At 45.0% G+C, this 72,089-nt stretch overlaps 1 protein-coding gene and 1 pseudogene across 5 annotated transcripts in view; both read left to right on the plus strand.

The window, feature by feature from the left end:
• Positions 1-3,143: 3,143 nt before the first annotated feature.
• Positions 3,144-31,094, plus strand: LOC147978413 (putative F-box protein At5g62060; annotated as a pseudogene).
• Positions 31,095-68,143: 37,049 nt separating this feature from the next.
• LOC125542684 (Ubiquitin-like superfamily protein) overlaps positions 68,144-72,089 on the plus strand; it is an 11,266-nt gene continuing 7,320 nt past the window's right edge. For 2 of the 5 annotated variants that reach the window (XM_048705820.2, XM_048705821.2), the window contains exons 1-2: positions 68,145-68,397; positions 68,716-68,841. In XM_048705820.2, the coding sequence (XP_048561777.1) occupies positions 68,722-68,841 (120 nt within the window). In that variant the 5' untranslated portion in view covers positions 68,145-68,397; positions 68,716-68,721. Of the gene's footprint in view, positions 68,398-68,711; positions 68,842-69,214; positions 69,272-72,089 lie in introns of those variants that run through there. The other 3 variants (XM_087546266.1, XM_087546264.1, XM_087546265.1) reach the window with 3 other exon arrangements.

A 72,089-nucleotide genomic window follows, 5' to 3' on the forward strand; every position in this document is an offset into this window, starting at 1 on the left:
GGCTGGCACACCACCTCAGTCAGGTCTCCATGGGGACGCGCCTTTTTCTGTAAATGGATGTAATATAGTCACGTGTACAATAATAGTAAATTTTCTACTATTCATTTTATGCCTTTTTGGCCTTTTAAAGGTCTTCTACTGTATGCATTCAAATATGGACATTTTTTTGGCCCGTCCATTCTTTTTCTTAGCGACAAGCTTTGTCGATTGGCGAACCAACTTGTGGTTGGATGGTTAGAGGGACTGTGGTATCCCCAGCCCACGAGGGTTCAAATTCTGATGCTCGCATTTATTCCTGAATTCATTTCAGGATTTCCGGCGATGCGCATTCAGTGGGAGAGACGTTCCCGTCGACGACGAGGCGCCTACGGTGACTTTGTAAATCGTTGTGTCTATACTAATGTTAAAAAAAAAGCTTTCTCGATTGGGTGAACTTACTGTTTACACTGGGACTACAGTAAAAATCTTTATGTACCTTATGTAAAATCAGACGTGGCAGTTTTATATTGGGTATTACTTGGGGGCGTAGGCCCACCCTGAAAATCGGCCGGAGGGGGGGCAGTTTAATTAGCGTGCAAAGGATTTACGTAAAGTTTCGTAAGACATTACGTAGGTGTACCATTTTTTATTCGCAAAAAAGAGAGTAGGTGTAGCATTTTTGCAAACCAAATCGTTCAATCGATCCTCCGTTGCCTGCCAAATGAAACGTTCGGGCTAATGGTGCTCGAGACTGAACATCCGGCCGTTATTGGCATTCTTTTTTTTTTTTCTTACGAGGGGCCGTCTCATGATTCTTGCATGTTGATGCCCCGGTTCTCGTACGAGTACGACACAGATTAATCCTATCGATCGTATCTTACGCAAGGCAAGCTCTCTAGCATGCGTCCATGGATCGGTGTCCTATGTAGTCACGTACTCGATCGCAGATATATACATGTTCGATCCGTCCTATAGTTCGTCGCAGGGCAGGTGCAAGCTAGCAAGATCGATCTATGGCGAAGTCCATGAAGACGCCGCCGGACGACGTGGTCCGCGAGATCCTCCTGCGCCTCGACGACGTGGTCACCCTCTTCCGTTGCGCGGCCACGTGCAAGCACTGGCGACGCCTCGTAGCCGAGCCCTCCTTCCTCCTCCGGCGCCGGTGGCCGCCCTCCCTGGCTGGCTTCTTCACTCAGAGATCCCTCGTCATGAGGTTCCCAGGGACCAGCCCCACAGACTCCTCCAGCCAGCTCGCCTTCGTTCCGGCGCCCTCGTCGCCTTCGTCGTTGTTTGGCCCTGATCGCCGCCCACTGACGTCCTTCGTCCCCAACACCGACGCCCCCGTCGTCGACCGTGCTGTGCCGCTCGTCACGCGCGGCGGCCTCCTCCTGGTGCGCCTGTACCCACACGACGATGACCCGGAACCCAATGTCCTTCGCTTGGCTGTGTCCGACACGCTCGCCGGCAGGTGGGACGTGCTGCCCGAGCTGGACTGCAGCTGCCGGTTCGGCAACTCTGACCCTTGCGGCCGCGCCATCATACTGAGCAGCTCCGGCGAGGACAGGCCAGCCTTCAGAGTCCTATTGATCGGCGCCGACAAGTACAAGTCGCAGTTCAACCTCCACCGATTCGCCTCCAGCGAGCGGAGCTGGAGCGCGCCCGCCAAGTGCTTCAACATGATGGAGCATCAAATCTGGTTCATGGAGGAGGAGAACGCCGTGATGTGCCGAGGCAATGCGCACTGGCTGTGCGTCAGCAACTCGCACCGTTTCCACGTCCTCAACGTCGACGTCGAGACAGGCCACGTCTCCCTGACGAAGCTCGTGTGTCCATTCGTCCCACCGACTATGGCTGACCACATGCGTTTGAACCGTCTCTCGACCACGGTAGACGGCGCACTCTTGTCGCTTTGTGTGTACCGTGGCCGCCAGCTAGAGATCTGGACACAACAACAAGACAACAAAGACCGGAGCAGAGATGGCGATGCAGAGTGGCTCCGCACTATGGTGATAGACCAAAAACTGTCCGAGGTCATCCAACAGAGTGGATGTCCGTCATGCATTTGGTCGGGAGAGAGGAGCGGCACGCTGCTCATCACAGATTACGCCAGCGGGGGCATGTACATTGCTCATCTCAACACAACGACATTAGAAGAGGTGACAGACCGCTTTCGTGATTGTAATGTAATCGTGCCTATGGAGATAGACTGGCCAACCTTCTTCATGACGCGCCTTGGTAGCCTTTAGTACGTTAAACATCGATCAATGCCCACATGCTAAATGATCTTAATTGTTTCCTGTCTACGAACTTATGAATAAAGTATAAGTATGCTATATGGATATACAATCTTGCATGAATGCATTTTGTTTAGATGAATGAATGGATATAGGATGAATTAGATTGAGTGATTGTTCACATGATGCAATGTTTGTTGTGGATTATTAGTTGCATTGACATGTATATGCTGGAATTTTGTCTATTTTGGGCCTAGCCCAATAGCAGTTTTAGAAAATCTTAATAAATCCTAGAGGCCCACGTAGCCCATACGTGCAAGGCAAGAGGTGGAACAAAAATTTAGTCCCACATTGCTAGTTTAGAGGGAGTTGGACCTCTTTATAAGGGAGGCTCTTTCTCCACATGTATGAGGATGAGAACAAGAGGGACATCCACGCACGCTCCTCCTCCACAGCCCGCCCCGCCTCGCCTCGGCACGAATGAGCCGATGTCTAAATTTTTGCCACGCACGACGGGTATACGAATAAAACGTTTTCTGTAGTGGACACTGAATTCGAACGGCGCGCCTCTTCAGCCGCTGCCTGTTCGTTTCGTCTCCCTCCCGCCGCAGCCTGTTCGCGTCCTTCTCCTGTGCCTATATAAGAGAAGTCGCTCCTCTTCAGAGAGATACACCAGAAGCTCCTCTTCCTCTCGCCACATAGTTCCGAGCACTGCGCTGCTGCTACGTTCTTCCCATCCCGGCTTGCGGCGTGCACCGCAGGTCGGGACAGTAGGCCTCCGGAACCGCACATTTTGAGTCATGTACGGGAGAAGGGTGATAAGGTTTTTGGGGAGCGCTCTGCGCGACTACTGGCTTCTTCATCACGGACTCCGACGACTACTTCCCCGACGATGACTTCTTCCCCGACGTCGACTACCTCAGCAACGACATGGCTGGAGAGGATGTCGACCCCAAGTCCAGTGCTTCTACTGCTGCTGTCCCGTATGTGTTCTTCTTCTTTCTGTCAGATGTCCTGCCACAGTTTCTCGTACTAGTACTTGCCCTAGATGTGTTAGGTTCTACTCCATATATGCAATATGATCTAGTGTCTGTCCTAGATGTGTTCAGTTCAAGTTCATATATGCAGATGCTATTTACTTTCTCTCCGTCAGATTGCATGACTTGCTTTATCGTGGCTATATTAGTCATGCTTTATCTAATATTTCTGTTAACAAAATCATTTGGTAAATTGCTCATATTTTCAACAATCCAAAAACCTTATTATAGGCAATTTACCCCAAGTGGTTTTGGTGCTTCCATGAGACCTCCTATGTTTGAGGGTATCCACTATAAGAGGTGGCGTGTGAGAGCAGTTTTATGGTTTCAAACCATGAGTTGCTATGACACCACTCTTGGCAAACCTGAAGGGGAGTTTGATGCTCAACAGGCACAAGCTTTTTAGAAAATGGATACTCTGTTTAAGGCTGCTCTCTTGAGTGTTCTTGGTGAGAACATAGTTGATGCTTATGCGTCAATTGATAATGGAAAAGATATGTGGGATGCGCTCGAGGCCAAGTTTGGGGTCTCGGATGCTGGCACTGAGCTGTACATCATGGAGCAATTCTATGATTACAGGATAACTGAAGAGCGCTCCGTGGTTGAGCAAGCTCATGAGATACAGTCATTTGCTAGAGAACTTGAGCACTTCAACTGTATGCTACCGGACAAGTTTGTTGCCGGAGGTATCATCACTAAGCTTCCTCCTTCGTGGAGGAACTTTGCTACCTTATTGAAGCATAAGAGACAGGAGTTTTCCGTTCCGCATCTCATTGGTACTCTTGATGTGAAGAAAAGGCGAGAGCAAAGGACACACGTGCTCGAGGTATTGAGGGAGGATCTAGTGCCAATCTGGTACAGAAGAAGAACTTCCAGCCCCACAAGTTCAAGAACAAGGGCAAGTTTGATGGTAAAGCAAAGTTTGATGGGAAGAACAAGGCTGTGCAACACACGAACTTCAAGAAGAAGAATGACAAGAAGAAAGGTGCTTGTCATGTGTGTGGGGATCCTGATCATCGGGCTCCTAGTTGCCCTAATCGCTATGACAAGCGTCACCCTGGGAAAGGCAGCAAGACCGCTAATGTTGTCATTGGAGACACTGACATGAAGGATGCTGGGTATGGTATAGTCCCCACTATTCTTTCAGTATGTCATTCTCCTGATTGGTTGATTGACACGGGTGCTAATGTGCATGTATGCGGTGATATTTCCATGTTTTCGTCTTATCAGACCGCAAGGACTTCAACCGTGCTGATGGGTAATGGTTCAAGTGCTTCTGTTTGTGGTGTTGGCACGGTCGATCTGAAGTTTACTTCAGAGAAGATCATGCGGCTGACGAACGTGCATTATGTCCCCTCTGTCAATAAAAATCTTGTTAGCGGATCTCTTTTGTGTAGAGATGGCTACAAGCTTGTCTTTGAGTCGAATAAATTTGTAATATCCAAGTATGCAACCTTTGTTGGTAAAGGCTATGAGTCAGGAGGCCTGTTTCGTTTATCCTTATCATACGTTTGCAATAAAGTTGTTAATCATATTTGCAACAATAGTGAATCAAATGTGTGGCATTCACGTCTTTGTCATGTTAACTTTGGTTGCATGTCGCGACTAGCGAAGTTGAAGTTAATCCCTAGTTTCACCACTGTTAAGGGATCTAAGTGTCAAGTGTGTGTGCAAGCTAAGCAACCTCGTAAGTCTCATACGACTGCGGAAACGAGAAATCTTGCACCACTAGAGCTCATACATTCAGATCTATGTGAAATGAATGGTGTTTTGACAAAAGGTGGAAAGAAATATTTCATGACGTTAATTGATGACTCCACTAGATACTGTCGTGTGTATCTTCTGAAATCTAAGGATGAGGCTTTGAACTTTTTCAAGATCTATAAAGCTGAAGTGGAAAACCAACTTGATCGAAAAATCAAGAGGCTTAGGTCTGACCGTGGTGAAGAGTATTTTTCCAATGAATTTGATGCTTTTTGTGCGGAACATGGTATAATCCATGAGAGGACGCCTCCCTGTTCACCTCAGTCAAATGGGGTGGCCGAAAAAAAGAACCGTACTCTAACTGATTTGGTTAACACCATGTTAGACACATCGGGTCTCTCCAAGGCATGGTGGGGGAAGGCGATATTGACGACATTTCATGTCCTAAACCGAGTTCCCACAAAGAACAAAGAGATAACTCCATTCGAGGAATGGGAGAAGAAAAGGTTAAAACTCTCTTATCTACGAACATGGGGTTATTTGGCGAAAGTCAATGTTCCAATTCCAAAGAAGCGGAAGCTTGGACCAAAGACTGTGGATTGTGTTTTCCTGGGATATGCTTTTCATAGCATTGGCTATAGATTCTTGGTTGTAAAATTTGAGGTACCCGACATGCATGTCGGTATGATCATGGAGTCAAATGATGCAACTTTCTTTGAAGATATCTTTCCCATGAAGGATATGGCTACCTCATCTAATCAGGAGATGCCTAGTTCATCGAATCAGGAACCAGTTACAATTACCGAACCTACCATTTCGATGGAACACTTTGAAAGTCCTGTGGAGGAGAACAATGAAGTTCCTACTAGGAGCAAGAGACAGAGGACTGCAAAGTCCTTTGGTGATGATTTTCTTGTGTATCTCATAGATGACACTCCCAGTTCTATTTCAGAGGCCTATGCATCTGAAGATGCTGACTACTGGAAAGAAGCAGTTCGTAGAGAGATGGATTCCATCTTGGCGAATGAAACTTGGGAGATAACTGATCGTCCTTATGGGTGCAAACCTATAGGATGCAAATGGGTATTCAAGAAGAAGCTTAGGCCTGATGGTACTATTGAAAAGTACAAGGCTCGGCTCGTGGCTAATGGTTATACCCAAAAGGAAGGTGAAGACTTCTTTGATACTTACTCACCTGTGGCTCGACTGACCACTATTCGAGTTCTACTTTCACTAGCTGCGTCGCATGGTCTTCTCGTTCATCAAATGGATGTTAAGACTGCTTTCCTAAATGGAGAGTTGGACGAGGAAATTTATATGGAACAACCAGATGGGTTTGTACTAGATGGTCAGGAAAGAAAAGTGTGCAAGTTGCTGAAGTCTTTGTATGGACTCAAGCAAGCACCCAAACAGTGGCATGAGAAGTTTGAAAGAACTTTAACAGCTGCTGTAAGTGCATCTAGTGCCACCCCTAGTTGGTTTTGGAGTATTGACGACAAACCTAGTTGAGGGACTAATGTGTTTGTGAGAATTGCAGGATAATACAGGTAGAAGTCCCTCATTGATTCGGTTTTACTACCAGAGATGACCCCTAAAAATGTATGAAGACATTGAAGACAAAGGTGGTACATGAAGATATTCACTTTGAAGACTATGACAAAAGAAGACACGTTATGAAGCATATGGAGCTCGAAGACTTAGATCTTTCGTAGTTCCTTTTCTTTTGTGTTGAGTCATAGGAACCACCGTACTGTTAAGTGGGGTCCAGGAGAACCAGTTAGAATGACTGAAGTGATGCCCAAACTAAAAACCTATGTCTTCGAGTGAAGACAATGAGAGCGAATCTTGTCCAGAGCCGGACAAGTCAGCTTTGCTTGTAGCCCAAGTAAAGTTGCCATGAGAGTCTAAAATCTGACCGTTGATACACCTGTCAGTTCCTTAGTGACCCAGGGTCATTTCGGACAAATCAGGTCGGGTTGCCAAGTGGCTATAAGTATCCCACCCCCACAACCATAAACGGTTGGCTGCTCAGATTTCAGTGCATGGCTTTTGTCGTTTGAGAGCAACCCACCTCGAAGCCTCTGAGAGAAAATTCCTAGTGAGGAGAAAAGCCCTAACCACCCAGAGCCAGAGCAAATTGGGCATCACTTAGGTCTTCATGTCTGTGTGATCTGAAGACTTATTACACTTGAGGACTGTGAATCCTCCAGACAGTTAGGCGTCACGTTCAGAGCATCCAAGAGACATTGTGGATTGCCAGTGAACGAAGTTTGTGAAGGTTTGGGAGTCTACCTTGAAGACTTACCAGAGTGATTGGGCGAGGCCTAAGTGACCTTAGCTCAAGGAGAATACGGTGAGGACTTGGTGTCCTAAACTGTGTGTTCAGGACTGGGTGTCCGGGACTGTGTGTCCTAAGGTTTAAATACCTAGCCGCTCCAACCAGACGTACAGTTGTCACAGCAACTGGAACTGGTCCAACACATCATTGTCTTCAACGAGTCACTGGTTTCATCTTCACTTCCTTTTCTTACTGTTACTCATTGTGAAGCCATTGCATACCTGCTCTATCTTTTGTCTTCACAACGTGAATGTATGATCTGTTTGGCTTCATAACTTCTTCCTACCTGATCCTTATTACACTGCAGTTGTTTGTCATTGTGCTTTCACTCTATTGAATACATGACCATGGCTGGCCTAGTGTAATCTAACTTCCGCTGCATAGTAATAGGCATAATCTTAGCTGTTTGTCTTCATAACTCTCACGTTTTGAAGACTTTCATAAAATCGCCTATTCACCCCCCCTCTAGTCGATATAACGCACTTTAAATTGGTATCAGAGCAAGGTGCTCCCTTGTTCTGTGTGATTCGGTTTAACCACCTGGAGTTTTAGCTATGTCGACTGCAGGGATAATCAAAGTCTCCGCTGCGTGCCCCGTCTTCGATGGAACTGAATATCCCTACTGGAAGAATAAGATGCGCATGCATCTTGAAGCCATTGACGTCGACCTATGGTATGTCGTCGAGAACGGCGTTCCCAAGGCTGGAGAAGGTGTCACTGCTGCTGATGTCAAGAAGTTCACTCAACTGGACTCTACTGCCAAAAATATCATCTGTGGCCATCTGACAAAAGGACAGTATGGCCGTGTGAGTGCCTTGAAGACATCCAAGCTGGTCTGGGACTGGCTCTCCAAGGTCAATGAAGGCGTCTCAACCCAGAGAGATCAAAGAATCAGTGTACTTCGCAACCTCTTCAACCGCTTCAAGCGAAATGATAATGAGACTGTCAAGCACACATTTGACCGGCTCACTGACATCACAAATGAGCTTCAAGCCCTCGGCGCCACTGAGATCACCAAACATGAAATCGTCAAGACGCTGCTGAGATCACTTGATAGTTCGTTTGACATCCTGGCCCTGATGATTCAAGAACGTCCTGATTTCAAGACACTCGATCCGTCTGACATACTTGAGAGGCTCAACACACATGAGTTTCAGCTATCTGAGAAAAGAGATATCTACGGTCCAAACTATGGGCGAACTCGTGCCTTGAAGGCAAAAGCTGTTTCCTCATCTGAAGAAGAATCTGACTGCAGTTCTGATGATCCTGAAGACATTGGAAGAGAACTTGCAATGCTAGTGAAGAAGTTCCAAAAATTCACCAAGAAGAAAGGCTTCAGAAAATCTTCACGGTCAAGCTCAAGGAATGATGAAGGTTCTGCTCATGACTACAAGAAGAAAACATGTCACAAGTGCAAGAAAACTGGACACTTCATCTCTGAGTGTCCACAATGGGACAATGAGAACAGAAGGAAGAAGAAGAGCAAAGAATATGATTCTGACGACAAGAAGAAGAAGAAATACTCAAGGTCTCCTTCCAAGTCTTCCTCAAAGTCTTCATCACACAAGAAGAGCTCGTCTGACAAGGCACGTGCATTTGTTGGCAAGGAAATGGATTCAGAGGAGGAGTCCGCTTCTGAGGAGGCGGAGGTGGAGTCTGAATCTGGCATTGCGAGTCTGGCTACAGCATACGTCGCTAAGTCCATCTTCAACACTGAAGACAATGACTGCATCACCGACGCCGATGCAAATGACAAGAACGACTCCACTCCTACCTACTACTTCATGGCACGCGGTGCCAAGGTAAACTCACGCACTACTCGCTATCAAACATCTAGTGACGATGACTCTGACTGCGATTCAAAACCCAGCTACAAAACACTTGCTAAAATTGCAACTGAACAACAGAAAGCTATGGAACATATTCAAAAACTGTTAGACAGAAGCGATGATCTGTTGGGTGCTGAAATGACTCGATCTGAATCCTTAATTGAAGACATAAAATATCTTCACGTTAAGTATCAGGAACTTGAAGATCGTCTTGATACTCTCTCAACGACTCATGAAAAGCTTTCCTATGATTATCTTCAAAGGAAGCAAGAACTTGAGAAATTGAGAGCGGCTCATGAAGGTCTTCAAAAGGAAAACGAGTCACTTCGTGCCGAACAGATCAGTCCCGCTCTGGAAGGATTTGAACCACCATGTCTTAAATGCATTGAGCGTGATAATGCTACTTCTGTTGCTGAATGTTCCACTGCTACTGCTGTTGCAATATCTTCAACTGCTGATGTGGTAACTAACCCCTCTGCTGAGGATACCACTGCTATTGCTGATGAGAATGCTAGGTTGAAGACATTGCTTGAAATAGGGATGTACAAAAGTCTTAAAGGACATCAGACATTATGTGATGTCCTCAAGAAGCAGATTCTGAACCAAAACCCTAGGAAAGAGGGTGTTGGGTTCGTAAGGAAAATAAACGCAGATGGCTCTTACTGGAAACCTGAGCAGTACCCCAAAACCACATGGGTTGCTGCAAAAGAACTTTCAGCAGATCCATCCAATTTATCTGGCTTCACTTGTGCTAACCCCATTATCATTGATGAATCCTTTGATGCAAACTATAAACTATTTAAGAATCAGAATGGTGAAGTGTTTGCCAGGTACATTGGTACTAACTGCAGGAATGGACCGCCTATGAAGAAGATCTGGGTTCCGAAAAAGTGTCTGGAAAATCTTCCTGTGAATGTCTTCATGACACCTCACTTGAAGAAGACAAACCTCAGACCAAAGGCTTCATACGGTCCAAAGGCTTCATACAAACAGAGGACTCACCTGAGTCACACTAACGCGAATGTTTTGCAGGGAAACCATACTCAGGCATACGAATATGAGAGCGGTTCTTCGAACCGTCATGTTCATATGACCAAAAATTATTCTGCTTATTCCTATGAATATTATTGTCCACCTGCTAGACCGTTTGCTAAGGCTTCAAAGCCAAAATTCTCAGATGCTGCACTTAGACTTATTGCTTCTAAGCCACCCTTGAAGATGTGGGTGGTTAAGAAAGCTTAACTCTCTTTTGCAGGGAAAGGTCTCCAGCAGAAAAACAAAATCTTCTGACGCTATTGCTGGGGACCTTAAAAATCTTGTAGGGCACAAGATAAAATGCCCGAATGGCATCATTATGTACTTCGTTCCTGAATCGCATGCTACTCTCCCTATTAGTCCTAATCTGGATCTAAGTTTTCATAACCCACTGGTTCGTCAAATATTTTTGCTTCACAATTCTCTTCATGAAGCCTATCCCCCTAACTGCACTGTAGGGTACGACACCAGCGTCTTCAAAGTCTTCAGAATGGATTATTGACAGTGGGTGTACAAATCACATGACTGGCAAAAGAAGCCTTCTTATGGACTCAACCCTACGTCCATCCGACAAGAGCCACATCACATTTGCTGACACTGGTAAAAGTAAGGTATTGGGTCTAGGTAGAGTTGCAATCTCAAAGGATCAACACATGGATAAAGTCATGCTTGTTGAATCCCTTGGCTTCAACTTAATGTCTGTCTCAATGCTTTGCGATTTGAATATGATCGTAATGTTTGGAAAATATCGTTGCCTGGTACTAATGGAATCTGACAAGTCTCTAGTGTTTGAAGGGTATCGGAAAGGTGATTTGTACGTGGTAGATTTCTCAGCAGGGCCACAACTTGCAGTATGTCTTCTTGCAAAAGCTTCAGAATGTTGGCTTTGGCATCGGAGGCTTGGGCATGCTGGCATGAGGAACCTCCACACCCTTGCGAAGAAGAAGCATGTCTTAGGCATCGAGGGCGTCAAGTTCAAGAAAGATCACTTATGCGATGCCTGTGAAGCAGGGAAGATGACAAGGGCAAAACATCCTTCGAAGACAATCATGACTACTACACAACCCTTCAAACTGCTCCACATGGACCTTTTCGGTCCCACTCACTACTCAACTTTTACAATTCTGCTTGCCTCTATGGTTTTGTCATTGTTGATGATTATTCTAGATATACGTGGGTGCACATAATCCTTTACAAGACTGAAGTGCAGGATGTCTTCAGACGCTTCGCCAATCGAGCTATGAACAATTTTGGCGCCAAGATAAAGCACATCAGAAGTGACAATGGCACTGAATTCAAGAACACTGGCCTTGATACATATCTTGATACCTTGGGTATCACACATGAATTCTCAGCTCCGTACACGCCACAGCAGAATGGCGTCGTCGAACGCAAGAACAGAACACTCATTGAGATGGCCAGAACAATACTAGATGAATACAAGACTCCAAGAAAATTCTGGACTGAAGCCATTGACACTGCATGCCATACAATCAATCGCGTTTATCTTCACAAGCTTCTGAACAAGACATCTTATGAACTCCTAACTGGCAAGAAGCCAAATGTCAGTTACTTCAGAGTATTTGGAGCAAGGTGCTGGATCAAGGACCCACACCACACCTCAAAGTTTGCACCAAAAGCACATGAGGGCTTTATGCTTGGATATGGAAAGGATTCGCACTCCTACAGAGTCTTCAATCTCTTTCATTACAAAGTGGTTGAAACAGTGGATGTGCGGTTCGATGAGACAAATGGTTCACAAAGAGAGCAACTGCCAAATGTGCTAGATGAAGTTCCAGCTAATGAATCAATCAAGCTTATGGGAACTGGAGAGATTATACCTTCTGAAGCTCATCCTGAAGAAGAACTTATCATCTCAGCACCTGATCAACATGAAGACAATGCTCAGCCTGAAGACATTCCTCCCAACTACAACACAGATCAGCAAGAGCAAAGTCTTCGCCCCGTACATCCTCGTGTTGCCAATGAAGTGCAGATTGACAGAATAATTGACAGCATCAATGCACCTGGTCCACTCACTCGTTCAAGGGCAACTCAGCTAACAAATTTATGTGGGCACTTCGCATTCGTATCAATATCAGAACCCAAGAAAGTTGAAGAAGCCTTCATGGAACCTGAATGGATTCAAGCTATGCAAGAAGAGCTTCAACAGTTCTAACTGAATAATGTATGGGAACTGGTCAAGCGTCCTGATCCACGGAAGCACAACATAATAGGCACCAAATGGATATACCGCAACAAGCAAGATGAGCATGGTCAAGTTGTCAAAAACAAAGCTCGTCTCGTTGCTCAAGGATATACTCAAGTGGAGGGCATTGACTTTGATGAAACATTTGCCCCTATGGCTAGGCTTGAAGCCATACGCATACTGCTGGCCTATGCAAATCATCATAACATACTTCTATATCAAATGGATGTGAAAAGTGCCTTTCTCAATGGCAAGATTGAAGAAGAAGTGTATGTTGCACAACCGCCTGGCTTTGAAAATCCAAAACATCCTGACATGGTATACAAGCTCAACAAGGCACTGTATGGCCTCAAACAAGCCCCCAGGGCCTGGTATGACACACTCAAATACTTTCTGAAGAGCAAAGGCTTCATACCTGGTTCCTTGGATCCCACTCTTTTCACGAAGACATATGATGGTGAACTGTTTGTGTGCCAAATATATGTGGATGACATTATCTTCGGCTGCACCAATTAGAAGTACAGTGAAGAGTTTGGATATATGATGCAAGAGCAATATCAGATGTCCATGATGGGGGAGCTGAAGTTCTTCCTTGGTCTTCAAATACGACAACAACTCAATGGCATCTTCATATCTCAAGAGAAGTATCTCAAAGATTGCCTGAAGAAGTTCGGTATGCAAGACTGCAAAGGCTTCACAACACCAATGACAGCCAAACATCATCTAGGTCCTGACGACAATGGTAAAGAGTTCGATCAAAAGGTATACCGCTCCATGATTGGTTCTTTGCTTTATTTATGTGCATCTAGGCCAGATATTATGCTTAGTGTTTGCATGTGTGCTCGATTTCAAGCGGCACCAAAGGAGTCGCATCACTTAGCTGTGAAGCGAATTCTTCGATATTTGGCTCACACCCCAACTCTAGGATTATGGTATCCCAAGGGCTCAGAGTTTGATTTGGTTGGATTTTCGGATGCTGATTATGCTGGTGACAAAGTTGATCGCAAGTCTACATCAGGCACATGTCACTTTCTGGGACGATCACTTGTATGTTGGTCTTCAAAGAAGCAGAACTGTGTATCTCTCTCCACTGCTGAATCTGAATACATTGCTGCTGGATCTTGCTGCGCTCAGCTTCTTTGGATGAAGCAAACACTCAAGGACTATGGCATTCATCTGAAGCAAGTGCCACTCTACTGCGACAACGAAAGCGCCATCAAGATTGCCAACAACCCAGTTCAGCACTCGAAGACAAAGCACATTGAAATTCGTCATCACTTTCTCAGAGATCATGTTGTGAAGGAAGACATTGATATCATACACGTCAACACTGAAGAGCAATTGGCAGATATCTTAACCAAGCCCTTGGATGAGAAGAGATTTTGCAAGTTACGGTGTGAGCTAAATATCTTGGAATCCTCAAATGTCCTGTGATCAGGCACACATCCTAACACTTATGCATATTGATGACTTAGATGTGCAACACACAAAGTAAAGTATATCTTCAATCAATGAAGACATACATTCTAAGTGTGAATACATTAATGTGGAATTTGACTTCGGAGCGCCACGATAATTGTGCGCCGTGTCTGGGTCTAATACTTCCTATACGGTGGGTAACGCCACCACCAAACGTTCAATTTTGAAGTGTTTCACTTATGGCGTTACCTTGAAATATCTTCACATTTGGTTTGGCTTCGAACTCAACATGTCTTCATGATTATCTTCACTATGTTGATTATATAGATATATATATATATATACTGGTGATCTGTCCTCTACAGCATTCACTTATAGCTATGTCTTCTTGTTTGAATCTTTTGAACTAAGTGAATGTGATCGGACCCTAATCTCTCTATGCTTTCCATCTCAAATTCTATCTCTCCAAGTCATATGCATTCTATTGAAACTGTCGAATGTCTTCACTGTGTCCTTGTCAGCAGAAGATACAGAGACAACCATAAAGTCCATTTTCAATGCTCTTTCCTCCACATAAAATCCGAAGAAGCAGGAACGACCGCCCGACAATCCAGGCGCGCGTGGGATGTGGAACTGCCCCCAAAATACCGCATGATGGCCACGTACTACTCAAATGCGAATCGCCAGGGGCACCTGAGTAACAGCGCAGTGCCGCCCCTGCGCCTATAAGTTCACACTTACCACGGTCATTATCTCCTTCTTCCACCCTCGCACGAACCCTAGCGCCACCGCTAGCACTCGACGACGCCGGCGATGAAGCGCTTCGCTGCCGCAACTTCTCCGACGCCGTCCTCACGCCGACTGCGGACATCGTCCTCTCCGCCGTCGCCGTAGGTGTCTTCCGTCGCCAAGTTAGGGAACGAAGGACTGAACTGCTCGGCATCATCTCCCATTTCCATCTAGCAGTTCCAAGTGTGGTAAATAAAACTTCTTTTTACAGCCCCTTTTGATCTCATGGTTCTGTCACTTTCTACCATAAGAAGTTTATCTTCACACAAGTTAGATATCTCAATCTGCATCTCATAACCTGCCTAGTATATTCACTTGTGCTTCATGAAGTAGTTAGATTCCTCATTTGTACTGATTTGTGGGTTCGTACAAATCTGGAACCAACTTCTTATCTATGAGACATAAAAAATCTTCAGTTAAGTATCAGGAACTTGAAGATCATCTTGATACTCTCTCAACAACTCATGAAAATCTTTCCTATGATTATCTTCAAAGGAAGCAAGAACTTGAGAAATTGAGAGCGGCTCATGAAGATCTTCAAAAGGAAAACGAGTCACTTCGCGCCGAACAGATCAGTTCCGCTCAGGAAGGATTTGAACCACCTTGTCTTAAATGCATTGAGCGTGATAATGCTACTTCTGTTGCTGAATGTTCCACTGCTACTGCTGTTACAATATCTTCAACTGTTGATGTGGTAACTAACCCCTCTGCTGAGGATACCACTGCTATTGCTGATGAGAATGCTAGGTTGAAGACATTGCTTGAAATAGGGATGTACAAAAGTCTTAAAGGACATCAGACATTATGTGATGTCCTCAAGAAGCAGATTCTGAACCGAAACCCTAGGAAAGAGGGTGTTGGGTTCGTAAGGAAAATAAATGCAGATGGCTCTTACTGGAGACCTGAGCAGTACCCCAAAACCACATGGGTTGCTGCAAAGGAACTTTCAGCAGATCCATCCAATTTATCTGGCTTCACTTGTGCTAACCCCATTATCATTGATGAATCCTTTGATGCAAACTATAAACTGTTTAAGAATCAGAATGGTGAAGTGTTTTCCAGGTACATTGGTACTAACTGCAGGAATGGACCGCCTATGAAGAAGATCTGGGCTCCGAAAAAGTGTCTGGAAAATCTTCCTGTGAATGTCTTCATGACACCTCACTTGAAGAAGACAAACCTCAGACCAAAGGCTTCATACGGTCCAAAGGCTTCATACGAATAGAGGACTCACCTGAGTCACACTAACACAAATGTTTTGCAGGGAAACCATACTCAGGCATATGAATATGAGAGCGGTTCATCGAACCGTCATGTTCATATGACCAAAAATTATTCTGCTTATTCCTATGAGTTTTATTGTCCACCTGCAAGACTGTTTGCTAAGGCTTCAAAGCCAAAATTCTCAGATGCTGCACTTAGACTTATTGCTTCTAAGCCACCCTTGAAGATGTGGGTGGTTAAGAAAGCTTAACTCTCTTTTGCAGGGAAAGGTCTCCAGCAGAAAAACAAAATCTTCTGACGCTATTGCTGGGGACCTTAAAAATCTTGTAGGGCACAAGATAAAATGCCCGAATGGCATCATTATGTACTTCGTTCCTGAATCGCATGCTACTCTCCCTATTAGTCCTAATCTGGATCTAAGTTTTCATAACCCACTGGTTCGTCAAATGTTTTTGCTTCACAATTCTCTTCATGAAGCCTATCCCCCTAACTGCACTGTAGGGTACGACACCAGCGTCTTCAAAGTCTTCAGAATGGATTATTGACAGTGGGTGTACAAATCACATGACTGGCAAAAGAAGCCTTCTTATGGACTCAACCCTACGTCCATCCGACAAGAGCCACATCACATTTGCTGACATTGGTAAAAGTAAGGTATTGGGTCTAGGTAGAGTTGCAATCTCAAAGGATCAACACATGGATAAAGTCATGCTTGTTGAATCCCTTGGCTTGAACTTAATGTCTGTCTCAATGCTTTGCGATTTGAACATGATCGTAATGTTTGGAAAATATCGTTGCCTAGTACTAATGGAATCTGACAAGTCTCTAGTGTTTGAAGGGTATCGGAAAGATGATTCGTATGTGGTAGATTTCTCAGCAGGGACACAACTTGCAGTATGTCTTCTTGCAAAAGCTTCAGAATGCTGGCTTTGGCATCGGAGGCTTGGGCATGCTGGCATGAGGAACCTCCACACCCTTGCGAAGAAGAAGCATGTCATAGGCATCGAGGGCGTCAAGTTCAAGAAAGATCACTTATGCGGTGCTTGTGAAGCAGGGAAGATGACAAGGGCAAAATATCCTTCGAAGACAATCATGACTACTACTCAACCCTTCGAACTGCTCCACATGGATCTTTTCGGTCCCACTCACTACTCAACTTTCACTACTACTGCTTGCCTCTATGGCTTCGTGATTGTTGATGATTACTCTAGATATACTTGGGTGCACATAATCCTTTACAAGACTGAAGTGCAGGATGTCTTCAGACGCTTTGCCAATCGAGCCATGAACAATTTTGGTGCCAAGATAAAACACATCAGAAGTGACAATGGCACTGAATTCAAGAACACTGGCCTTGATACATATCTTGATACCTTGGGCATCACACATGAATTCTCAGCTCCGTACACGCCACAGCATAATGGCGTCGTCGAACGCAAGAACAGAACACTCATTAAGATGGCCAGAACGATGCTAGATGAATACAAGACTCCAAGAAAATTCTGGACTGAAGCCATTGACACAGCATGCCATACAATCAATCGTGTTTATCTTCACAAGCTTCTGAACAAGACATCTTATGAACTCCTAACTGGCAAGAAGCCAAATGTCAGTTACTTCAGAGTATTTGGCTCAAGGTGCTGGATCAAGGACCCACACCACACCTCAAAGTTTGCACCAAAAGCACATGAGGGGTTTATGCTAGGATATGGAAAGGATTCACACTCCTACAGAGTCTTCAATCTCTTCCATTACAAAATGGTTGAAACAGTGGATGTGCGGTTTGATGAGACAAATGGTTCACAAAGAGAGCAACTGCCAAATGTGCTAGATGAAGTTCCAGCTAGTGAATCAATCAAGCTTATGGGAACTGGAGAGATTATACCTTCTGAAGCTCATCCTGAAGAAGAACTTATCATCTCAGCACCGGATCAACATGAAGACAATGCTCAGCCTGAAGACATTCCTCCCAACAACAACGCAGATCAGCAAGAGCAAAGTCTTCGCCCTGTACATCCTCGTGTTGCTAATGAAGTGCAGATTGACAGAATAATTGACAACATCAATGCACCTGGTCCACTCACTCGTTCAAGGGCAACTCAGCTAGCAAATTTCTGTGGGCACTTCGCATTCGTATCAATTTCAGAACCCAAAAAAGTTGAAGAAGCCTTCATGGAACCTGAATGGATTCAAGCTATGCAAGAAGAGCTTCAACAGTTTGAGCTGAATAATGTATGGGAACTGGTTAAGCGTCCTGATCCACAGAAGCACAACATAATAGGCACCAAATGGATATACCGCAACAAACAAGATGAGCATGGTCAAGTTGTCAGAAACAAAGCTCGTCTCGTTGCTCAAGGATATACTCAAGTGGAAGGCATTGACTTCGATGAAACATTTGCTCCCGTGGCTAGGCTTGAAGCCATACACATTCTGCTGGCTTATGCAAATCATCATAACATACTTCTATATCAAATGGATGTGAAAAGTGCCTTTCTCAATGGCAAGATTGAAGAAGAAGTGTATGTTGCACAACCGCCTGGCTTTGAAAATCCAAAACATCCTTACATTGTATACAAGCTCAACAAGGCACTGTATGGTCTCAAACAAGCCCCTAGGGCATGGTATGACACTCAAATACTTCCTGAAGAGCAAAGGCTTCATACCTGGTTCCCTGGATCCCACTCTTTTCACGAAGACATATGATGGTGAACTGTTTGTGTGCCAAATATATGTGGATGACATTATCTTCGGCTGCACCAATCAGAAGTACAGTGAAGAGTTTGGATATATGATGCAAGAGCAATATCAGATGTCCATGATGGGGGAGCTGAAGTTCTTCCTTGGTCTTGAAATACGACAACAACGCAATGGCATCTTCATATCTCAAGAGAAGTATCTCAAAGATTGCCTGAAGAAGTTTGGTATGCAAGACTGCAAAGGCTTCACAACACCAATGCCAGCCAAACATCATCTAGGTCCTGACGACAATGGTAAAGAGTTCGATCAAAAGGTATACCGCTCCATGATTAGTTCTTTGCTTTATTTATGTGCATCTAGGCCAGATATTATGCTTAGTGTTTGCATGTGTGCTCGATTTCAAGCGGCACCAAAGGAGTCGCATCACTTAGCTGTGAAGCAAATTCTTCGATATTTGGCTCACACCCCAACTCTAGGATTATGGTATCCAAAGGGCTCAGAGTTTGATTTGGTTGGATTTTTGGATGCTGATTATGCTGGTGACAAAGTTGATCGCAAGTCTACATCAGGCACGTGTCACTTTCTGGGATGATCACTTGTATGTTGGTCTTCAAAGAAGCAGAACTGTGTATCTCTCTCCACTGCTGAATCTGAATACATTGCTGCTGGATCTTGCTGCGCTCAGCTTCTGTGGATGAAGCAAACACTCAAGGACTATGGTATTCATCTGAAGCAAGTCTCACTTTACTGCGACAACGAAAGCGCCATCAAGATTGCGAACAACCCAGTTCAACACTCGAAGACAAAGCACATTGAAATTCGTCATCACTTTCTCAGAGATCATGTTGTGAAGGAAGACATTGATATCATACACGTCAACACTGAAGAACAACTGGCAGATATCTTCACCAAGCCCTTGGATGAGAAGAGGTTTTGCAAGTTACAGTGTGAGCTAAATATCCTGGAATCCTCAAATGTCCTGTGATCAGGCACACATCCTAACCCTTATGCATATTGATGACTTAGATGTGCAACACACGAAGTGAAGTATGTCTTCAAATCAATGAAGACATACATTCTAAGTGTGAATACATTAATGTGGAATTTGACTTCAGAGCGCCACGATAATTGTGCGTCGTGTCTGGGTCTAATACTTCCTATACGGTGGGTAACGCCACCACCAAATGTTCTGTTTTGAAGTGTTTCACTCATGGCGTTACCTTGCAATGTCTTCACATTTGATTTGGCTTCGAACTCAACATATTTTCATGATTATCTTCACTACATTGATTAGATAGATGTATACATACTAGTGTTCTGTCCTCTACAGCATTCACTTATAGCTATGTCTTCTTGGTTGAATCTTTTGAACTAAGTGAATGTGATCAAACCCTAATCTCTCTATGCTTTCTATCTCAAATTCTATCTCTCCAAGTCATATGCATTCTATTGAAACTGTCAAATGTCTTTGCTGCGTCCTTGTCAGCAGAAGATATAGAGACAACCATAAAGTCCGTTTTCAATGCTCATTCCTCCACATAAAATCCGGAGAAGCAGGAACGACCGCCCGACAATCCAGGCGTGCGTGGGACGTGGAACAGACCCAAAACTTCCGCAAACTGGCCACGCGTTCCTCAGATGCGAATCGCCATGGGCACCTGTGTAATAGCACAGTGCTGCCCCTGAGCCTGTAAATTCACACTTACCGCGGTCATTATCTCCTTCTTCCACCCTCGCACGAACCCTAGCGCCACCGCTAGCTCTCGACAACGCCGGTGACGAAGCGCTTCGCTGCCGCAACCTCTCCTACGCCGTCCTCACGCCGACCGTGGACATCGTTCTCTCCGCCGTCGCCGTAGGTGTCTTCCGTCGCCAAGTTAGGGCACGGAGGACTGAACTGCTCGGCATCATCTCTCACTTCCGTCTAGCAGTTCCAAGTGTGGTAAATAAAACTTCTTTTTACAGCCCCTTTTGATCTCATGGTTCTGTCACTTTCTACCATAAGGAGTTTATCTTCACACAAGTTAGATCTTTCAATCTGCATCTCATAACATGCCTAGTATATTCACTTGTGCTTCATGAAGTAGTTAGATTCCTCACTTGTACTGATCTGTGGGTTCGTACAAATCTGGAACCAACTTCTTATCTATGAGTGAATGTCTTCGCACGATGAGGTCAATGTCTTCTAAACTGATTAATCTTCAAAACCTTCTGAGAATGCATATGACCTCTTCCCCTTCCCTCGCACCTTAATGCTGTCACAGGTACATGTCCGTGGGAGAATCCTTCGGTTCTCATAGTCTGCATTCATTTGCAGAATTCCTACAGCAACACATAAATTCTCCTGAAGCCAGTTCCTGTTGGTCCAGCAAAAGAAAGCCTTTGAAGCCTTTGAGAGTTTTGAAGCCTTTCAAGTTAAAGTCTATGGCTTCAGAAGCAGCAGCAAGGAAACGGGGCAGACAGTGACGAGAAGGAACTTCCAAAGATCTGCCTGAAGACCTGGCAGAAATGTATAAAGCAGATCCAGAAGAGAGTTATGGGCAGCGCAAGACCCGAATCCAATGGATTCGACGCTATTGGGCAGAACAATGGTTCAAATACCGCTTCGTCACCCAGGAGTATGCTGAGAAATGTGCCATCAAGAGACCATGGGGGGACATCCTTTACAAGAATCTCATACCCAGGACCAGAGATGAAGCCATTGCTCAAGGCTTCTACCCATGCATGGTCCGAGGACCATAGCCTGATGATGCGCATCCGTCGTCACTCCTCTGGTGTCGTGACGACAATCTGTTCAAGCGCAACTTCCAGTTTGCCCAACAATCAGCGAAGCAGAACAAGAAGAAATTTGGGTTAGACTTCAAACCTGGCCCCTCCGCACCAAGGGCAGATGGCACACACTACGCAGAACCCAATATCATCGGTCCGTTTGCCAACCTTGAGGGCCTCATCACCCACATCTTAGTCCAAGGGACTGCCGTGAATGACCCTCCAGCTGACTCTGAGTCTGATGAAGCTCCTGCTGTACCGAAGCCAAAGCAGTCGAAGAAGCTAAAAGCTTCAAAGCCGGCCCCTTCATCAAAAATCTCAAGGGCGAAGCCATTGGCAGCTGCACCTCCTGAAGACAGTGTGCAGTCTGAAGACGTATCCCAAGTCTCCAAGCCCCTGAAGGACAAGGTGCCCCAGCCACACACCAGCAAAGAGCTCACAGCTGCTGCCATTCTGCGCAGCGAAGCCATTGATCTGTCAAGTGATGAAGATCTTGAAGATGACGCTCTAGAGCAGCTCATCAAGAGCAAAGAAGAAGCTGAGATCTTCAACAATTTGCCTCTCTTTGATGTCGCCATCATCCACAACTTCATCGACGAATGGTTTGCCACACCGAACATAAGCTTCGACGATCTGCAGCTGCCTGTTGGCCTCAGCGTCGCCTTCCAAGGCGTAATTGCTTCAGAACTTGCCATTGCCCAGCGCATTGTTGAACTGAAGCAGAAAATTGATCATGAAAAGGCTCAGTTCAAGAAGAATATGGCCAAGCTCAGCGTGCAAGAAGTAAAGAGCTTCAAGACCATGTTGCATGAGCTCAAGGAAAATTTTCTAAAGAAGCGTGCAGAAGCTCAGGGCTCACGTGAGCGGATGAAGTCTTTGTTTGAAAGATGTGTACAAGCCTACAATGAGGCTGAGAAGCGTAAGGCACTTGGGCGTCCTGGCATCGACCCCAAGATGGCCGCGAAGAAGAAGAAAAAGCCTGCTATGGCTGAACCAGAGGCACCTAGGCAAGATGCAGTTCCAATTGTCTCCCCAACTGCAACGACTGGCTCGAAGACAAAGAGCCGGTCAACAGCTTCAGAGCTCAAGAAGACAAGAACTGCTGAGGCTGAAGCCAGGAAGAGGAAAATCTCTGAAGCCTCTCCTACTGCTCCCAGCAAGAATAAGCGAAAGATCAAGAAATCTCGGGCTGCTCCCACAGAGCCCTTGATAGTTGAACCTATCTCTATGGTTCACCCCAACGCAGAACGACAACTGACAGTTCATGAGCCTGCTTCCATAGAGGCTCCTGAAGCTGAAGACATACCAGCAGCCGACCCCATTGCTGCTGAAGACATTGGTCATCAGGAAAATGTACAAGATTATGCAGCCCTTCCTCAGAATGAACAAAGAGAACTCATCAGCATTGGTCATCCTCTGACGCCAATTGCACAAGATGCGTCATGGGCGGATCACCCCCAAGAGGAAGAAGACAATGAGGCCCAGCCCACTCCAACACCACAGGCGTCGTCTGCATTCCGCAGGCTTCGCAAGGGTCCAAGGCCTCAAGTCTATGCTGAAGACATTCTGGCTGCATCAGCCGAAGAAGAAGCACCACAAGAGCCCACTCCAATGCTCCACCAAGAAGCAGTTCTCCAGGAGAACGTGCTTGTGACTGACCCTCCAGCTAGTGAAGCGGAGGCTGAAAAAGTTGAGGCTGCCACAACCAACACTGAAGCCAATGTGGAGCCCTCCCCACCAAAAGCTTCAGCAGACAGCGAAGCTACTGATCCAGACACTTCTGTTCCTGAGTCTGCTGCTGGTCCTCAATTTGATTATCATGTTGAGCACAGGCCTCATGTTTAGAAGCCAGTCCCAAGGCTGCCAAGGTTCCCAAGTCCTGCATCAGCACCTGGCTCCTTCGATATCAATAGCTTCAAGGCAGACAATACATTCTTCAACAGCTCCAAGAACCCCTATTCGAGGGAAAGGATTTCATCAGATAGGTTCTGGAGCTATCCTCAGCGCAGCTACTATTCATGCATCCTATACAACCAAGGTCGCATCTTCCCGCACAAGCGCCTTGATGTTGAAGCCATTGCTGGTCTGCCCTGCTTAGAGGAAGCGCTGGATTGCTTCAAGCAAGTGGGTCTGCTGCAGTTTATAACTGATGAAGAGCACTGGAATGAAGAGCTTCTGTTGCAATTCTATGCCACCCTACACATCAAGGGATACAACAGAGATCCGAAGACTTGGGCCCTGGAGTGGATGACCAGCAATGTCCATCATGAAGCCAATGCATTCGATATCACTGAGCTCACCGGCCTGCCCACTCCTGGCGAACTCTTCGAGGAAGGTTGTCCACTACACACTGAAGCTCTTGAGAGCATATTCCAGAGACCTGAACCAAATATGAGTCAGATGCTCTCCATGATGAAGCCACTGCCTCTCGATGCTCCTTATCCAACAGAGTTCTTCGTTGAAGACTTTGAGTACCTGCCCAGAACAATCTATCACATTATCCGGTGGACTCTCTGGCCTATTAAAGGGCACTCTCCAAATGCCAAGATTGAGGGTGCAATGAAGACTCTGATATTCTGTATCCTTCATGGCAAATGCTTCAACGCACAGGATTTCTTCATACACCAACTCACTGCATCAGGCTCAGATCTGTTTGGTTTAAAATTCTATGCTCCTTGGGTAATGAGACTGATCAAGTTTCACTTTGCGATCTCATATCAGCCCTCAGCCCGCAACCATCGGATCTTCTTGCCAGATGTGGATACCTCTGTTGAAGCTATATATCCTGAGCCTGCCAAGCAACCTTTGAGTCTTCAGAATGCAGAACACCAGAGCTTCACTCAAAACGATGAAGGTTTTGAAGCCATCTCCAGGGTGTATCCTTTGGCTGGCACTACACGTGCGCCACACCCTGCTTCAACTGAAGCCACTGATAGTGCAACTGCTTCAAGACCCAAGAAGCGCGCTCGTGTTCTCAATGACCGAGAGCTTCTTGTGGCCCTTCATCAAAAACAAGATAGGCATCACGACTGGCTAAAGCGTCAGATGAAAAGCCTCTTGGTGGATGTTAATCGTCTTCGAAATCTTGCCACCAAGAATGCTTTCGTCACTCATGAAACCTGTCGTCGTACATGGAAAGGGCTATCAATGATGTGTACTGAAGCTGAACTTGAAGAGGATGGCTTCACTGAGCGATTCAAGTTTGACACCACACCTCCTAGAAGGGTTGTGATGCGCAACACACCATCACTTGAAGATTCTGAGTTTTCTTCATCTGCTGCCACAGTCATTGCCAGAATCATTGATGAAGAAGACGATGCTACATCACCGCCACCTGCTTCAGCACCTCCAAGCTCCTCTGCACTGCCAAACACCTCCAACGACCCTGCTGCTCCTGGGAACGAGTAGACACTCTATGTCTTCAAACCTTTTTGGTCCTTGCTGACAAAAGGGGGAGAAGCATATGGGTTGATAGTCTTCAAACGGGTCCATATGGGCGGGTGCTTTATGTTTTGCTATATTTTGCTTCGTGCTTACAACTCTCGTTTTCGCTTCATTTGGTTCTTTGAGTTTCTTTGAGTTGTAACACTAAAACTCGATGGTCGTCTGCTACTTGTTTGCCACCCTGTTTGCGAAGATAAATTCCGCACTTATCTCATTCTGCAGACGTCCATTTTCCATTATGCATGTCATTATCTTCATATAATTTCACATGCATAGTGGATTGTCATCATAAGCTGAAGTGGATCTCCTCAAGTACAACCTGCCATGTGCATTTGCATTCCAAAAGCAAATTAACTTATATGCACATCTTCAGGGGGAGCCCTTGCAACTTATGAAGACAATTCCTTATCCTTTACAATTTCACAGACTATATTCCTCGTTGAAAACTTCAACTAGTTTGTTATCAATCACCAAAAAGGGGGAGATTGTAAGTGCATCTAGTGCCACCCCTAGTTGGTTTTGGAGTATTGACGACAAACCTAGTTGAGGGACTAATGTGTTTGTGAGAATTGCAGGATAACACAGGTAGAAGTCCCTCATTGATTCGGTTTTACTACCAGAGATGACCCCTAAAAATGTATGAAGACATTGAAGCCAAAGGTGGTATATGAAGATATTCACATTGAAGACTATGAAAAAAGAAGACACGTTATGAAGCTTATGGAGCTCGAAGACTTAGATCTTTCGTAGTTCTTTTTCTTTTGTGTTGAGTCATATGAACCACCCCACTGACAAGTGGGGTCCAGGAGAACCAGTCAGAATGACTGAAGTGATGCCTAAACCAAAAACCTATGTCTTCGAGTGAAGACAATGAGAGCAAATCTTGTCCAGAGCCGGACAAGTCAGCTTTTCTTGTAGCCCAAGTAAAGTTGCCATGAGGGTTTGAAATCTGACCGTTGAGACACGTGTCAGTTCCTTAGTGACCCAGGGTCATTTCGGACAAATCAGGTCGGGTTGCCAAGTGGCTATAAATAGCCCACCCCCTACAACCGTAAATGGTTGGCTGCTTAGATTTCAGTGCACGGCTTTTGTCATTTGAGAGCAACCCACCTCGAAGCCTTTGAGAGAAAATTCCTAGCGAGGAGAAAAGCCCTAACCACCCAGAGCCAGAGAACATTGGGCATCACTTAAGTCTTCTTGTCTGTGTGATATGAAGACTTATTACACTTGAGGACTGTGAATCCTCCAGACGGTTAGGCGTCGCGTTCAGAGCATCCAAGAGACATTGTGGATTGCCAGTGAATGAAGTTTGTGAAGGTTTGGGAGTCTACCTTGAAGACTTACCAGAGTGATTGGGCGAGGACTATGTGACCTTAGCTCAAGGAGAATACGGTGAGGACTTGGTGTCCTGAGCTGCGTGTTCAGGACTGGGTGTCCGGGACTGTGTGTCCTAAGGTTTAAATACCTAGCCGCTCCAACCAGACGTACAGTTGTCACAGCAACTGGAACTGGTCCAACACATCATTGTCTTCAACGAGTCACTGGTTTCATCTTCACTTCCTTTTTCTTACTGTTACTCATTGTGAAGCCATTGCATGCTTGCTCTATCTTTTGTCTTCACAATGTGAATGTATGATCTGTTTGGCTTCATAACTTCTTCCTACCTGATCCTTATTACACTGTAGCTGTTTGTCATTGTGCTTTCACTCTATTGAATACTTGACCATGGATGGCCTAGTGTAATCTAACTTCCGCTGCATAGTAATAGGCATAATCTTTGCTGTTTGTCTTCATAACTCCCACGTTTTGAAGACTTTCATAAAAATCGCCTATTCACCCCCTCTCTAGTCGATATAACGCACTTTCAACTACACCCAGTGGGTGCACTTAGCGTGCCCCCACTGATTCAGATCCCATTCAACCAGACCAAGTGGAAGAGTGCAAATACTAAAGACAGCAAAACACCCAGTGGGTGTACAAATTCGAAGCAGACAACAAGAGATTGTACGAAGGAAAATATTTAGGTAGCATATCCTAATAGAACAAGTTCAGTCGGAAGTCGACTTACCTAGACATTGGCTCGGAGAGCCGCGCTGGCATCGTAAGTAGCCTGGCTATTGTCTTGCACTGCCTTCATCCGCTCCATCATTACGCCAGCCTGACGGATAGCCTCTGCAGCGGCGTCCGATTGGCTTTCCGGAACATGATAGGTGGTGAAGAAGGGGACAGACGGTCCAGATGCAGCAGCTTGGGGCTCCGAGGCATGAGGTTGGATGACTGAAGAAAACACTGGTACAGTCGACGGTGCGGGGCGTTCACTCGACACTGGGACAGCAAAAGTTACAGAGGCTCTACCTGCATCTTCAGACTGCTGGACTGTTGGTTCTGTCGCCAGTTTCGACTGGGATATCTTGCCAGCTGCTGCTTTCTTGCTCCTTCTGGGCCTCGGTATCACGTCTTCATCGTCATCCGGAAGCTCGATAACATTGAGTGGGGCTGCAAAGAAATCATTCGACCCCAAGTGAATCACCAGAATTTAATCGACCAAATAATCAAGAACAAGATCACGAGAATTGTACCTGGGTTGGAGGTAACCGCATCTTCCATCTCCTCGTCTCGGTACTGGTGGGTGGAAGTTCCAGAAGTGGCAGCACTGCAAATATCAGCATTCAGTCGGTTACGTTCTGTTACCCAAGCCAACCAAAGGATCAGGCCAGATTGTTACCCAGTGACTGTGGGAATGACCACTTTGATTTTGGGCAAAGCCTTCGGAGGTTTGGAAGATGTGGCCTTCGGTGGTTTCGGCATTGGAGGCGGCATAGTCTTGGGCTGTTTCGATACCTTCTCGGTCGGCACTGGAGAAGACGTCCGAGGGCGCTTTGAAGACTGCCTAGTTGGTGCGGCCACTAGGTCAGGGGTGCTTGCCGGGTCGTGAGCGTGCTTGGGCCTCCTTTCTCTGCGAGGAGGCGAGTCGACCTCTTCTTCACCACTCGGGTCATCGCTCTCCTCGTCCTCCTCTGCATCTGAGTGCCACTCGCCACTCTCGCCCCCGCTCGCCTCTCCCTTGACATTTTGCTCCTACACTCCATTGGGCATTGAGTACATATCAACAAGAGCCTGAAAGACACAAACAAAAGAAAGACAGTCGACCATCAACAAGATGCTACATAGTAAATCAAGAAGACACTCGACAATGCAGAATCGTACCTGCTCCGGCTGGCGCAAATGGTCGAATGGAACCATCCTCCTGGACCCCCGGGGGTTATCCTTGTTGCCGGTAATACCTCTCAGCCACTGCTCTACCGTGTCCTCACTGACATCCTCCGGGTGGATCCGAGTGGAATCCTCGAGTCCCGAGTACATCCACATCGGATGGTCACGATCTTAGAGTGGTTGGATGCGTCGACTGAGGAAGACCTCCAGCAGGTCCATACCGATCACTCTGTCGCGGACGAGTTGGACAACCCGCTCGACCAACACCTTCACCTGCACCTTCTCCTCTGGGATCACTCTCAAGGTGGAGGGCTTCTCCACTCAAGCCATGGAAAAGGGGGGAAGTCCAGTCGACTGGCCCGGAGTCGGCTGGTCCTTGCAGTAGAACCAGGTCGACTGCCAACCCCGGACCGAGTCGGGAAGGATCATAGTTGGGAAAGTGCTTTTGTTCCTCATCTGAATTCCAAGACCCCCACACATCTGTATCACGTGCGTCCTCTCGTCACTCAGGTTGGCCTTCTTGACCGTCTGAGAGCGACACGTGAATATGTGCTTGAAGAGACCCTAGTGTGGTCGACAACCCAAGAAGTTCTCGCACATGGACACGAAAGCGGCAAGGTACATGATGGTGTTTGGAGAAAAGTGGTGGAGTTGAGCCCCAAATAAGTTCAAGAAACCACGAAAGAAAGGATGTGGAGGCAAAGAAAACCCGCGGTCGACATGAGTGGCAAGGAGAACACACTCACCCTCCTGCGGCTGTGGCTCAGTCTCGTTCCCCGGGAGCCGTGCCGATTCGTGGGGGATCAGTCCCCCCTCAACTAGGTCATCGATGTCATCTTGGCTGCTTGTCGAGCGGATCCAGTCGCCCTGGATTCAGCCAGGCGGCAGGCCGGACCTCGACGAAAAGATCCGCCCCGGCTGGTCCTCTTCCCTTTCGCCTTCGCTGTCGCCTTCTTCGCACGCTCCAACGCCACCGTCTTCTCCTTCCCCATAGCAGCGGATCGAGTTCGAGCAGGGCGACGGCGCCGAGAGTAGAGGCAGATGCGGTGAAGAAAACAGAGGAGAAAGGGGAACAAAGAACTCACTATGCGAAAATCCCCATCCAATGCCTTATATGAGGGCATTTTTGAGTGGCTGACTCGTGGGCCCAGGCGATCCGATAAAATCCCGCAACAGTCACGCGTGTAATACGTGGCGAAAAAGGTGGCGCAGAGATCGAGGCATCCTGCCTAATCTGCCCCGATTACTGCGGCCTCCCACGTCCGGTGCGCTTCCCAAAATTTGAATCCCATGAAATCCGCAGACAGCAGAGCAACCCGTCAGACGGAAGATTTTTTTCCCATAACAACACTCGAAGCTCAACAATAAAAGTTCACTCGACAAAACCAAGAATGGATCAAGGCGACTGAACAAGTAGTTGAAGTCATCTTGAATGTTCATTCGACCTCTGGACAAGACATTCCCGAAGCGCAAAAGCTGAATCGGAGAGGTTATCAACTCCTTCTCCACTCGAACCTTGAACCATTCGGGGGCTAATGATGAGGTTATGTACCTAGGGTAGGGTCATAGGCCTGACTTAGACATCTTCCCCTAGGACATCACCCTAAAGCCAGAATCATTCAAAGGGTACCATTATCCACTCGACCAGAGACGTTCCACTCAGAAGAATCAATGGCACTCGACCGTCGTAGAAGCCATTCCATGAGTAGAAGATCTAAAGCCACTCTGCACCAACAATGGTAGAGCATTTACTTATAGGCTTAATTGTCATTTATAGCATTTAATGGCTAGCGTTACCAGTAACATTCCTCTCTTAATGTACATTGAACCCTGTATAACGGAGGGCAGCAGGGGTCCTGGCGCACTCTATATAAGCCACCCCCTCCTCTGGGACAAGGGCTCACATCTTTGTAAACACACACACACATAATCCAATCGACCACCTCAGGGCACCGAGACGTAGGGTTGTTACTTCCTCCAAGAAGGGCCTGAACTTGTAAAACTCGTTTGTACAACTACTCCATAGCTAGGATCTTGCCTCCTCATATCTACCCCCATTCTACTGTTAGTCTTAGACCCACGACAACCGCCGCGCCGTTATCGAACGACACCATCTTTGACATCCTCTCCAGGACGCCGGTTAGGTCCGTCTGCTGGTTCTGATGCATCTCAAGGGGGTGGCGCGACCTTATCTCCGACCCTGACTTTGCCGCTGCGCAGAGGTCCCGCCACGGCCGGCTCCTCGTCGACACCGGCTACTTTCGGCAAGAAACACCCGCCGTTGGCCGTGATATGCGCCTCATGGACATGGAAGGCAACGTCATCAGAGTCATCAGGGTCGTCGGAGGTTTTGGGATCACGTGGTCCTCGAGCCTCGACAACCTCATCGCCGTCAGCCACGGTCCGTCAAACGGCATCGATGTAGTAGATCCAGCCACCGGGGAGGTTCTCCTGACCTGCCCAGGAATGGAGGTGAGGACGCTTGATGTGCATCCATTCATCGCCATGGCTCACTATGAAGAGCATCTTTGGCTTCGGCTGTGCCATTTTGTCTGATGAATACAAGGTGGTACGCATTGCCGACGACAAAACAACTTGCGAGGTCCTCACTTTAGGAGATGAACAGCAGCCTGGAGGCGGACGCCGTTGCCTCCCATCACTCTGCCCCCGGTCGCTGTCAATGGCATTATGTACTTCTTGGCAGATGAGAAGCGTGAAACCTTGTTGTGCTTCGACATCGAGAGTGAGCAATGGAAGGCCAACATGATCAAAGGGCCACCAAAAGGCGGTCGCCGGGAGATGCGGAGGACAACAGCAGCAATCTGTATAACCGAGCTCAAAAATGCTCTGTCCATGGTTGTTGTAGAAAAACAAGACAATCGAAACACTAACATATGGATATTGGATGACTCTGGTAAGATCAACTGGTTCAAGGCCTATTTGATCCCAATGACCCCATATACTACTGGTCATTACATGCCGCTGATGGTGATGCCGGGAGGTGGGAAGCTTCTACTGCAATGCCATGTTCCTGCCCAATCAGCGATATTTCAAATTTACGATCCTCACACCAATACAAGCACGCATGTTATGAAGGCGCCAAAACAGCTTGGAGATAGAATTGCCATTTGTAACTTTCGCTTCCACCGTCGTGTCTCGGCCATTAATTAACTATCCCTATGTAGGTCAATCTCCTTTGTTTTCTAGATAATTTTTTTGGTTATTTCAGCATATATAATTAACACAAGAGAAGTTATAAAGCTATCATTCATGTGTATAATTATTTTTCTCCCTTGATTAGACTAGAGCATAAAGTGGTTTCATATTTTAGCTAGTGTACACACTACACCCAATCTAGTGTATGAAGTATCCTTGTTCTCGATTGGCCGTGTACAGTTAAATTTATGGGTGCCACCAATCCAAGGGTGCGTAAAGATCAATGTCAATGGGGCAGTAGCCGTGAGAATGAAGCATGGTTCGGTGGGAGCGATCTATAGAGATCAATAGGGAAACTTTCTAGGGGCCTCGGCAATCGTTTTCAAGCATATCACGGACCCTCAAACGCTTGAAGCCCTAGCTATAAGAGAAGCTCTCTCTTTGGCGGATGATTTATATGCACGAGATATACAGGTTGCCTCTGATTGCAAGGTGGTTGTCAATGAGTTGCATCATGGCAAGCTAGCTACTTATGGAGCTGTCCTGCGGGAGATATCAGAACATTCTTCTAGTTTTTTATCTTGCAATATAGGTCAGGAATTTAGGAGCTCAAATTTTGAATCTCACAATCTAGCGAAACATTCTCTTTCCCTCGCGGTTGGCCTTCATGTATGGTTAGGCCAGCCGGGAGATCTTCATTTCGTCCCTATAAACATTGTGATGGGCTAATAAAGTTTCGCGAGATTTTCTCAAAAAAAAGTTAAATTTATTTTTCTAATGAAACACTTGAGAATCTCTCTTCCTACCACATCTCCATCCCCCACTCTTAACTTTCTTCAAAGTCTTCTTAGGAGGAAACATGCCAACAAATAATACTTGCTGGAATTTAAATCTTGGTTTTTGAGTTTTCTGGAGTGGAGAAAAACAAACTAAAGACAATTAAAAGTAATTAAGAAAAGTAAAATGAATAAGTGTACGGCCAATAACTTGTTATAGAACGGTCACCGACAACGACGCCAAACATTCTTCCCACTTCATGTTATCTTTATAGGGAATTGTAGGGGGCATAGAGTAAGGGCTGCAACAAACACTAAGTTCCCCCTCAATGAAGAACCACGATTATCAATCTATGGGGTGCTCGGACAATGATCAGTACATGCACACAATTAAGAACTTATACTCGGCCGCTAGACTTATCTAGTGAGGTTGTCAATCTCGCTAGATTTGTAGTTCAAGGATAGGTGTATATGTTTGGAGTTGATTTGTGAAACAAAAAATAAAACCGTTCAGATCCTAAAGAACAGTAAAAAAAGTGATTGAAGCTGTGATTACAAGGAATGAAGGGCTGGGATCCATAACTTACTAGTGACATCTCTCCACGAAAATATAACATAAATGTGATGAACAAATTACAACTGTGTATGGTTTTACGATTGATTATACATCTCATGAAAACTAAGAAAGAAACAAAAAACAAATAAAAGAAAAAGCTATTGAAAACCGAGAAAGAAACAAAGAAAACCAAAGAAAAGAAAGAAAGAAACCAGTAAAAAGGGAGAAGAAGCGAAGAAAAACAGATAAAAACAAAAAGCCATGGAAAGCATGTGAAAACCCGGGTCTTTTTGTTCAAGTTGGTCGCGACCTGTTAGTGAATTTGTGACGTACTTGTAACATGCACTGGTATGTGTGGTATAGTTACTTAGTTTTAGCCCTAGGCTTTGAGAAATCCTGGCTCTGCCTATGATTGTATGAGATGATCATGTTTTGTAAAAGTTATCTGCAACTAGCAAGAGCCTTATGGTTGTCGCTTTATTGTATGAAATGCAATCGTCATGTAATTGATTTACTTTATCACTATGCATTAGCGATAGTTGTAGAAGAAATAGTTGGCGAGACGACAGCGACGCTACGATGGAGATCAAGGTGTCAAGCCGGTGACAATGGAGATCATGACAGTGCTTTGGAGATGGAGATCAAAGGCACAAGATGATGACGGCCATATCATGTCACATATTTTGATTGCATATGATGTTTATCTTTTATGCATCTTATTTTGCTTAGTACGGTGGTAGCATTATAAGATGATCCCTCACTAAAATTTCAAGGTATAAGTGTTCTCCCTGAGTATACACCGTTGCGACAGTTCATCGTGCCGAGACACCACGTGATGATCGGGTGTGATAAGCTCTACGTTCACATACAACAGGTGCAAGACAGTATTGCACATGAGCAATACTCAGGTTAAACTTGACGAGCCTAGCATGTACAGACATGGCCTTGGAACACTGGAGACCGAAAGGTCGAACATGAATCATATAGTAGATATGATCAACATAGAGGTGTTCACCATGGAAGACTACTCCATCTCACGTGATCGGACATGGTTTAGTTGATATGGATAACGTGATCATTTAGATGACTCGAGGGATGTCTATCTAAGTGGGAGTTCTCAAGTAATATGATTAACTGAACTTAATTTATCATGAACTTAGTCCTGATAGTATTTGCATATCTATGTTGTAGATCAATAGCTCGCGTATAGCTCCCCTTTTTATTTTTGAAATGTTCCTAGAGAAAAACTATGTTGAAAGATGATAGTAGCAATGATGCGGACTGGATCCGCGATCTGAGGATTATCCTCATTGATGCATAGAAGAATTATGTGATTGATGCATCGCTAGGTGACAGACCTATTGCAGGAGCAGATGCAGACGTTTCAACGTTTGACAAGCTCGGTATGATGACTACTTAATAGTATAGTGAACCATGCTTTTACGGTTTAGAACCGGGACTTCAAAAATATTTTGAACGCCATGGAGCATATGAGATGTTTCAAGAGCTGAAAATGATATTTTAGACTCATGCCCGTGTTAAGAGGTATGGTACCTCTGACAAATCTTTGCATACAAGATGGAGGAGAATAGCTCAGCTAGTGAGCATGTGCTCAGAATGTCTAGGTACTACAATCGCTTGAATAAAGTGGAAGTTAATCTTCCAGATAAGATAGTGATTGACAAAGTTCTCTAGTCACTATCACTAAGTTACTAAAACATCATGATGAACTATAATATGCAAGGGATGACGAAAACGATTCCCAACCTCTTCGCGATGCTGAAATCAGCGAAGGTATAAATCAAGAAATAACATCAAGTGTTGATGCTTGACAAGACCACTAGTTTCAAGAAAATGGCAAGGGAAAGAAGGGGAACTTCAAAAAGAATGGCAAGCAAGTTGCCACTCCCGTAAAGAAGCCCAAAGCTAGACCTAAGCCTGAAACTGGGTGCTTCTACTGCAAAGGGAATGGTCACTGGGAGCGGAACTACCCCAAATACTTGGCGGATAAGAAGGATGGCAAAGTGAACAAAGGTATATTTGATATACAGGTTATTGATGTGTACTTTACTAGTGTTCACAGTAGCCCCTGGGTATTTGATACCGGTTTAGTTGCTAAGATTAGTAACTCAAAACAAGAGTTGCAGAATGAAATGAGACTAGTTAAGAATGGAGTGACGATGTGTGCTGGAAATGATTCCAGGGTTGATACGATCATCATCGCACACTCCCTCTACCTTCAGGATTAGTGTTGAACCTGAAATAAATGTTATTTGGTGTTTGCGTTGAGCATGAATATGATAGATTATGTTTATTGCAATACGATTATTCATTTAAGTCAGAGAATAATTTTTTTCCTGTTTACATGAATAAAACCTTCTATGGTCATACACCCAAGGTGAATGGTTTATTGAATCTCGATCATAGTGATACATATATTCATAATATTGATACCAAAAGATGCAAAGTTGATAATGATAGTGCAACATATTTGTGATGACCATAGAAGGTTTTATTCATGCTACAAAATAAAAGAATATGTGATGAACATGTTAGGCAGCATTCCACATCAAAAATTCTGTTTTTATCATTTACCTACTCGAGGACGAGCAGGAATTAAGCTTCGGGATGCTGATACGTCTTCAACGTATCTATAATTTTTTTATTGTTCCATGTTGTTATATTCATTCTTGGATGTTTTACCATCATTTTATAGCAACTTTATATTATTTTTTTGACTAACCTATTGACATAGTGCCCAGTGTCAGTTGCTGTTTTTTTATTGTTTTTTACTTCTGAAAATATCAGTACCAAACATAGGGCAACCGCAGCGAAACTTTTTGGAAATTTTTCTGGACCAGAAGACACTGGTGGGCCAAAGAAGTACCAGAGGGGGGCTAAGAGGGGAGCACAACCCACCAGGCGCGCCCAGGTGGATTGTGCCCACCTCGGTGGCCTCCCGCATCGCCTCTTCGCCCTATAAATCCCTAAATATTCCAGAAACCCTAGGGGAGTCGACGAAACACAATTCCAGCCACCGCAAGTTCCAGAACCACGAGATCCAATCTAAACACTATCACGAAGGGGTTCATCATCCTCATTGGCGTCTCTACGATGATGTGTGAGTAGTTCACCATAGACCTATGGGTTCGTAGGCAGTAGCTAGATGGCTTCCTCTCTCTCTTTTTGGATTCTCAATACAATGGTATCTTGGAGATCTATTTGATGTAACTCTTTGTGGTGTGTTTGTTGGGATCCGATGAACTTTGAGTTTATGATCAGATCTATATGCATGAATATTATTTGAGTCTTTTTTGATCTCTTATATGCATGATTATTTATAGCCTCGTATTTCTTCTTCGAATCTTTGGTTTAGTTAGGCCAACTAGATCGATTTTTCTTGCCATGGGAAGAGGTGCTTTGTGATGGGTTCAATCGTGCGGTGTTCTTTCCAGTGACAGAAGGGGCAGCAAGACATGCGTGTACCATTGCTATTAAGGATAACAAGATGGGGTTATTCCTACATGAATAGATCTCGTCTACATCATGCCTTCTTTCTTATTACATTACTCCATTTCTCCATGAACTTAATACACTAGGTGCATACTGGATAGGGGTAGATGTGTGGAGTAATAGTAGTAGATGCAAGCAAGAGTCTGTCAGGACCCCGATTCCAAGTCACATCGATCTAGCCGGTAACACCTCATATCACTTTGCGGCCTCACGCATGGTATTCCCATGGGTGTCGCCTTACCATGGCCCGGGACCGTTTGCGCCTTTCGGCTCACGTATATGATAGTGTCGCTAGCATCCATATGACAGAGAACCCGGGCCGACATGACTAGTCGTGAACCCAAAGTGGCACTAACTTACGGGGACAAGCATACATGAATCAACATCGAGCATGTCGGTCAGCAGCAGGCGAATCCGGGCTGTAGCACTGGGCTAACAGGACTCCGGTGAACCGGGCTGTAGCAGGCTAGGCAGGACTCCGGATGTCACCGCGTGACATTTCCCCGAAGGGACAGACACAGGAACGAAGTGAATCACATGCCGGCCAGTCAAGTGTTCCGGAGTAGTAGTGCTGGGCTAGCAGGACTCCGGTGAACCGGGCTGTAGCGGACTACTATGGCTCATGGAAGCACAAGACTACATTTCCCCATAAGAGAGGCTACCAAGGATAAGCAACTAGGTTGTTGGATCCCACACATACCAAGCATTTCAATCATACACACAATATGCTCAATATGTGCAATACAACATGGCATCACAACAAGACTCTATGACTCAGAGTATTTATTCATTAGGCTCCGAGTAGCGAGATATTACAAACATGGGTCTCATGACCAAACATACAGAGCATACAAGCAACAAGCACATGCGGAAGCTTAACATGTCTGAGTACAGACATCTACAAATGAAAAAGGCTGTGAAGCCTGACTATCTATAAGACCCTCCCAAGGGTACAAGATCGTAGCTGAGGTAACAAGCTAAACGTCGAAGTCCATGCAGAACTACTAGCGAGACTGAAGTCTCTATGCAAAAACATAAAATAAGCAAACGTGAGTACAAATGTACCCAGCAAGACTTACATCAGAACTAACTACATATGCATCGGTATCAACAAAGGGGTGGTGGAGTTTGACTATAGCAAGCCAGCTTTGACTCGGTGGCTATCCTGAACTACGACTGCAAGTAACTCTTTGAGGTGGCGCACACGAGTCCACATATTCACCATATCAATACTCCACTATGGATCCGCTCCCGTCTCCAGACAAAAACGTCATCCATAGCACTCACGCTTATCTTGCGCATTTTAGAGTATCCACTTTCACTTGTCTATGAACTATGCAAGGGGTCCAAGTTTCCATATCCGAGGAATCCGGCTATTCGAATAGATAATGATAACCCTACAGGGGTGTACTTATTCACACACGCTCTCGCCACTTACCACCATGTACACATCATGTATCTCGGCAACCTTCAAGCGGAAGCCTGGCGAGGGAGTCGGCCACGACCTGACTAACCAACAAGTCTCTCGTCCAGGTTTATCGCCTATTCGGGTTCCATCCGCAAGGAGATCCGGCCGGGGTGTTGCTCACGGCCCCAAATGATGTGAGCAGGGTTCCCAAGCCCACCATCCGGGTGCCACTTGGTACATCGTGCCACTGTGCCTAGTCTGTCCCAAGCCCACCTGTACCGGGTGCCACTTAGTAGACTACTAGCACTATCTACAAACACCAGAAACTAGTTGCAACTCCTGGACAGAGATCAGGTTGATTAATAAGTCGAGAGAGCTTGGAGCGCCCGGAGCCCAGTGTATGGTAGTAACTGTTCATGGATCACAAACATAGAACTCAGTTCCCAAGGACGGCTGCAATGAGACAACCCACCATGTACTCCTACATGGCCTCTCACTGCTACCTTTACCAAAACGTGTTCACACACTTAGCTCACACACAGTAGGACATGTTCATCACCATTCCAATTCATCCCCGGTGAATCAGACCTGACTCAACTCTAAGCAGTAGCAGGCATGACAACACGCATGAACGAGTAGGCACATCAGGGCTCAAACAACTCCTACTCATGCTAGTGGGTTTCATCTATTTACTGTGGCAATGACATGTCATGCAGAGGAAAGGGGTTCAGCTACCGCAGCATGTAACAGTTGAAACGTTGTTGTCCTAATGCAGTAAAAGAGAGCAGGAGCGAGAGAGTGGGATTGTATTGGAATGAACAAGGGGGTTTTGCTTGCCTGGCACTTTTGAAGATAGTATAGTTCTTCATCGGTGTCATCGATCAAATCGTCAGAACGCCGTCTACTGAGAGGGGACAAACACCGGCAACAGAGAGGAAACACAATCAATGCAATGCAACAATATGATGCATGAATGTGACATGGCAATAATGTTATGATTTGCACTAATGCATCTAGCAACAATTTAAATGAAGTCCATATGGACCGAGGGTTCATATGCAAACTCCATACTTAGCATTTAAAATGCCATTATCATGTTTTCACTTATACAGTGGGTATAAGTTGGTTGATCATGCATGAAAGTAGCATAAATGGATAGTGTCGGGGATATACCCCGCGGCGTAAACCGGCCAGAAGTATAACCCGACCGGACTTGGCGGTTTACTTGAGGCTCGGCTGAGACTTGACGATTCACTGGTGACCCGTTTGGACCTGGCGGTTTATGATTCATTGGTAATCCGGCAGGCGGGTCAGAGGAGCCACAAGACCCGGTGGCCCAACGGGCGGTTCATGAAGGCCGGTTCATACTATGGTGGGCTGGTTTAAGAGGAAAGGCATGAGGAATATTTGTCTTACAAAGAGTTAAGACCGGACTTGTATCCGGTTTGTATTAGAGATAGACTAATCCTAATCCTAATAGAACTCCACATGTAAACCGCCCCTTCAACATATATAAGGAGGGGCAGGGCTCCTCAAAGGGAGAGAGGATTCACAAGTTCCACGAGTTGGACAAGTTAGGTTTAGACAATAGCTCTCGAGATAGAGCACTCTTGTAATTGTGATCATCATCATCAATATCAATGAAGCAGGATGTAGGATTTTACCTCCACCGTGAGGGGCCGAACCTGGGTAAAACGTCGTGTCTCTCGTCCCGCTCAACCCCTCTCAAGCTACCACATAGATGCGTTGGCCTCGCGACTAAATCCTGACACTAAGGACATTTGCCGTGACAATTCCACGACAGATAGATTGGATTTTTCTGATAATTTTTCATATATAAAACTTTTCATTTGGAGTTACGGTTTAATTTCTATGAATTTTAGAAGTTTTGGATATTATTTAAAATCCCAAAAAACATTTACTACGTAAGCATGACGTCGGTGTGACATCAGCAAGTCAACAGAGGCGGTCCAAGTCAAACCTGACCAGTGGGACCCGCACGTCGGTGTAACAGGGCAGAGACAGAGGCTGACTGGTGGGTCCGGATCAACGATGACGTGGCATGGTTAAACTGACATGTGGGGCCGACTATATTAATCTAAACTAAACAGGGAATAAATCCCGGGGTTAATTAAGGCATGACGCCCATAGTCAGTGAGAGAGGGGGTTAGTTAGTGGCGTCATTAGCCACTAATGACGGCGCCACGTCGACACGGCCGGAGTTAAGCCGCCGGCGACCTTCCCGCGCGGCGGGGTCCACACGGGACGGCGCTACAGGAGGCGGCTGGGCGAGAGAAGGGCACAAGGAGGAGGCCCTCGCTCGCGCGCATCCAACGGGGCAGGTGGGAGGTCGCGGGGTGGACGGAGCTCGCCGGAAGTGAGCTCGCGGCGGCGCCGGAGTTCGGGTGAGTGCGGGGTTGGCGCTGTGGTGCGCGGAAGGGTGGTTAGCGTGTGCGTTAGGCTCCTGGTGGCTTCCCGAGCGCGGTGACGCGCTCCGAATCAAGCTCAAGCGGCTGCAGTGACGGCGGCGACATGGCCGGCGGCAAGGGAAGCTCGGCCACGGCAGTTGCTGATGCTAGGGGTCAAAAGGGACGGAGGTAACGAGGGAGAAAGGACGGAGATCTCACAACGCGTCGATGGGTAGGCTCTGCATGCTCGGGGAAGGCCGTAAGCAGGCGAATCGGTGGCGGCGGTCGACGATGCCCAAGCTTGAAGACGAAGATGATGGCGACGATTCAAGGCCTCCGAGCTCGCATGCGTCAGCGTGGAGATGATACGGACATTTGCGGGGCGTCTGGACACGACGGAGAGGCGAGGCGATAGCTATGGCCACGGCGAATGTCATCGGTGGCGATGGCGGTGCTCGGGTTCGGGCGAGAGAGAGGGGCAGAGGGGAGGAGGGCCTCGGGAAGAGTGAGAGGGTACGGGGCTGCCCGTGGCGTCGCGGGAGGCAACCAGGGGAAGGAGGGGACAGCCAGGCAGGCAGCTGCCGGCGTGGCGCGCCGTGGCCAGCTTCTCCTCTGCCTACTGGCAAGAGGTGGAAGACGAGGCTGCCCCTGGTGGGCTGGGCCTCCAGGTGGGCTGCCAGGTAAGTCGGGCCAGGTTTGCTCCCTTTTCCTTCTTCTCTTTTTTTCCGTTTTCTATTTTGTTTTGCTTTGTTTTGATTTAGTACTAATATTAAACCATTTTTGTTGCTTCTGAAATTATTTGTGGATGCAATATGGATTGTTCCAAAACTCCACAAAATGTTTCAGAATAATTGGAGCAATAAAAATAATTATAGGATTTATTTGCTCCAACTCAAATACAATATGAGTTAATTCAAAAATCCAAAAATGTCCTAGAAATATATTCATCATTTTTGGCAGAGGTTTCTACCTTAACCAAAAATCATGAACTTTTCTTGAGGCACATTGGGTTCAATGAAAATATTTTTAGGTTGAACCTAGTTGAGTTCTTTTGGTGCTAGGGTTTGATCAATCCCCATTTCCACTTTAAATAAAATTTAAACATGATGCAACAAGATCAAGCAAGGACAACAAGGGCTGAGCTAGGGCTGTGACAACTCACCCCCACTAAACAAGAATCTCGTCCCGAGATTCAAGACATGACCTAAGAAGACAGGGGGGACACAAAGCCGACACGATCTTCATGATCCAATTGCCCTTCTCGAAGATGTTGATTCATTGCTCCAATCGATCTTGACGTCTTTGCTTTCGAGATCTTCATCCAACATGATGACGATAGAGAGAAACTCTACAGGAATCGATCTCCTCGAAGTCCGAGCACTCAAGATCAACTCACAAATCAGACATAGAACACCTCTTGAGCTGAGACGTCCAAACAAACATCGGGAGGGATGGAGGAACAAATGACAGAGGTTTCAAATAGCGAGGAAAATTGCCATGATTCCATAACAGGGCACCTTAAGGAAGGTGACTCGTAGAATTATTACCTTAGGTGGCAAAAAGAATTACTTTTGATCCATAGATCATTGAAACTCTTCATACCAGCCTGAGGAAAATCACAATTGATCGTTTGGCGGAGTACGAAGGGATGGCATACCCAGACTAGAATGGATGATGTGGACTACCTTGTTGAAGACAACGCAAGGATGATTTTTGCTTATCATCAGAAATGGATGGACCCATGGTAAGCCCACTTTGAAGATAATCCTGAGTAGTAATTACCGAGAGGGCAACCCATGGTAGGATTGGCACAATGGGGTGCAAGATGGGAACAAAATGCAAATGGTGGAAATGTTCCAACCATCATATCCACCTGAGATTCAGATCTGGTTAGAAACAGGATACTTCAGACTCAACATGTCTGAAAAGAAGAATTGCAACACAAATCGACGAGATGATGTTGCGAGATTCTCGGGAGATGAACTACGATAGCAAGCTCCAAGACATGAGCGGGTTCTGCTACTCGCATGTGAATACGATGTCCCAGACAACATGACCACATAGTAGTCTTATAATAAAATACTACCGAGTTCAGGTGGGGAACCATCATCGAGGATATCGAAGTCTTGTGCATTACCATGGATTAGCACTTAACTCCTTCTCCTAGAACAAATCAGTCAGTGGCTTGGTGTGTTAGGGACACATATGGACTGGAGGTAATTAATCTACCAAACCATAGAATACTTCGCATGTATGCATGACTGATTTGGGATGATTCCAGAGGAAACAAAAAAAACCTTTCTCAAATTCATGGCAGCAACTTACACCTGATGCATGTGAACTTGGAGAAAGTCACTTCTTTCACCAAAACATATACCTCATGAGCGGAACACGAAGGCAATGCTTACAAAGTTTCCAACACTAGCTCAACGTTCAACATGAATCATGGGGGAGACAAAATGCTACTGATGGGCTCAACAGGAACTCATCGGAATTTCCATATCACTAGACTTCCACCATCATGTGAATACGGTGATAGCATTGGTCAGACCCAAAAGATATAATGGTGTATGCTCGAGGGATCAACCACGAGTAAGACAACATTATGAATATCGTTGGTTCTAACTTGATTTGACGATAGCCCACACGCAATCAAGGTTTGGACAAGACGATAGATTCAACAACCGATCACGAGGAACAATCGATGAAGATATCATCTTTCTTTAACACACACACACACAAAAGATATCCCTTAACACGAACTAAGTCAGACAAGCTTTTATATTCCAACTCTCCAAGTTGTTGTTTAGCTTAAGCAACTAGCTCAGGGGTATCCAACACAGATTCTTGGAGCAGGGGTGGTTACAAGAAACCAACTTGATCACGAACTCAATATAGCAGTCCGGTGACAACCTGGTAACATTTCCGAGAAGACATTCGGAAAATCACGAACCACCGATATGTTACTAAGATCGAGAACAATCTTGTTTTTCAAGGCAAGACGATATGATCAAAAGAGCAAGGGATTGACACAATCATAACTCATTGATCGAAGAGTGCACCTGAAATAAGGACTAGGTAGCAAGATCAATCTTAGGATGATGATTCAATAACTAGCACGCTAAGGATGAGAGTATTGTCCATTAACTACCAAGCAACGGAGTTGCTAGGAGTATTGATTTCGCACATCACAGTACACTTGTCGGCATTCCGGTTACAATAACAAGGAACCGAGGAAGGAACAATGATGGCAAGAAGTATTACCGCGTCAAGAATTCATAAGAGGTGGTGCAATTCTCATGACACTCCTGACATAAAGATGGTAACACTCCAAGGTAGAGCAGAGCAAAAGCTGGATTGGCATTTTGATGTGCAGAATACAATTGTTTTGACCCAATCCTAGATATGGATGAGGTTCTGGAGTTTGTTTCTCCTAGTCATTCTGGAATAGGATGGCTTGACGGACCACAAGAATAATAAGCATCGATAACACGGACGCACAATTAGTCCTGACTATCAATTGATAGACAAAGGGCCAGAAAATAACTAAAGAGGGACAACTCAAAGGAATATATAACTTTCTGAGTTGTGGGTGCATACATCAGTATGCCGAGCAAAGTTCAACATAATTCTTTCGGATAACCCATGCAGAAAAGGAAGGACTGGCAGAGTCACAATATGAATGGAGAACTCCTCAGGAGTACTCTAATGGTAATCTTTTGGTTCAAAAGAACTTCTGCCATATTGGCTCATGGTATTGGAAGAACGATATACCACGGTCCTCGAGGACTATCGCAAAGGTTACTAATATCCTAAAGGAACTAGCAAACACTTTCAACACGAGGTAAGTAGTGTGAATCTCGGGTTCAAAAACCGAGGAATAGAATGCCTACTAACTAAGTGGCATCACGGGATGCTTTCGAGAATGGTGGCCAGAATCATCACACTGGGGATACAAAGCATTGCTAGATTACTAGGTGACTCCCTAAGACACCTAGGGTCATAATAATAGCTCCAACATAAATGCCGAGGCAGTAGAGTACCTCAACACACTAATTAGTGTGGTTGATCTGGCACAAAGGAGCTTCGGAATGGTAGGAAGGAATTTGCAAATGCATTAGCCTATTTAGAAACCTGGGATGACTCGGACAGCATAACGGCTATAAATGCTCAAAAAGATTTGAGACATCCTGCAAAAATAGTGGCGTAACCACTTAACATCACCAAATCAAAGTTCTGAGGCCAACAATCAACATACCGAAGTAATAGAAACTGAACTGAGGCTTGAAACCAACAATCCTAAGAGTCTACGGATTAGTAACACGTGATCCTGATAGAAAGATGAGAAGCCTAGTTCTTAATCCCCGTATAAGAGAAGAGGATGACTCAGATTAGAAGGCCATAGGGTAAAGGAGTAAAAAGAGCCTTACGTTCCCTTCCACAATCAATTCCCTTACATAACTAAAGCATTTCTAGACTCAACTTCGACCAGTTTGGCTTGGTAATCTTACAGGCAGTCAGGCTCTGATACCAAAGCTGTCAGGACCGCGATTCCAAGTCACATCGATCTAGCCGGTAACACCTCATATCACTTTGCGGCCTCACGCATGGTATTCCCACGGGTGTTGCCTTACCATGGCCCGGGACCGTTTGCGCCTTTCGGCTCACATATATGATAGTGTCGCTAGCATCCATATGACAGAGAACCCGGGCCGACATGACTAGTCATGAACCCAAAGTGGCACTAACTTACGGGGACAGGCATACATGAATCAACATCGAGCATGTGGGTCAGCAGCGTGCGAATCCGGGCTATAGCACTGGGCTAACAGGACTCCGGTGAACCGGGCTGTAGCAGGCTAGGCAGGACTCCGGATGTCACCACGTGACATTTCCTCGAAGGGACAGACACAGGAACGAAGTGAATCACATGTCGGCCAGTCAAGTGTTCCAGAGCAGTAGTGCTGGGCTAGCAGGACTCCGGTGAACCGGGCTGTAGCGGACTACTATGGCTCATGGAAGCACAAGACTACATTTCCCCATAAGAGAGGCTACCAAGGATAAGCAACTAGGTTGTCGGATCCCACACATACCAAGCATTTCAATCATACACACAATATGCTCAATATGTGCAATACAACATGGCATCACAACAAGACTCTACGACTCAGAGTATTTATTCATTAGGCTCCGAGGAGCGAGATATTACAAACATGGGTCTCATGACCCAACATACAGAGCATGCAAGCAACAAGCACATTCGGAAGCTTAACATGTCTGAGTACAGACATCTACAAATGAAAAAGGCTGTGAAGCCTGACTATCTACAAGACCCTCCCAAGGGTACAAGATCGTAGCTGAGGTAACAAGCTAAACGTCGAAGTCCACGCGGAACTACTAGCGAGACTGAAGTCTCTCTGCAAAAACATAAAATAAGCAAACGTGAGTACAAATGTACCCAGCAAGACTTACATCAGAACTAACTACAGATGCATCAGTATCAACAAAGGGGTGGTGGAGTTTGACTGCAGCAAGCCAGCTTTGACTCGGTGGCTATCCTGAACTACGATTGCAAGTAACTCTGTGAGGTGGCGCACACGAGTCCACATATTCACCATATCAATACTCCACTATGGATCCGCTCCTGTCTCCATACGAGAACGCCATCCATCTTGCGCATTTTAGAGTATCCACTTTCACTTGTCTATGAACTATGCAAGGGGTCCAAGTTTCCATATCCGAGGAATCCGGCTATTCGAATAGATAATGATAACCCTGCAGGGGTGTACTTCTTCACACACGCTCTCGCCACTTACCACCATGTACGTATCTCGGCAACCTTCAAGCGGAAGCCTGGTGAGGGAGTCGGCCACGACCTGACTAACCAACAAGTCTCTCGTCCAGGTTTATCGCCTATTCGGGTTCCATCCGCAAGGAGATCCGGCCGGGGTGTCGCTCACGGCCCCAAACGATGTGAGCAGGGTTCCCAAGCCCACCATCCGGGTGCCACTTGGTACATCGTGCCACTGTGCCTAGTCTGTCCCAAGCCCACCTGTACCGGGTGCCACTTAGTAGACTACTAGCACTATCTACAAACACCAGAAACTAGTTGCAACTCATGGACAGAGATCAGGTTGATTAATAAGTCGAGAGAGCTTGGAGCGCCCGGAGCCCAATGTGTGGTAGTAACTGTTCATGGATCACAAACATAGAACTCAGTTCCCGAGGACGACTGCAATGAGACAACCCACCATGTACTCCTACATGGCCTCTCATCGCTACCTTTACCAAAACGTGTTCACACACTTAGCTCACACACAGTAGGACATGTTCATCACCATTCCAATTCATCCCCGATGAATCAGACCTGACTCAACTCTAAGCAGTAGCAGGCATGACAACACGCATGAATGAGTAGGCACATCAGGGCTCAAACAACTCCTACTCATGCTAGTGGGTTTCATCTATTTACTGTGGCAATGACATGTCATGTAGAGGAAAGGGGTTCAGCTACCGCAGCATGTAACAGTTGAAACGTTGTTGTCCTAATGCAGTAAAAGAGAGCAGGAGTGAGAGAGTGGGATTGTATCGGAATGAACAAGGGGGTTTTGCTTGCCTGGCACTTCTGAAGATAGTATAGTTCTTCATCGGTGTCATCGATCAAATCGTCGGAACGCCGTCTACTGAGAGGGGCCAAACACCGGCAACAGAGAGGAAACACAATCAATTCAATGCAACAATATGATGCATGAATGTGACATGGCAATAATGTTATGATTTGCACTAATGCATCTAGCAACAATTTAAATGAAGTCCATATGGACCGAGGGTTCATATGCAAACTCCATACTTAGCATTTAAAATGCCATTATCATGTTTTCACTTATACAGTGGGTATAAGTTGGTTGATCATGCATGAAAGTAGCATAAATGGATAGATTGGATTTTTCTGATAATTTTTCATATATAAAACTTTTCATTTGGAGTTACGGTTTAATTTCTATGAATTTTAGAAGTTTTGGATATTTTCTGAAATAAATAAATCATTTATGATTTATTTAAAATCCCAGAAAACATTTACTACGTAAGCATGACGTGGGTGTGACATCAGCAAGTCAACAGAGGCGGTCCAAGTCAAACCTGACCAGTGGGACCCGCACGTCAGTGTAACAGGGCAGAGATAGAGGCTGACTGGTGGGTCCGGATCAACGATGACGTGGCATGGTTAAACTGACACGTGGGGCCGACTATATTAATCTAAACTAAACAGGGAATAAGTCCCGGGGTTAATTAAGGCATGGGGCCCATAGTCAGTGAGAGAGGGGGTTAGTTAGTGGCGTCATTAGCCACTAATGACGGCGCCACGTCGACACGGCCGGAGTTAAGCCGCCGGCGACCTTCCCGCGCGGCGGAGTCCACACGAGACGGCGCTACAGGAGGCGGCTGGGCGAGAGAAGGGCACAAGGAGGAGGCCCTCGCTCGCGCGCATCCAACAGAGCAGGTGGGAGGTCGCGAGGTGGACGGAGCTCGCCGGAAGTGAGCTCGCGGTGGCGCCGGAGTTCGGGTGAGTGCGGGGTTGGCGCTATGGTGCACGGAAGGGCGGGTTAGCGTGTGCGTTAGGCTCCCGGTGGCTTCCCGAGCACGGTGACACACTCCGAATCGAGCTCAAGCGGCTGCAGTGACGGCGGCGACATGGCCGGCAGCAAGGGAAGCTCGGCCATGGCAGTTGCTGATGCTAGGGGTCGAAAGGGACGGAGGTAACAAGGGAGAAAGGACGGAGATCTCACAACGCGTTGATGGGTAGGCTCTGCGTGCTCGGGGAAGGCCGTAAGCAGGCGAATCGGTGGCGGCGGTCGACGATGCCCGAGCTTGAAGACGAAGACGATGGCGACGATTCAAGGCCTCCGAGCTCGCATGCGTCAGCGTGGAGATGATACGGATGTCTGCGGGGCGTTTGGACACGACGGAGAGGCGAGGCGATAGCTATGGCCGCGGCGAATGTCATCGGTGGCGATGGCGGTGCTCAGGTTCGGGCGAGAGAGAGGGGGCAGAGGGGAGGAGGGCCTAGGGGAAGAGTGAGAGGGTACGGGGCTGTCCCGTGGCGTCGCGGAAGTCAACCAGGGGAAGGAGGGGGCAGCCAGGCAGGCAGCTGCCGGCGTGGCGCGCCGTGGCCAGCTTCTCCTCTGCCTACTGGCAAGAGGTGGAAGACGAGGCTGCCCCTGGTGGGCTGGGCCTCCAGGTGGGCTGCCAGGTAAGTCGGGCCAGGTTTGCTCCCTTTTCCTTCTTCTCTTTTTTCTGTTTTCTATTTTGTTTTGCTCTGTTTTGATTTAGTACTAATACTAAACCATTTTTGTTGCTTCTGAAATTATTTGTGGATGCAATATGGATTGTTCCAAAACTCCACAAAATGTTTCAGAATAATTGGAGCAATAAAAATAATTATAGGATTTATTTGCTCCAACTCAAATACAATATGAGTTAATTCAAAAATCCAAAAATGTCCTAGAAATATATTCATCATTTTTGGCAGAGGTTTCTACCTTAACCAAAAATCATGAACTTTTCTTGAGGCACATTGGGTTCAATGAAAATATTTTTAGGTTGAACCTAGTTGAGTTCTTTTGGTGCTAGGGTTTGATCAATCCCCATTTCCACTTTAAGTAAAATTTAAACATGATTCAACAAGATCAAGCAAGGACAACAAGGGCTGAGCTAGGGCTGTGACAGAGTCGGTCTACTAATCTTGGACGTAATGCCTATATATTGATCGTTGCGTGGATATCATCATAACTATTCGATTTTCTATCAATTGTCCAAGAGTAATTTATTTACCCACCGTGTGCTATTTCTTGAGAGAAGCCATTAGTGAAATCTACGGCCCCAGGTCTATTCATCATCATATTTGCTTTCCGATCTATTATTTTCCTTTGAGATCTATTTTTATTTGTATTTATTTTCAGATCTATTATTCCAAAACCCGAAAATACCTTACTGCACTTTTTATTTGCATCTTTTATTTCACGTTTATTTGAGATCTATTTATCCAATCTATCACAAAAATTTATCCCGTCAACTTCACAATTTCTGACGCTGTTACCCGAAAAATGGATTGATAACCCCTCATATGCGTCTGGTTGCAAGTATTTGTTCTTTGTGTGCAGATACTGTCTACATAGTGTTGCTTGGTTCTCCTACTAGATTAATATCTTGGTTTCATAACTGAGGCAAATACCTACCGTAGTTGTGTTGCGTCATCCCTTTCTCTTTGGGGAAATACCGATGTAGTTCAAGCGACATCATGCCTCCACTATGGTTATTACTTTAGGTTAGGACTTTTTTAGTCCTCACAAGTGTGACGCTTGGACGAATGGCGGCGCTTTATCGGGCTCTAATCCTCCTCGAGTTCTCCTGTGTGGACATAGTCGACCGAGCTTTGATGTAGATTTCTGTCGTCGCCTTATGACGATGAGGATAGGGTTTCTCGTCATGTGGCGAATTTTGGTGTCAGGTGCTTCAGTTTATGCAATGGTTCAACGGTGACAACTGGGGTTCCAAGGCACTGGTCCTTAGTGTTGGGGAACGTAGTAATTTCAAAAAAATCCTACGCACACGCAAGATCATGGTGATGCATAGCAACGAGAGGGGAGAGTGTGATCTACGTACCCTTGTAGACCGACAGCGGAAGCGTTAGCACAACGCGGTTGATGTAGTCGTACGTCTTCACGGCCCGACCGATCAAGCACCGAAACTACGGCACCTCCGAGTTTTAGCACACGTTCAGCTCGATGACGATCCCCAGACTCCGATCCAGCAAAGTGTCGGGGAAGAGTTCCGTCAGCACGACGGCGTGGTGACGATCTTGATGTACTACCGTCGCAGGGCTTCGCCTAAGCACCGCTACAATATTATCGAGGATTATGGTGGAAGGGGGCACCGCACACGGCTAAGAATATGATCACGTGGATCAACTTGTGTGTCTAGGGGTGCCCCCTGCCCCCGTATATAAAGGATCAAGGGGAAGAGGCCGGCCGGCCCCTATGGCGCGCCAAGGAGGAGTCCTCCTCCTAGTAGGAGTAGGACTCCTACTAGGAGGGGGAAAGAAGTGGGGAGGGAGAGGGAAAGGGGGGCGCCGCCCTCCCTCTCCTAGTCCAATTCGGACCAGGGGGAGGAGGCGCGCGGCCCACCTTTGGCTGCCCATCTCTCTCTCCACTAAGGCCCATATGGCCCATTACTTCTCCCGGGGGGGTTCCGGTAACCCTCCGGCTCTCCAGTTTTCTCCGAAATCACCCGGAACACTTCCGGTGTCCGAATATAGCCGTCCAATATATCAATCTTTATGTCTCGACCATTTCGAGACTCCTCGTCATGTCCGTGATCACATCCGGGACTCCAAACTAACTTCGGTACATCAAAACTCATAAACTCATAATATAAATGTCATCGAAACCTTAAGCGTGCGGACCCTATGGGTTCGAGAACAATGTAGACATGACCGAGACACGTCTCCGGTCAATAACCAATAGCGGAACCTGGATGCTCATATTGGCTCCTACATATCCTACGAAGATCTTTATCGGTCAGACCGCATAACAACATACGTTGTTCCCTTTGTCATCGGTATGTTACTTGCCCGAGATTCGATCGTCGGTATCTCAATACCTAGTTCAATCTCGTTACCGGCAAGTCTCTTTACTCGTTCCGTAATACATCATCTCGCAACTAACTCATTAGTTGCAATGCTTGCAAGGCTTATGTGATGTGCATTACCGAGAGGGCCCAGAGATACCTCTCCGACAATCGGAGTGACAAATCCTAATCTCGAAATACGCCAACCCAACATGTACCTTTGGAGACACCTGTAGAGCACCTTTATAATCACCCATTTACATTGTGATGTTTGGTAGCACACAAAGTGTTCCTCCGGCAAACGGGAGTTGCATAATCTCATAGTCATAGGAACATGTATAAGTCATGAAGAAAGCAATAGCAACATACTAAACGATCGGGTGCTAAGCTAATGGAATGGGTCGTGTCAATCAGATCATTCACCTAATGATGTGATCCTGTTAATCAAATAACAACTCTTTGTTCATGGTTAGGAAACATGACCATCTTTGATTAACGAGCTAGTCAAGTAGAGGCATACTAGTGACACTCTGTTTGTCTATGTATTCACACATGTATTATGTTTCCGGTTAATACAATTCTAGCATGAATAATAAACATTTATCATGATATAAGGAAATAAATAATAACTTTATTATTGCCTCTAGGGCATATTTCCTTCAGTCTCCCACTTGCACTAGAGTCAATAATCTAGATTACACAGTAATGATTCTAACACCCATGGAGCCTTGGTGCCGATCATGTTTTGCTCGTGGAAGAGGCTTAGTCAACGGGTCTGCAACATTCAGATCCGTATGTATCTTGCAAATCTCTATGTCTCCCACCTAGACTAGATCCCGGATAGAATTGAAGCATCTCTTGATGTGCTTGGTTCTCTTGTGAAATCTGGATTCCTTTGCCAAGGCAATTGCACCAGTATTGTCACAAAGATTTTCATTGGACCCGATGCACTAGGTATGACACCTAGATCGGATATGAACTCCTTCATCCAGACTCCTTCATTTGCTGCTTCCGAAGCAGCTATGTACTCCGCTTCACATGTAGATCCCGCCACAACGCTTTGTTTAGAACTGCACCAACTGACAGCTCCACCGTTTAATGTAAACACGTATCCGGTTTGCGATTTAGAATCGTCCGGATCAGTGTCAAAGCTTGCATCAACGTAACCTTTTACGATGAGCTCTTTGTCACCTCCATATATGAGAAACATATCCTTAGTCCTTTTCAAGTATTTCAGGATGTTCTTGACCGCTGTCCAGTGATCCACTCCTGGATCACTTTGGTACCTCCCTGCTAGACTTATAGCAAGGCACACATCAGGTCTGGTACACAGCATTGCATACATGATAGAGCCTATGGCTGAAGCATAGGGAACATCTTTCATTTTCTCTCTATCTTCTGCAGTGGTCGGGCATTGAGTCTTACTCAACTTCACACCTTGTAACACAGGCAAGAACCCTTTCTTTGCTTGATCCATTTTGAACTTCTTCAAAACTTTGTCAAGGTATGTGCTTTGTGAAAGTCCAATTAAGCGTCTTGATCTATCTCTATAGATCTTAATGCCTAATATGTAAGCAGCTTCACCGAGGTCTTTCATTGAAAAACTCTTATTCAAGTATCCCTTTATGCTATCCAGAAATTCTATATCATTTCCAATTAGTAATATGTCATCCACATATAATATCAGAAATGCTACAGAGCTCCCACTCACTTCAAATACAGGCTTCTCCAAAAGTCTGTATAAAACCAAATGCTTTGATCACACTATCAAAGTGTTTATTCCAACTCCGAGAGGCTTGCACCAGTCCATAAATGGATCGCTGGAGCTTGCACACTTTGTTAGCTCCCTTTGGATCGACAAAACCTTCTGGTTGCATCATATACAACTCTTCTTTCAGAAATCCATTCAGGAATGCAGTTTTGACATCCATCTGCCAAATTTCATAATCATAAAATGCGGCAATTGCTAACATGATTCGGACAGACTTAAGCATCGCTACGGGTGAGAAGGTCTCATCATAGTCAATCCCTTGAACTTGCCGAAAACCTTTTGCGACAAGTCGAGCTTTGTAGACAGTAATATTACCGTCAGCGTCAGTCTTCTTCTTGAAGATCCATTCATTCTCAATTGCTTGCCGATCATCGGGCAAGTCAACCAAAGTCCATACTTTGTTCTCATACATGGATCCCATCTCAGATTTCATGGCTTCAAGCCATTTTGCGGAATCTGGGCTCACCATCGCTTCTTCATAGTTCGTAGGTTCATCATGATCTAGTAGCATGACTTCCAGAACAGGATTACCGTACCACTCTGGCGCGGATCTCACTCTGGTTGATCTACGAGGTTCAGTAGTATCTTGTTCTGAAGTTTCATGATCATCATCATTAGCTTCCTCGCTAACTGGTGTAGGTGTCACAGAAACAGGTTTTTGTGATGTACTACTTTCCAATAAGGGAGTAGGTACAGTTACCTCATCAAGTTCTACTTTCCTCCCACTCACTTCTTTCGAGAGAAACTCCTTCTCCAGAAAGTTTCCGAATTTAGCAACAAAAGTCTTGCCTTCGGATCTGTGATAGAAGGTGTATCCAATAGTTTCCTTTGGATATCCTATGAAGACACATTTCTCCGATTTGGGTTCGAGCTTATCAGGTTGAAGCTTTTTCACATAAGCATCGCAGCCCCAAACTTTCAGAAACGACAACTTTGGTTTCTTGCCAAACCACAGTTCATAAGGCGTCATCTCAACGGATTTTGATGGTGCCCTATTTAACGTGAATGCGGCCGTCTCTAGAGCGTATCCCCAAAATGATAGCGGTAAATCATTAATAGACATCATAGATCGCACCATATCTAGTAAAGTACGATTTTGACGTTCGGACACACCATTACGCTGTGGTGTTCCGGGTGGCATGAGTTGCGAAACTATTCCACAATTTTTCAAATGTACACCAAACTCGTAACTCAAATATTCTCCTCCACGATCAGATCGTAGGAATTTTATTCTCTTGTTACGATGATTTTCAACTTCACTCTGAAATTCTTTGAACTTTTCAAATGTTTCAGACTTGTGTTTCATTAAGTAGATATACCCAGATCTGCTTAAGTCATCTGTGAAGGTGAGAAAATAACGATATCCGCCACGAGCCTCAACGTTCATCGGACCACATACATCTGTATGTATGATTTCCAACAAATCTGTTGCTCTCTCCATAGTACCGGAGAATGGTGTTTTTGTCATCTTACCCATAAGGCACGGTTCGCAAGTACCAAGTGATTCATAATCAAGTGGTTCCAAAAGCCCATCAGTATGGAGTTTCTTCATGCACTTTACACCGATATGACCTAAACGGCGGTGCCACAAATAAGTTGCACTATCATTATCAACTCTGCATCTTTTGGCTTCAACACTATGAATATGTGTGTCACTACTGTCGAGATTCAATAAAAATAGACCACTCTTTAAGGGTGCATGACCACAAAAGATATTACTCATATAAATAGAACAACCATTATTCTCAGATTTAAATGAATAACCGTCTCGCATCAAACAAGATCCAGATATAATGTTCATGCTTAACGCTGGCACCAAATAACAATTATTTAGGTCTAATATTAATCCCGAAGGTAGATGTAGAGGTAGCGTGCCGACTGCGATCACATCGACTTTGGAACCGTTTCCCACGCGCATCGTCACCTCGTCCTTAGCCAATCTTCGCTTAATCCGTAGTCCCTGTTTCGAGTTACAAATATTAGCAACAGAACCAGTATCAAATACCCAGGTGTTACTGCGAGCATTAGTAAGGTACACATCAATAACATGTATATCACATATACCTTTGTTCACCTTGCCATCCTTCTTATCCGCCAAATACTTGGGGCAGTTCCGCTTCCAGTGACCAGTCTGCTTGCAGTAGAAGCACTCAGTTTCAGGCTTAGGTCCAGGTTTGGGTTTCTTCTCTTGAGTAGCAACTTGCTTGCTATTCTTTTTGAAGTTCCCCTTCTTCTTCCCTTTGCCCTTTTTCTTAAAACTAGTGGTCTTGTTGACCATCAACACTTGATGCTCCTTCTTGATTTCTACCTCCGCAGCTTTCAGCATTGCGAAGAGCTCGGGAATAGTCTTATTCATCCCTTGCATATTATAGTTCATCACGAAGCTCTTGTAGCTTGGTGGCAGTGATTGGAGAATTCTGTCAATGACGCAATCATCTGGAAGATTAACTCCCAATTGAATCAAGTGATTATTATACCCAGACATTTTGAGTATATGCTCACTGACAGAACTGTTCTCCTCCATCTTGCAGCTATAGAACTTATTGGAGACCTCATATCTCTCAATCCGGGCATTTGCTTGAAATATTAACTTCAACTCCTGGAACATCTCATATGCTCCATGACGTTCAAAACGTCATTGAAGTCCCGATTCTAAGCCGTAAAGCATGGCACACTGAACTATCGAGTATTCATCAGCTTTGCTCTGCCAGACGTTCATAACATCTGGTGTTGCTCCAGCAGCAGGCCTGGCACCCAGCGGTGCTTCCAGGACGTAATTCTTCTGTGCAGCAATGAGGATAATCCTCAAGTTACGGACCCAGTCCGTGTAATTGCTACCATCATCTTTCAACTTTGCTTTCTCAAGGAACGCATTAAAATTCAACGGAACAACAACACGAGCCATCTATCTATAATCAAGCATAAACAAGCAAGATACTCTCAGGTACTAAGTTTCATGATAAATTTAGGTTCAATTAATTTACTTAAAGAACTCCCACTTAGATAGACATCCCTCTAATCCTCTAAGTGATTACGTGATCCAAATCAACTAAACCATGTCCGATCATCACGTGAGATGGAGTAATTTCATTGGTGAACATCACTATGTTGATCATATCTACTATATGATTCACGCTCGACCTTTTGGTCTCCGTGTTCCGAGGCCATATTTGTATATGCTTGGCTCGTCAAGTATAACCTGAGTATTCCGCGTGTGCAACTGTTTTGCACCCGTTGTATTTGAACGTAGAGCCTATCACACCCGATCATCACGTGGTGTCTCAGCACGAAGAACTTTCGCAACGGTGCATACTCAGGGAGAACACTTCTTGATAATTAGTGAGAGATCATCTTATAATGCTACCGTCAATCAAAGCAAGATAAGATGCATAAAAGATAAACATCACATGCAATCAATATAAGTGATATGATATGGCCATCATCATCTTGTGCTTGTGATCTCCATCTTCGAAGCACCGTCGTGATCACCATCGTCACCGGCGCGACACCTTGATCTCCATCGTAGCATCGTTGTCGTCTCGCCAATCTTATGCTTCCACGACTATCGCTACCGCTTAGTGATAAAGTAAAGCATTACAGCGCGATTGCATTGCATACAATAAAGCGACAACCATGTGGCTCCTGCCAGTTGCCGATAACTCGGTTACAAAACATGATCATCTCATACAATAAAATTTAGCATCATGTCTTGACCATATCACATCACAACATGCCCTGCAAAAACAAGTTAGACGTCCTCTACTTTGTTGTTGCAAGTTTTACGTGGCTGCTACGGGCTTAAGCAAGAACCAATCTTACCTACGCATCAAAACCACAACGATAGTTTGTCAATTTGGTGATGTTTTAACCTTTGCAAGGACCGGGCGTAGCCACACTCGGTTCAACTAAAGTTGGAGAAACTGTCACCCGCAAGCCACCTATGTGCAAAGCACGTCGGGAGAACCGGTCTCGCGTAAGCGTACGCGTAATGTCGGTCCGGGCCGCTTCGTCCAACAATACCGCCGAACCAAAGTATGACATGCTGGTAAGCAGTATGACTTATATCACCCACAACTCACTTGTGTTCTACTCGTGCATATAACATCAACATATAAAACCTAGGCTCTGATACCACTGTTGGGGAACGTAGTAATTTCAAAAAAATTCCTACGCACACGCAAGATCATGGTGATGCATAGCAACGAGAGGGGAGAGTGTGATCTACGTGCCCTTGTAGACCGACAGCGGAAGCGTTAGCACAACGCGGTTGATGTAATCGTACGTCTTCACGGCCCGACCGATCAAGCACCGAAACTACGGCACCTCCGAGTTTTAGCACACGTTCAGCTCGATGACGATCCCCAGACTCCGATCCAGCAAAGTGTCGGGGAAGAGTTCCGTCAGCACGACGGCATGGTGACGATCTTGATGTACTACCGTCGCAGGGCTTCGCCTAAGCACCGCTACAATATTATCGAGGATTATGGTGGAAGGGGGCACCGCACACGGCTAAGAATATGATCACGTGGATCAACTTGTGTGTCTAGGGGTGCCCCCTGCCCCCGTATATAAAGGATCAAGGGGAGGAGGCCGGCCGGCCCCTATGGCGCGCCAAGGAGGAGTCCTCCTAGTAGGAGTAGGACTCCTACTAGGAGGGGGGAAGAAGTGGGGAGGGAGAAGGAAAGGGGGGCGCCGCCCCCCCTCTCCTAGTCCAATTCAGACCAGGGGGAGGAGGCGCGCAGCCCACCTTTGGTTGCCCTCTCTCTCTCCACTAAGGCCCATATGGCCCATTACTTCTCCCGGGGGGGGTTCCGGTAACCCTCCGGCTCTTCGGTTTTCTCTGAAATCATCCGGAACACTTCCGGTGTCCGAATATAGCCGTCCAATATATCAATCTTTATGTCTCGACCATTTCGAGACTCCTCGTCATGTCCGTGATCACATCCGGGACTCCGAACTAACTTCGGTACATCAAAACTCATAAACTCATAATATAACTGTCATCGAAACCTTAAGCGTGCGGACCCTACGGGTTCGAGAACAATGTAGACATGACCGAGACACGTCTCCGGTCAATAACCAATAGCGGAACCTGGATGCTCATATTGGCTCCTACATATCCTACGAAGATCTTTATCGGTCAGACCGCATAACAACATACGTTGTTCCCTTTGTCATCGGTATGTTACTTGCCCGAGATTCGATCGTCGGTATCTCAATACCTAGTTCAATCTTGTTACCGGCAAGTCTCTTTACTCGTTCCGTAATACATCATCTCGCAACTAACTCATTAGTTGCAATGCTTGCAAGGCTTATGTGATGTGCATTACCGAGAGGGCCCAGAGATACCTCTCCGACAATCGAAGTGACAAATCCTAATCTCGAAATACGCCAACCCAACATGTACCTTTGGAGACACCTGTAGAGCACCTTTATAATCACCCATTTACATTGTGACGTTTGGTAGCACACAAAGTATTCCTCCGGCAAACGGGAGTTGCATAATCTCATAGTCATAGGAACATGTATAAGTCATGAAGAAAGCAATAGCAACATACTAAACGATCGGGTGCTAACCTGATGGAATGGGTCATGTCAATCAGATCATTCACCTGATGATGTGATCCCATTAATCAAATAACAACTCTTTGTTCATGGTTAGGAAACATAACCATCTTTGATTAACGAGCTAGTCAAGTAGAGGCATACTAGTGACACTCTGTTTGTCTATGTATTCACACATGTATTATGTTTCCGGTTAATACAATTCTAGCATGAATAATAAACATTTATCATGATATAAGGAAATAAATAATAACTTTATTATTGCCTCTAGGGCATATTTCCTTCACTTAGGGCACGGGCATGAAGACTTTTCGACTATCATCAACAAAGTCAAGCCGACCCCGACAGGGGAGCGGCGAGAGTGGAGCGCATACACCCACCCCTATAAATGCACACATGCTCCCCCTACCCCTATGAGCACCTTCGAAATACTGAGCCAGCATATCATCTTGAGATTTACGAAGTCACCGTAGGCGCCTCGTCATCGACGGGAACGTCTCCTCCCACTGAAAGTGTATCGCCGGAAATTCTGAAATAAATCCAAGAATAATGCGAGCACCAGGACTTGAACCCTGGCGGGCTGGGGATACCACTATCCCTCTAACCATCCAACCACAGGTTGGTTCGCGAGGATGAGAGTTTACTATTAAGATCATGGCATTTTTGTTATTGGTAACATGACATTTTCTATTACTAAGAGGATGGCAGTTTTATGATTAAGGCATGGCATTTTTCTTTTAATAACATGGCATTTTATTATTAGGAGGGTGACCGTTTTATTATTAATATGATGGCGGTTTATTATTGAGATCATGGAATCTTTATTATTATTGGCAAGGTATTTTTATTTTGAACAGGATGGCGATTTTATTATTAAGAGGATAGCAGTTTTACTTTTTGGCATGGTATTTTTTTCCCATTGACATGACATTTTTATGATATTTTGCATAGTGGACCAAATAAAGCAAAACATTTACAATCGTAGGGAAGGCCAAATTGGGAGGTGGAGTTGGACTCCGCCTCCTCCCTTGACCGGCGCTGGAGGAGGGGTGCCCCTTCCGCAATTCAGCCACCCCTCCCCCTCTCCCTTATAGTTATATATACTAGAGGTTTTTGGCCTTTGCAGATACAAGTTTTCTCTCTAGTTGATCTAGTTCTAATTTAGACTTGATCAAGATTAGTGCTAGTTCTAGTTCCCTATAATCCTTATAATAGAGAAGCCCCATGAGGTTCTATTCTTCCTCCTCTAATTATGCAATGACGATTAGCTCTGGACCGCGGAGCACCGTCGGATCGGAAAGCCCGGACATGTGTAATCCTTAGAGAGGTTGTGCTTTCGGTCTTTGATTGAAGGGATCGCTCGTGAACGGTTCGGGGGACTTCATCAACAATCTACACCAACTATTCTTCCGCTGCAACTCGAAGTTGGTAACAATTCGTTCTAAACATCTAATGCATCTTCACAGTGTTTTTGGGATCGTGATCGTATAACGACTTTTTTTCTTTTCTATTGTGTTTCTCAAGTACGAGGCAATTGTGTTCTCCTCGCTGCCGAAACCATGCCGATCGATTTCTCCTCATCTCCATTGTTGCCTTGTTGGGTTTGATTTTGGCTAATATCTGTTCATAGGAGGAACGCGGAATAGATGAGACTCTCATACAAGAAGCAACCCATCAATGTACGAGTCCAAATTATATACATACAAGGCATGAGGTGAATCCTGGTGTTGATATGTCTCGCCTACAATGAGATGAGAGGAAGTCTCGCTGAAGGCGAGCTCCATATTGGGCCGGCCCATCGCGTCGCTAATCGCAGGCCACATGTCATATTCTCATTTTTACGTTTTTTGTTTCTGTTTACATTATTTATATTTCTAGATATTCTATACTACAAAAAATACTTTACAAACATTTCAAAAAATGTTAATCAAACATTTAAAAGATGTTTAATGTGTATAGAAAAAATGTTTCTCATCCATACAAAAAAATACAATGCGGAATGTGTATAGAAAAAATGTAAACCATGTATTTAAAAGATGTTAATCTAAGCATTTGAAAATGTTGAACAAGTGCTCGAAGAATGTTAAACTTGTATCTGAAAAATGTTAAATGTGTAAATAAAAAATGTTGACCATGTATTGAAAATATTAACTTGTACTTGAAAAATGTTGAATGTCTATAGAAAAAATGTTGATCATGTATTGAAAAAAATAAACTTGTCTTTGAAAAATGCAATCAAGCATTTGAAAAATGTTGAAAAAGTAAATGGAAAATGTTAATCAAGCATTAAAAAATGTTTAAATATTTATAAAACTGTTGACCAAGTATTCAAAAATGATGATTTTTTATCATGTACTAAAAAATGTTAATCAATAATTTGAAAAATGTGGAATAGTATTTGAAAAAATGTTAATCAAGCATGAAAAAATGTTAAATGTGTATATGAAAATATTTGACCATGTATTAAAGAACTGATTTAAAAACTTGATCATGTATATAAAAATGTTAATCAAGCATTTGAAAATGTGAAATAGCTACTTAAAAACTGTTAATCTAGCATTTGAAAAAAAAACTACAAGGATGACATTTTCTAAATGTGTATACAAAAAATTATGACAATGTGTTAAAAAATAATTATTTTTTTATGATGTACATAAAATTGTTAATCAAGCATTTGAGAACAATGTTGAAAAATATTTTAAAAATGTTTATCAAGCATTTAAAAGATGTCAAATGTGTATAAAAAATGTTGACCATGTATTAAAATAATATTGACCAGGTATTTTAAAAATGTTAAATGTGTATTAGAAAAATGTATTACATATGTACCAAAAATGTGTAGAAAAAGAACAAAAACCCGGGGAGAAACAAAAAGAAAGTTAGATAAAAAACGAAGAAAATGTAGAAAAAAGAAAAGAAAAGAAAAAAGCTATTGAAAACAAGAAAAAGCTATTGAAAAGAAAAGAAAAGAAAAAGGCTATTGAAAACAAGAAAAACCAAAGAAAAGAAAGAAACCAGTAAAAAGGGAGAAAGAAACGAAGAAAAACTGGACAAAAACAAGAAAAAAAAACAAGAAATCCTACAAAGCATGTGAGAACCCGGGTCTTTTTGTTCAAGTTGGTCGCCCCCTATTAGAATAATAGAAATTTGATGACTACTTAGTTGCTAGTAGCAATGCACTATAGCCAGGTGGTCTTAGGAACAGATCCCGCACGATCCCTTTGTTCTTTTAATAACTGTGCTAATGGGCGGAACTGCAAACAGAACTCTCTGCACGATACAATTTTAATCCGATTTTTGGAACTTTCAACTTTGTCGAAGGGTCCTGAACAGTTGTTGTTTTTTATTTTCTAAATGATTTTTCACTAGGTTTTAGCGGGCTTTGTTTTTTTGTTTTATCTGTCTCTTTCTTATTTTCTTGTCTTTAAAAAAATGAATTTTTGAAAAATGTTTCGGATTTCAGAAAAAATGTTCATGTTTTCTGAAAATGTCCATATTTTCCATATTTAGTTCGTATTTTAAATAAAGTTTTGAAATTCAAATTATTATGTGTTTTCCAAACAAATTCAAAAAATCATTCGTATTATTTAATTTGTTTTCACAATTTTCAAGTAATGTTTGGAATTTAAAATTGTGTTCTTAATTCCATTTTTTTGTGCTTTTCAACAATTGTTCAGAATTTTCCATTATGTTTGGAATGTAAAAAATTATTCAAAAATGTTTGAAATTTCAAAACAAAATTCGTAATTTTTCCAAAAAACTTTGTGTTTTCATAAAATATTCAGAATTTTTAAAAATGTTAGTTTTTCAAACATGTTCACTTTTTCGAAATTTGGTGTCTTTGAAAAATGTAATCAAGCATTTGAAAAATAGTGCATAAGTAAGTGAAAAATGTTAATCAAGCATTTAAAAATGTTTATAATGTCTATAAAATTGTTGACCATGTATTAAAAAATGATGATTTTTTATCATGTATTCGAAAATGTTCGCAAAGAGGACAACCCTAGTGAACGGCTTCCCTACCTCCGCACGAATCTCGGCGCAGAGCTGATGCCACATTTTATTGCTAGAGTCGTTACTGGTCAGTTGCTTCCTTGCCAAAGGTGTTTTTTCTCCAAAAATTCCATGATGAAGGTGTGCTAGATGGGGTTCTAACTCGCCACCTCTAGTAGAGAGGGCAGGTGCACTTACCACTGTACTAAGTGGATGGTTGTGAACATGTGCGATCAAACTTCTATGTGTATTTAAAGAATAATTTTGTTCTAATTTGATTGTTATTATTTTTGATTTGTTCTTCAAAAATCTTGATTTTTCCATTTTAAAGGAACAAAAATCCTTATTTTTAGAGGTTTTTTTTCCTACTTGCTATGTGCATTTTTATTATATGTAGCATGGCAATTTCTATATATTTTTTAATTTCTCACCTTGCAGTTTTAGTATTAGAGCATGCAATTTTCATAATCAGTACATGACATTTTTTTATTACTAAGAGGATGGAAATTGTATGATTTAGAGCATGGCAATTTATTATTAGGAGGGTGACAGCTTTATTATTAATATGATGGCAGTTTATTATTGAGATCATGGGATTATTATTATTATTGGCAAGGCATTTTTATTTTGAACAGGATGGCGGTTTTATTATTAAGAGGATAGCAATTTTACTTTTTTTGGCATGGTAATTTTTTTTCATTGACATGAAATTTTATGAATTCTGTATAGTGGACCAAAAAAAGTAAAACATTTACAGCCCTAGGGGAGGCCGAATTGGGAGGTGGAGTCGGACTCTGCCTCCTTCCTTGGCCGACGCAGGAGGAGGGGTGCCCCTTCCCCAAGTCGGCCACCCCCCTCCTCTCCCTTACACCTATGTACTAGGGTTTTTGACCTTTGCAGGTACAAGTTTTCTCTCTAGTTCCTCTGGTTAAGCTAGTTCTAATTTAGACCTGATCTAGATTAGTGCTAGTTCTAGTTCTCTCTAATCCTCATAATAGAGAAGGCACATGAGGTTTTGTCTCCCTCCTCTAATTATGCAACCACGATTAGATCTGGACATCAAAGGGCTGCCGGATCGGACAGCCCGAACGCCTGTAATCCGTAGAGAGGTCGTGCTTTGGGTCTTTGATTCGAGGGACCGTTCTTGAACGGTTCAAGGGACTTAATCAACAATCTAGACCAACTATTCTTACGCTGCAACTCGAAGTTGGTAACGTTTTGATCTAAATCTCTAATGCATCTTCATAGTGTTCTTGAGATCATGATCGTAGTACGATTTATTTTGTTTTCTACTGTGTTTCCCAACAGTCGGTGCTAGCGGTCTTGGTAGAGTTGGCAATGGATAGTTGCCACTTGAGTTCCCCATTAAACTTCAACAAACAATGCATGAGAACTGGATTCTTCTTCTCCACCTTCAAGAACAAGTTGCACACACAGGAGGCCAACCACACATCGCACAACAATTCATCCTCCCTCTTGTTGCAGCTTTCTCCTCTACCCCTTCTTTGATCGGACGACTATTCCTCCGGATCAAGGTCACCATCGATATCCTGCTTTTGCTGGCAGTTGTATGAATCCGGCTGTTGGGTGTATGTGTCATGTTGTTGTGCGTGCACCGCCGGCTCCGAGTCATCCACTTCCTTGTCCTCATAGCAGCCTCCGTCGTCGTGGACCATCTCCAACAGCCGCCTGTCTTCATTGTCATACTCCGTCTCGCTTGGTGGGGACATATCCATGAACAAAGAGCGGACACTAAGCTAATCCACACCTGACGTACATGCCTGAACAACCTGCGACAATGGCGAGTCTGCGAAATGGAGCAGTGTCGTGTTGACGTTAACGCAAATAAGGCGCATGCTCCCAATGGCGGAGGTCGGGGACTTCCGGTCGAGCTGCTTGGCGATGTAGATGTAGGGAGGCTCATATTGCTTTGGCTAGGCAACACGTGCATGGACGACGACGGTGGTGGTGACACACATCTAAGGCCTCAATCGGCCCTGCACCCTGTCCCCGGTACCGCCTGCCTACCCAACACCCTTCTTTTCGTCGCCCGCCCCTCCTTTGCCTTCGCTTTAAGACGACGGGCTTGCTGTGTCACCGAGTTTGACCTTGTGGGCAACTACCTTCTCCGGATCACCCACGTACGAGTCCATGCGGCGGAGGAAGTGAGAAGTACGAGAATGGTGGATGGTGATGCTACTTGTGAGCTACGTTGGGATTTCCCCCGAAGAGGAAGGGTGAAGCAATATAGTAACGGATAGTATTTCCCTCAATAGAGAACCACGGTTATCGAACCAACATGAGACTCATGCAAACGATCGTCGACAGTACCTACACACACAAGAGCAAATACTTGCACCCGCTGAAGATCATAACGAATGAGAGAGAAAGAGAGAGCCATCTAGCTAATCACCATGGACCCATAGGTCCTGTAGGAACTACTCAAACATCATTGGAGGGGCAGCAAGATTGATGTAAAGCCCTCCATGGCCGATTCACCCTCCGGCTGAGTATCGGTGGAGGCCTCTGAAGGAAATATGCCCTAGAGGCAATAATAAAGTTATTATTTATTTCCTTATTTCATGATAAATGTTTATTATTCATGCTAGAATTGTATTAACCGGAAACATAATACATGTGTGAATATATAGACAAACAGAGTGTCACTAGTATGCCTCTACTTGACTAGCTCGTTAATCAAAGATGGTCATGTTTCCTAACCATGAACAAAGAGTTGTTATTTGATTAACAGGATCACATCATTAGGTGAATGATCTGATTGACATGACCCATTCCATTAGCTTAGCACCCGATCGTTTAGTATGTTGCTATTGCTTTCTTCATGACTTATACATGTTCCTATGACTATGAGATTATGCAACTCCCGTTTGCCGGAGGAACACTTTGTGTGCTACCAAACGTCACAACGTAACTGGGTGATTATAAAGGAGCTCTACAGGTGTCTCCAAAGGTACATGTTGGGTTGGCGTATTTCGAGATTAGGATTTGTCACTCCGATTGTCGGAGAGGTATCTCTGGGCCCTCTCGGTAATGCACATCACATAAGCCTTGCAAGCATTACTACTAATATGTTAGTTGTGAGATGATGTATTACGGAACGAGTAAAGAGACTTGCCGGTAACGAGATTGAACTAGGTATTGGATACCGACGATCGAATCTCGGGCAAGTAACATACCGATGACAAAAGGAACAACGTATGTTGTTATGCGGTCTGACCGATAAAGATCTTCGTAGAATATGTAGGAGCCAATATGGGCATCCAGGTCCCGCTATTGGTTATTGACCGGAGACGTGTCTCGGTCATGTCTACATTGTTCTCGAACCGTAGGGTCCGCACGCTTAAAGTTACGATGACAGTTATTATGAGTTTATGCATTTTGATGTACCGAAGTTAGTTCGGAGTCCCGGATGTGATCACGGACATGACGAGGAGTCTCGGAATGGTCGAGACATAAAGATTGATATATTGGATGACTATATTCGGACACCGGAAGGGTTCCGGAGAAGTTTCGGATAAAACCGGAGTGTCGGAGGGGTTACCGGAACCCCCGGGGGGGTTAATGGGCCTTATGGGCCTAATGTGGAGAAGAGGAAGGGGCTGCCAGGGCAGGCCGCGCGCCCCCTTTCCCCCTAGTCCGAATTGGACAAGGAGGGAGGAGCGGCGCCCCTCCTTTCCTATTCTCCCTCCACCTCTCCTAGTTGGACAAGGAACGGGGAGGGGAGTCCTACTCCCGGTAGGAGTAGGACTCCTCCTGCGCCCTCCTCTAGGCCGGCGCACCACCCCCCCTTGGATCCTTTATATACGGAGGCAGGGGGCACCCTAGAACACACAAGTTGATCCTCGTGATCGTTCCTTAGCCGTGTGCGGTGCCCCCTGCCACCATATTCCACCTCGGTCATATTGTTGTAGTGCTTAGGCGAAGCCCTGCGTCGGTAGAATATCATCATCGTCACCACACTGTTGTGCTGACGGAACTCATCCCCGAAGCTTTGCTGGATCGGAGCCCGGGGAGCGTTATCGAGCTGTACGTGTGCTAAGAACTCGGAGGTGCCGGAGTAACGGTGCTTGGATCGGTCGGATCGGGAAGAAGACGTACGACTACTTCCTCTACGTTGTGTCAACGCTTCCGTTGCGATCTACAAGGGTACGTAGATCATACTCTCCCCTCTCGTTGCTATGCATCACCATGATCTTGCGTGTGCGTAGGAATTTTTTTTGAAATTATTGCGTTCCCCAACAGCCTCCATATGAGATCGCGAAAGAACAAAGCCTTGCGGTGACAGAATAATTGTTTTGGGTCTCGCTATGATGTTTTTGCGATTTAAGGAATTTATAGAAGTGGACTTAGGTCAAACGGAGTTCCATGGGGCCCACAAGCTCAGGTGGCGTTGTGTGAGCTTTTGGCTCTCGCGTACATCATCTAGTCTTCTCCCGAACCTTTGAGGGTCCCTTCTAGTATAGAAAAAATCATCGTAAATTTTTGCTGTATTTGGACTTTGTTTGGTATTGATTTTTTGCGAAATAAAATAATAGCCAAAAACTGGCATTGGGTACTAGGTTAATAGATTAGTTCCCAAAAGTGAAATGACATATAAAGTATATAAAAATTATTATATAATAGCATGAAACAATCAAAATTATAGATACGTTGAAGACATATTAGATTACATCGATTAGAGTAAAGAGGGGGGAGGGAGGGGTTTTTAGCACCGAAACATAGCAGACTGCCACAAATGAGCGGGCTCAGACTCGTTTTTAGGTGCACAGGGTGTTGGAGTCCTGCGTGGCGGAGGTCCGGACTCCGCAAAGCCCCCTGGCTTACTTTTGGTTTGCGGGGTGAACATGCGGACTATTGCCATTGAGAACATGGTGAGAACGAGAGTGCGAGAAAGGCTTTCGTATGACAAAGTAAAGACACGAGAAGGAAGGGCTCCATCACGTAGGGTGGTTCGATGTCCGACTTGTTTATCAAGATGGTTCACAGGGCACGTAGATGCAAAAGCTGGGAGGGAGGACGACGTGGAGGCGGCTGAGGGGTGGCATCTAAGGAGGAGGGATAAGCGCGAGAAGGGTTGAAGAGTGCATGGGAAGGTTGAAGAATGACATGGCATGATGAAGAAGCAGCGCAATGCCTAGCGATGGTCACTAATGGAAGGGCGTCAGGGATGTGAAATCATGAAGTTAGGAAAAATCGGGAGGAGAGAGGGGTAGAGAGGTACCTCAGTGCATGAGTTTCGGCATGACTTGTAGAAAGCGGGCCCAATAGCAATCAGGGAACATAGGGAAAAGCTTCCCCTCAATTGACTGATGACTGTCACACATCAGTCGTCTTCGTGGGCACCTGATCCAACTTTGATCGTACGACGCGGAGCGCAACGTGAACAAACCACCTAGTTTACAACATGGACCTTGTTGCAAGCAAATGTGGACAAACACAATGCTTGTAGCGGTATGTGTCGGACGCCTCTTGCGTGTGCCACGCGTCCCCACGAAGCCGACCCACACATTACCATCCTTCTCTTCTACTACATTCTCCCTCGACCATTTAAACACTCTCCATTGCTCTACCCCCTCTTGACTCTCCCACGTTGGACACACTCTCTCTTCCTCTTCTTTTCGTCCTGACCATCCAATCCCGTCACATCGCTGCCTCGTCCCTACCTCGACCACCCAATGCGGCAATGCCTCTCCCCAATCGCTTGATCCCATCGACGAGGGCAAAGTTGTCCCATGACCGTGGCCGGTGCGGTAAGCCAGAGAGAGGAGGCTGCAACCTGCGAGCGTTTTTCTACACCGCTATGTTGCAATGGCGACGGTGAAACGATGACGACAACAACATGCTTCTGGAGTGGTCACATGCGCCGTGGTGCTGCAGAGTGGCCATCGCAACATCACCTCTGTCGCAAACATGGGGCAACATTGCAACACCATCGGTGTTGCAGAGTGGGCACCACAACATCATCTCTATTGCAGACAGGGTCAATGTTCGCAAGACCACCGGCGTTACAGAGTGGTCATGACAACATCACCTCTGTTGCAACAGTAGAAAATGGTTAGACGAGCAACACGACTCATTTTACAGAGACTCGAGCGCAATATGATCCATGTTGCAAAACAGCTGGGGCGCAACTACGCGGCTGACGCGGAAGAGATCAGACGACTCTCCCGTGTGCCATCCAACGGCTGTCAAGGCGGCCGGCCCGACGCGATCCGATTTATCATCCGGCTGGTGCGTAGCGCCGCTCGGGAGTCGGGAACAAGCGGGTGCCGCGGTAGTGAAACAAAGTAGATACCAGCCCAATCGGACGTATCATAGTTCTTTGTGTGGTGATCCGACGGCCAGGAATGGCTCTCGCGAGGAGGCCCTCGGCGTGCGGGTCTTCGGCCCTTGCAGGGGGGGATAATTGCAGCCCTATTCGCTAGAGCGAGCGAACCAAGAGGGCGCCTCCCTCCCGATCGAACGACCAGAGAGAGAGAGAGGCCTTTTCCCCGAGTGCGACCGCTAGGGTTCCTAGTCGCCGCCGGCCCGCCGCCGCTACTGCCGGCCCTCCGCTGCGGCGTGCCCAGCCGGCCGAAGCCTCCGCTGCCCCGCCGCCGGAACAGGAGCCCAGCGGCGCCTCCCTCTCCCGCCCAGCAACGCCGCCGCCCGGAGCTACGCCGGCGACCAGTCCATAGGCAGGTAGCCCTCCGTCCTCCGTGACATCCCCCCTCACCCTCCTCCCTCCTCCTTCTTGCATCCTCTCTCTGTTCAATTTTTTCCCCGATTTTAGTATTGGATGAGTACTTGCCGTAGATTGGGTATAGTGTGACAATATAATGAGCACTGTTTCTTGACGAGTACTTGCTGAATGATTTTTCCAGTGCACGTTCGAGTTTACATGTGAAAGGATCTTGCTTGATTCCGTTCCACTGGTCCATTGGATGAATAAACTCACACTTCGCATGATCAAATTGTCGGTTGGCGTTTCTAGTAACTCTGTTTCTGTCATCATCGCAGGAGATTATGGAGTGTAATTCTTCAGATGTGCAAATGTCACACTGCGCGGAGGGTTCCGAGACTACAATAGAGATCAAAATCAAGACTTTGGATTCCCAAACATACAATTTGCGCGTGAATAAATGTGTAAGTTGATAATTCATGCTTGTATCAGAAACTATGGTTATAAAGTTGCTCTCTTGGAACACACGATGTGTTGTTTGTGTGGTTTTCTGCTGTACTCTGGAAACCCTTAGCCGTTTCCATACAATATTTGTTCACAATCAGTCTGATTCCTGCAACGTCCTCCTATTTTTTCTCAGTGAAATCACTGTTGCAAATTTCTCCCGTTAGTAATTTTGAGAACACACCAGCACATCCATATTTCATTAAGCAATGTGTTAGTTGGATGCCATTTAATATAATGCCTTTATGCCAAACATTAGAAGTTGCAACTAGTCCCTCTCCCTCTTATTATCTAAGACTATCTTGATTTGTTTCTGTTATGTGTTGTTCATAGGATTCTTATGGTGTATGATTCAGAATATTCTCCAAAAGATCTCATACTCCCCTCATGGTATATTTTCTTAGTTTATTGAGTGCTTTTGCCAGAACATATATTTTTGAGGAAGTTTTGATCAAGGCATCTGCTAAGTAAAATGATGTCCAAGTCCAACGAAATTATATGTGTCATAAGGAGTATGATGGGTGAACCTTAGGAGTGATTCTCACTTGCTTAGATATTTTTTTGAATTGCAGTCTGAATGTGTTCAGCCTGCCCCCTCTGCATTGAGGTTCAGCACAGAGCTGAGCTGCACACATTGAAATGTCATTTACCCGAGTACTAAGTAATCAGCTCGACTATGCTAGATTGTCGATGCCTTTCGTGTCCCAAGCATTTCCCACAGCAGAAATGAAGCACCATGTCCTGTGCTCCATATGGGATGATGCCTTTGCTGCATAAAGGGTATTTTTTATAGCAGTCTTTCACTCGTCCCTTACTATTCATGTGTAGCAGTACCATATGTTCGTAGTCAATTAATTGTGGAGATGATGACAGTAGGCTATTTTGTCAGTATGGATATCTATTTAATTTTGAAAGAGACTGGTTTAGTTCGGAAGATAAAGATATGATTTGTTAGTAGGGATGAAAATGGAGTGGAAACTTTCCGTTTTTCCGGAGGAAAAATGGAAACGGAGAGGAAATATGAAAACGGAAACGGAAATTTACAAAACGGAAGTGGAAATGGAATTTTTTATGCGGAAGAGGAAACAAAAACGGAACGGTGTTTTCCGGTGGAACATGCATGGAAATGGAACTTTCTGTTTCCGTGAATATGGAATTTCTGTTTTTACTATAGACCTATAGCTGCTTTGTAGCCCAACCACCAAAGAGAACACAATGACACAATTAGTAGAATGGATCTAAGGCCGAACTTCTACTACCACACATGTACTCAGCTTGACCCTATACGCAATTGTCCGGTACTACTACAATACTACGCTAAGTTGCTAACATAATGATATTATTTTGTAGCCATGTTAACAACTCATTGAATTTGTTTGTTTTTGTGTGTATTTCTGTATGATTCAAGGGGTTTTTAAGTTCCAATCAATGCCTATTTCTGTTTCCGTATCCACTTTGTATTCGCTCCGTGTCCGTTTCCGGTAGTATCTATTTCCGTATTCATTTCCGGGGTTTCTGTATTCGTTTCTGCTTCTGCAAAAAAATGTGAAAACAAATATGGTAGCACTCAGTTCCGTCCGTGTCCGCTCCGTTTTCATCCCTATTTGTTAGGAAAGTTGGGATTCTATTCTTAGGCATCAAGTCGCGTCTTTTCTATAAAAGGGGCATCATGTATCCTGTACTGATTATGAATGAATGATCATAAACTAGTAAAGATCCAATGTCCGTCCTGAACTTCCTCTTCCTCATCCCTGGTGCCATGGCCATGGGCCGCGGTAGGTTAGAGTTGAAACCCATAAGATCTCAAAACCTAGTCATGATGTTGGCACATGGATAGCTAACTTGCATGCACTCCTATCCATGGCTCGTTTTTTGGTAATATTGCACTCCTTCAGGTCTCTCTTGATGGACTCCTCCCATGTCAAGTTTGGTCTACCTTGACCTCTCTGGACATTATCAACACTCTTTACCGGCACTTCTGGAGGCCTGCGTTGTATATGCCCATACCATTTCAGACGATGTTGGACAAGCTTCTCTTTAATTGGTGGTACCCCAACTATATCACGTATATCATCATTTCAGACCGCTCCCTTCTTTTGTGGCCACATATCCATCTCTGCATGCGTATCTCTGCTACACCTAGTAGTTGGACATGTTATCTATTAGTTGGCCAACATTCTGCGCCATACAACATCGCTGGTCTAATCGCGGTTCCATAGAATCTGCCTTTCAGTTTTTGTGGCACTCATGTCACAGAGGACGCCAGAAGTTTGGCGCCACTTCTATCCGGATTTGATTCAATAGCTCACATCTTCATTGATATCACCATTCTTCTGCAGCATTGACTCCAAATATCGAAAGGTGTCCTTATGAGGTACCACCTGCCCATCAAGGCCCTTCCTCGTGCCTAGTAGTACTGAAACCACATTTCGTATACTCAGTTTTGGTTCTACTAAGCCTAAACCTTCTGATTCCAAAGTCTGTCTCCACAACTAACTTACTACTTGCTAATTGCCCATGTGTTGTTGCAACGGGGGCATACATATTCTAGTGGTTCAACATCAATATTGCCCGACATAAATCTTACACCCATCATATTCTAGATTTTGGTAAGATTTGATTTGATTAGAGTATGATTAGGGGAAGGCAAAGAAAGTTCTAATTTATTGAGGTTTTGGTAAGATTTGATTTGATTTGATTTGGGTATGGGTAGGGGAAGGCAAGGAAATTTTTGATTTAATTGAGGTTTTGGTAAGATTTAATTTGATTGAGTTAATGTATGATGTGGGGGAGGGGGGATCGAGGAGAGGGGGGATTGAGTTAATGTGCATGTGGTTTTTAGGAAGAAAATCGTAAAACTAGGTGGGAGGGGATTACGTGGGAGGGAATGGAAGAAAGGGTCGAAACCTTGGAAGTAAAGATCACCCCGCACTATCATCGACTAGCACCACATCATCCGCAAAGAGCATACTCCATGGGATATCTCCTTGTATATCCCTTGTGACCTCATCCATCACCAAAGCAAAAAGATAAGGGCTCAAAGCTGACCCTTGGTGTAGTCCTATTTTAATTGGAAAGTCACGAGTGTCGCCATCACTTGTTCGGACACCTATCACAACATTATCGTACATGCCCTTGATGAGGGTAATGTACTTTATTGGGACTTTGTGTTTCTTCAAGGCCCACCACATGACATTCCGTGGTATCT

Source organism: Triticum urartu, chromosome 3A (genome assembly GCF_056163025.1).
Source record: "Triticum urartu cultivar PI428250 chromosome 3A, HENAU_Tu73, whole genome shotgun sequence".
Lineage (NCBI taxonomy): Eukaryota > Viridiplantae > Streptophyta > Magnoliopsida > Poales > Poaceae > Triticum > Triticum urartu.